We start from the raw sequence: 72,089 nt of genomic DNA, 5'->3' as shown, positions 1-72,089 counted from the left end.
GTGCAGTCAGTACATTGAACTAGATTTAACATTTTTAAGCAAAGAAACAGTTTTTTTTTTTAGAAGGATTGATAAGATATTGACTCCTGAATGGCCCAAAACAACCAAAATGGCATGTCCCTAGACCACCTGTTCAACATTCATACTCTAAAATATCGTAAAAAATGAAGAAATAAATGTTATTTTTACTTTACATAAGTTCTTTAATAATTCAAACGTATGTTCAGAGCCAACATATTTTAATAAACAGCTTTCAATATAGGATTTTTAATTTCAGAAGGTGTGTTCCTCACAAAATGTCCACAACGAAAAGAAGTCATTAAAATTTGCCAATAAACAGTTTTATAAATTCAATGTAATTTTTGTTTGCAAGAGATATAAACATTAGGGTCTTACAAAAGAAGTGATGCTTTTATAACGGCAATTAAATTGTTGGTAAGAAAAATTGAGCACATCAAATGGACCAGAGTGATACCGTATTTTTGTTAATGTCCACGTAACGAAACAGGTCAAATCTCCTTCAGTATCTGGTTTTAAAATTATGATAAAAATATCAGTTTACAGCTTAATAAATGCTCTGATGAATACAATCAGTCTTGTTATTATTGCAATATACGGATTGCGGGGGGGGGATAAAACATGCGAATATGTCCCCTACGAAACGGTCCCCTACAAACGGGTTTGTCCACTACGTAAAGCATCAAAATGTCCAATACGTAACATGAGTTGTACCTTCATATGTGAGGAACTGTCTAATCTTTAACGATAAAAATGGTTTTCCAATTCAGAAAAAAAAAAATTTCTAGTATTTAAAGTAAACAAACTGGAATGTCTTTAGGAAACATTTAAAATTGCAAAAACATATGTGTGTTTAGAAGAAGTTTCGTAGGGGACAAAAGTCCCCTACGAAACAGTACTCAAATTATGAAAATAATATCATTTTAAAGAATATTTAAGATTACACTTTTTGTTTACAAACAAGTCTATAATAGAGGTATTCAAAATAACTTTTGAAATTAAATTTTAGACAAGTTGATTTTCCATTTTTTTTAGGTCTGAAAGTTACGCTTTTATTGAAAAACGCCCATTATATCAATAGATACTACGTTTTGGCAAAGTATGAACAAATTCTATCATTTTTAATTTAGTTTGTGATTAGGTCTAGTTTATGGTGAATCACAAGTGAAAAGTCAATGAGACTTCTAAACTTTTGCTTAGGTCAATGATATTTGGTATGTAGTTGTATAAGCATTGGGATATCTCATTTCCATGGAGAATATTTGGCTATACCCCCTTAGGTATGGTCTATTGACTTTGAAACTTTTGATTAGTTTAAATGGATTAGTTTGTGATTAAATTAGTTGGCGTCCATTGTCCGTCGTCGTGAACTTTTACAAAAATAGTCTCCCCAGAAACTACTAGGCCAAATTTAATAAGACTTGGCCACAATCATCATTGGGGTATCTAGTTTTTAAAATGTGTCCGGTGATCCAGCCAACCAACCAAGATGGCCACCATGGCTAAAATTGAACATAGGGGTAAAATGTAAATTTTAGCTTATATCTCTGAAATCAAAGCATTTAGAGCATATCTGATATGGTAAAACTGTTAATCAGGTCAAGATCAAACTGCCCTGAAATTTTCAGATGAATCAGACAACCTATTGTTGGGTTACTGCCCCTGAATTGATAATTTTAAGGAAATTTTGCAGCTTTTGGATATTATCTTGAATATTATTATAGATAGAGATAAACTGTAAAAAGCAATAATGTTCAGCAAGGTAAGATCTACAAATAAGTCAACATGACTAAAATGGTCAGTTGACCACTTAAGGAGTTATTGCCCTATTTAAATGGTCATTTTTGAAAAAAGAATCATAAATTTTTGTAATCTTTTACAAAAATCTCCTCTGAAACTGCTTGGACAAATTTAACCAAAATTGTCCACAATCATCATTAAGGTACTTAGTTTTAAAAATGTGTACGATGACCCTGCCCGCGAACCAAGACATGGCTAAAATAGTACATAGGGAAAAATGCAGTATTTGGCTCATATCTCTGAAACCAAAGCATTTAAAGCAAATCTGACACGATGTAAAATTGTTCAGTAGGTCAAGGTCTATCTTGTCTGAATTTTCAGACCAATCAGGCAAACCTTTGTGGGGTTGCTACCCCTGAAATAGTAATTTTAAGAAAATTCTGCAGCTTTGGGTTATTATCTTGAATATTATTATAGATAGGGATAAACTGTAAACAGCAATAATGTACCACAAAGTAAGACCTCCAAATAAGTCAATGTGACCAAAATGGTCAATTGACCCCTTAAGGAGTTATTGCCCTTTATAGTTAATTTTTAACAATTTTCATAAATTTTGTAAATTTTTGTAAATTTTTACAAAATATTTTCCTCTGTAACTACTGGACCAAAGTTCATTATAGATTGAGATAATTTTAAGCATCGAGAATGTTCAGTAAAGTAAGATCAACAAACACATATAATTGTAAGCAGCAATAATGTTCAATAAAGTAAGATGTACAAACACATCACCATCACCAAAACACAATGTTGTCATGAATCCATCTGTGTCCTTTAAACTAGAGGCTCTTAAGAGCCTGTGTCGCTCACCTTGGTCTATGTGCATATTAAACAAAGGACACAGATGGATTCATGACAAAATTGTGTTTTGGTGATGGTGATGTGTTTGAAGTTCTTACTTTACTGAATGTTCTTGCTACTTACAATTATCTCTATCAATAATGAACTCAGCCCATTTGTAACTGAGGAAATTATTTTGTAAAAATTTACAAAAATTTACCAAATTAATGAAAATTGTTAAAATTTGACTTTAAAGGGCAATAACTCCCTTAAGGGGTCAACTGATCATTTTGGTCATGTTGACTTATTTGTAGATCTTACTTTGCGTAACATTATTGCTGTTTACAGTTTTTCTCTATCTATAATAGTATTCAAGATAATAACCAAAAATGGCAAAATTTCTTTAAAAAATTACCAATTGGGGGGGGGGGGGCAGCAACCTAATAACCAGATGTCCAATTCATCTAAAAATTTAAGAGCAGATAGATCTTGACCTAATTTACAATATCACACCCTGTCAGATTTGCTCTAAATGCTTTGGTTTTTGAGTTATAAGCCAAAAACTGCATTTTACCCCTATGTTCTATGTTTAGCCATGGCAGCCATCTTGATTGGTTGGCCGGGTCACCGGACACATTTTTTTTAAATAAGATACCCCAATGATCATTATGGCCAAGTTTGGATTAATTTGGCTCAGTAGTTTCAGAGGAGAAGATTTTTGTAAAAGATAACTAAGATTTTTAAAAAATGGTTAAAAATTGACTATAAAGGGCAATAACTCCTAAAGGGGTCAACTGACCATTTTGGTCCTGTTGACTTATTTGTAAATCTTACTTTGCTGAACATTTTTACTGCTGACGGTTTATCTCTATCTATAATAGTATTCAAGATAATAACCAAAAACAGCAAAATTTCCTTAAAATTACCAATTCAGGGGCAGCAACCTAACAACAGGTTGTCCGATTCATCTGAAATTTCAGGGCAGATAGATCTTGACCTGATTAACAATTTACCCCATGTCAGATTTGCTCTAAATGCTTTGGTTTTTAAGTAATAAGCCAAAAACTGTATTTTACCCCTATGTTCTATTTTTAGCCATGGCGGCCATCTTGGTTGGTTGGCCGGGTCACCGGACACAATTTTTAAACTAGATACCCTAAAATTGATTTTGGCCATATTTGGTTAAATTTGGCCCGATAGTTTCAGAGGAGAAGATTTTTGTAAAAGTTAACGACGACGGACGACGACGGACGACAAGTAATGAGAAAAGTTCACTTGGCCCTTCGGGCCAGGAGAGCTAAAAGGTATTGGGATACAGAGGTTAACTTCCTTCCAATCTGTTGGGCCCAGCCATTTCTAACTCTTTTTCTTCTTTCTCTTGCATAAAAGACCTAGTGAGCTTTTACTTCATTCTACTGTCTTGCAAACTTGAAATGCATAGTTCTTAGGATATCTAGTATGAATTAATATTTTTTTTCATTCCTGATAGTCTCCAAAGATGGCTACTATAGCAACAGATATATTGTATTATTACAACAAATAACTAGAAAAAAGTATTATTTCTTTACTTGAATTTTTAATAAATTCTTTGTTTAATCTGTATTATAAAGTTTTGAGCGGAGCAGTACACTATCCATACAATGATATTTTGTATAGATAGTGTCGTGCGCCGCACAGTACATTCTATTGAAAATGTGACATTTTCTTTGTAATAGAATTGTTGTTTACCCTGCACAGAACATTAAAATGCAGAATATACATGGAATTTATTAAAATTTCAATCACAAGAATCAATGCAAATTCCATATTAAAAAATAATTTCTGAGTGAGTGAGTAAAGTTGAAATAATAGCCTGTTATATCATTCATATCTCATTGGCATTTTGATATCTCATTTCCATTGAGATTATTTGGCTCTGTCCCCTCAGTCATGGTCTATTGACTTTGAAATTTTTTATTTGTTAACATGTACAAGTCTGTGATTAGGTCAGTTCAGGGGGAACCATTAATAGTAGGCCAATGTTATAGTAATAATGAATGGGTGTTTTTATAATGGCCCTGTTAATAATTGGCCGCCGAGGGCTATTACAGACTTCCGAGGACATATAGCACCTGCCATTATAAAAACACCCATTTCTTAATACATTTATTAACCAACTAAACAAAAGTGTATGTGTTGCTGCTAACTTAATGTACTGTCTTACTCTTTTAATGAAAGTTTAGTTTGAACAAAATGATTTGTACTTCACCATTATAAAGCTTTAAATATACCAAATATCCAAGATATTAAGTTGAAAGAGATATGTGTTAAAAAACAGGATGAACAGTGATCCCTTTATATAGTTCTTTAATGTTGGTTGCTGGTTACTAAATTAAATAAAATACAAAAAGGTATTACTAGTATACTCTTTACAACGTAGTTTTATTAACTTTATTAAAAATCCTAACAGGGTTTAATACAGACAAACTGGGCATTAATACAGGGCCATTACAGAAAAACAGGGCCATTACAGAAAAAACAGGGCCATTACAGAAAAACAAGGCCATTACAGAAAAAACAGGGCCATCACAGAAAAACAGGGCCATTACAGAAAAAAGCAAGGCCATTACAGAAAAACAGGGCCATTACAGAAATATGTAATTTTTGATAAACAGTCACTTTTGGCAATAATGCACTTAGTTGGTTAATAATGATTGGTATTCGGTTGTATAAGCAGTAGCATGTCTCATTTTCATGGAGAATATTTGTCCCGCCCCCTCAGTCATGATCTATTGATTTTGAAATTTGCTTAATTAACATGTATTAGTTTGTGATTAGATCAGTTTAAGATGAACTGCTATTATGTCAGGTCAACAATATTTTGTATGCAAATTTATTGGCATTTGCAATAATCGTTTTCATGGAGATAATATAGCCCCATCCCCTCTTCAAGGTTCATCAACTTTGAAACTTTTACATATTTACAAGTTAATATTTGTTTAGGGAAAGACTTATAATAAGTCAAAGCTTTTTGTTATGCAGTTGTAAAAGCATTGACACATCTCATTTACATATAATAGTTTAGCCATGTTAGCCATGTACCTCTGTCATGGTTCATTTGAATATTTGTATAACTTATGTAACATTTAAGGTTAAGGTAGTTTTTGAAGAAGTTGAAATCTAATCAACTTGAAACTTAGTACACGTGTACCATACACGTACGTGTTCCCTATGATATGATCTTTCTGATTTTAATGCCAAATTAGAGTATTTCAGAGGTGATTTGACCAGCGGGCATTTGATTTCTTCTGTAAATTACTAATATTATTATATTATTATCTATATTCTTCAAGGACGATTATCATCAATAATAAAAAAGAGGAAAAGAATATTTTGGAGATAAAAGTAAATAAGTGAGAGTTATTTAGCACTAATAAATTATCAGTAAGCACTTTTTTCATCAACATTGTATATATAGTGAAAAGGCAGTATTAAATGATATATCAGTAGTTTTGCTTATTGTAAATTCAGAAATTATTGCAAGTATTAAATATAAGTTTTTTGAAGAATGGACTCAATTTTAACAGTTACTAATCAAACAGAAAGTTGATTTTAATAGGGTTTATTTATTTCCAGGGGGAAGGGGAGGGGTGGTTCCTACTAACCCATCAAACCTCCTTGGCAACTGGTGTATGCAATACCAACTCAGTCTCTTTATTTCTTTATTCCCATTAAAAAAAGCTCGCAATAATTTCTGAATTTACAGCTTATCCTATCATCAAAGCCGACCAACACATAATTTTGAAAAGGAAATAGGTTTACTTTGTAATTAGCATAGTTTTATTATGGTGTTAGATTTTGGGCATTATGTGTTTTGGTCTGTGCATCCGTCCGTCTGTCTGTGCCTCCGTCTGTCTGTCTGTCTGTTCGTTCGTTCGTTTGTCCGTCCGTCCGTCCGTCTGTCCCGCTTCAGGTTAAAGTTTTTGGTCAAGGTAGTTTTTGATGAAGTTAAAGTCCAATCAATTTGAAACTTAGTAAACATGTTCACTATGGTATGATCTTTCTAATTTTAATGCCAAATTAGAGATTTTATCCCTTTTTCACGGTCCACTGAACATAGAAAATGAAAATGCGGATGGGGCATCCGTGTACTTGGGACACATTCTTGTTCAATGAGAAAATTTGTAATGTTCAAGATGTATTAGCTGAAATCTAAGTAATGGTACAGCAGTTTTAGATTGTAACACAGTGTAGTTTTTGATTGTCTTGATTTATTTAACTTGACTGGGCGGAGTTTAACCAGTTGGCTCATCAAAGACCAGTCCATCTATAGACATGTGGTTTGAGATAAACTCATCAATGAAGTGTCTAGTTATGGTCATTGATCCGGTTAAATATAATGTTAACACTATATGTGTATTTGCAAAATAAATAACGAGACACAACCGTTAATTTTCTTGAAAAGCGAAGTTAAAAACACTAGAACACATCCGCGGAATCGCCGCCATATACAGCTTGTGAACTGTTGTAGGATCATTTTTTGTAAAAGATATTATGTACGGAGAATTTCATTAAAGGTATCAACAGCCCAGTCTCCCTTTTTCCAAAGTCCGATATTTGTTTCCTTTCTGTTAAATTCAAATATTTTCGTGTTTCTGGCCTCAGACCGCAATTATTCTTTTCCTTTGCTACAATGCATCTTTTGGTAAAAGTCAAATTAAATTTAAAATTTGCACCGCTTCAAACATGAAATAAATGTAACTATACTTATATGCAGACCATTATTAGTCTAATAAAATATGCTTCTAGGAAATTCCATCTTCTTTTGAGAGCCCAAAGTTATTAACATGCCAATGGTAAGAAATGAATCTTGCATAAATGATTAGAACGACTAAGGCTAGTTTTAGGGGTGGTCTAGGGGAGGGGTCCTGATCCCGAAATCCCGGGCTTAAAAACATGAAACCTGAGTTGCAGAATTAAAAGAAATTCATATCCCGCAATCCAGTAAAGAACAATCCCCAAATCCCGAGCTTAAAAACAATCGATCCTGATGTCCCAAAAAAGGTCCTGCCTCCCTCTAATCTCTACCCTACTTTCATTTTTGCCAAATCACTACTTTCACTTTCAACAATAAATTTGTATGCCCCATTTATGGGCGTTATGTTTTCTAGTCTGTGCATCCGTGCGTTCGTTCGTTCGTTCATTCGTCTATCCGTCTGTCCCGCTTCAGGTTTTTGGTCGAGGTAGTTTTTGATAAAGATGAAGTCCAATCAACTGGAAACTTAGTAAATAACTAGAACACACCCGTGATATCACGGGTCCGTGACTGAATTAAAGTATATAACTATGCGTATGCCTTATTTTAGTATTGGTATTGTTATCTGATAAAGCATGTCAAGAAATCCTCGCTAAAAATTCCGGTCGACCCCCTACGGCAGTCATTAGCAAGGCCGTAACTAGGCATCTTATTTTAGTGAGGCAAAATAATTGAGCTGAGCGAAGCGAGGCGTTAAATTTTTTTGGAGGGTATGAAATGAATGGTGCAAAATCCTGCGTTCTAGGCATGTTTAGAGAGTTTGATAATGTTTTGAATTTGGACAGTTTTTATATAAATTGTTCATATTTAAAGACTTTTACTAATACCAAATTTTTAACAATAAAATTGAGAATGGAAATGGGGAATGTGTCAAAGAGACAACAACCCGCCCAAATAAAAAACAACAGCAGAGGGTCACCAACAGGTCTTCAATGTAGCGAGAAATTCCCGCACCCGAAGGCGTCCTTCAGCTGGCCCCTAAACAAATATATACTAGTCCAGTGATAATGAACGCCATACTAATTTCCAAATTGTACACAAGAAACTTAAATTAAAATAATACAAGACTAACAAAGGCCAGAGGCTCCTGACTTGGGACAGGCGCAAAAATACGGCTGGGTTAAACATTTTTGTGAGATCTCAACCCTCCCCCTATACCTCTAACCAATGTAGTAAAGTAAACGCATAACAATACGCACATTAAAATTCAGTTCAATAGAAATCCGAGTCTGATGTCAGAAGATGTAACCAAAGAAAATAAACAAAATGACAATAATACATAAATAACAACAGACTACTAGCAGTTAACTTTATTTGAATTTGTATGTAAGATAATCATCCAAATATCAATTTAAATCTGCCGCCAGAACATAGAACAAACATCGATTCAGTAGAGTTTGCCAATTATTTCTATGGTGGGTTCAGTCAAATTGTTTTAGAATCATAACTTTGGTCTGCTGATATCCTTATCGCGATGAACATGGAGCATGGCAAGACCGCACAACCTCTCGCCACTCATGTATGCTCTTTTCCTAGATTTCAGTCGTTTCAGGGCAGTCTGTGTTTCTAAAGGTAGCACATTATCATCAACACAATGATCAATGTCTTCTTCCAATTCCTTCTCCATCAGCAATTCGGTAGCAGCATCGGTAGTAACAGTTTTGTTTGCAAAAAGGAATTAAGCTTTCCTATAAAGGCTAGCATCATCATACAGTCTCAGTTACAAAATATTAAACTCGCTTGTATGCTGACAAAGAGTAAACAAACTAGGGATAGAATGAGATAAGATACATGTATATGATCTATCTATAGAGTAAGTATATATGATATGGGTACAGGGGAATTAAAATGGAGTTTTGACGTTTACATTTAGGTCCGTAATTTCAAATTATTTTTGGAAATAGTCGGTGGTATTTTAGTTCCAGAATCTATAAATTTAGGGGTTAGGGGTTGGGGGTGTCTGATTCCGAAACCCCGAATATAAAGAAATGAAATTCCGTAGTCCCGAATAAGTAAAGACAAAATCCTGTGATAAAGGTTCTATACCAATCCTCAATAATGTCAAATTGGAATATGGGATGTTCTTTCAATTTTTAAGGTTAAAGAAACATGGATCATGAAAAACTAACCCATGCATGTTTCATATTATCTATATTTTATTTATCTGTAAAGAGAAAGATTAAAGTTGATGAAACGGAGAAATGAATACACAGACAGGACTGCCCCCTTGCGATGCCCACTACTTGATTTGTCAGTCTACTTATCGTTTTTGGATTGTTCTAATGAAGTTATATGCAATACGCAGACTACGTTCACAAACAAATTAGTTTACTAGAATTATTCCTTCTTTACCTTCAGTGTCGCTTTTCCTTTTTCTGCAAGAGCCTGTTTTTAACCAGAGATCCATGATGATTATCGTTACTAGGTTAATGTAATTGAGAAACATCACTCGTTGAGATGCTGAGTTATATCCAGGAAGAATAGTTTAAAGGAATGATGACAAGTTATAGAAATTAAGGTTGAGACAGAACAACAAAAGACTATTTTATTTGTATATATGTATAAAAAAAATAATCAGTGTCGAAATTTTAGTGAGGCAATTGCCTCACTTGCCTCAAGGGTAGTTACGGCCTTGCATTAGTAGCTAAAGATTTGATTTCATTCAAGAAATTAATGTATGACCTTCATGTACGTGTCGCTTAGAACACGGCTATATACCAAATGGTCAAAATTAATCATCCATGTAATTTGCTCTATGGGGTGTTTGCAGAATTTCAACGGAGGCAATTTCTTGGCATGGGAGAAAGGAAGAAAGACCATTCACAATTTGTCTTATATTTGTTTTTCTCTTTTTTAATTAAATAAAAAAAAAAACGTATACGTGGAGCTTAGATTTGAATAAATACCGAATATGGAAAGTGAAACTACAATTCAAAACATAAAGTCCGAAGGCACAAATAAGAAAAAAGAAAGTGTTTTTTTTTTTTTTTTGGCAAACGTTATTTTGACGTGAATTTGGGATGAGACACCATCCAGCTGTGTATATTCTGTAACAACAAATTTATCAAGTGTTACAATTTAATGTGGTATTTATATTGACCGGTTTTCCTGTATTTCAATTAAACAATTTTAAATCTATGATCTACAAATATTTAATGAAAATTAGTTACTAGTCTATCTTTTTTTTTATTTGCAGCAAATATTGTAAAGCTCAAGCTACATAATGTACCAGAGGGTGTTAACCAGCAGCGGAAAAGAAGCAATTATAACTTTAAACATTTGTAGTCTTTACGGGCATAAAATATTTCGGAACCATTGCACACATTTAACATGTTTACAGCTCTTCAATATAACATACTCAAAAGGATAAATCATCAAACACATTTCATATTGTGTAAAAAAAATATGCATTTTAAATGCTTCCTATTTCTACTTCCTTTAGCACTAGCCAAGAATCCTGGTGTACTGCTTGACATCAGAGCCATGCAGGTAGAATACATTCATTGGGCTAAGCTTTGATATTCTTCAATGTTAATTAGTTCTTGCAAGATGTTGTACTCGGGCCTTCCAAATTGTTGCACCTGATGCTTAATTCTTCAGATATTAAAGTTAAAACATGATGTGTATGGGTGCATGTATAACCATGCATACTTTCCATGTAGATTATTTTCATAAAAAGTTTTTTCTCCAAAAAATTACATAAACTGTGCATGGTGTATATGAATCTATCTTTTCGAAAACAAAAAGTTCAAGTTCAACTACAATATTGGACAATGGGATATAACTCCATATTAAAGGGAAACTTCGCAAAAAAATCAAAAATTGATATTATGTTCATTCTGTATAAAAATGTTCAAATTCATAGATATTAAAGTTTTATTCCGCTAGATAAGCGATCACCATCGATTTTAAATTTAGAGTATCAATTCTCCGAGATCCGCCATCTTGTCTTCTTTCCCGATGAATAAAAACGATATGTCTATAAACCACAAAGAAACAAAACTACAGTAACCGATGTAGTCGTAATTGCGTGTCGATATCTTGTCAATCGTACGGTTGTTTAATACGACTAACTAACTTGATACGGAAAATATTCTTACTTTTTTTAAATTACCATGGTCTGTTGTTTTTAAACTGTTGATATTGGAATTAGGTGAAAAGTCAAAGTTGAAATCATAAATAAGTGTTCCGTGAAAATTGTTTTCGAAAATCTAATTTGTTCATAATTCTTTAAAGTAATAAACTTTTTTCAAATATATTTTGATCTTCCCTTATCTGATCACCAGCATGGCTAAAGGTATTACTTCCAAAGGTATTGTGAGGGGTGTGAGGTGACACGTCCAGGTATTCAAGCGATTTCCTGTCGGGCTTGCAAGTTCATGCATCGTTTCACTTCTGCAGGTATTGATCAGTGTACACGGCTGATAACTTATAACTTATAACTTTCCATTTTGAACTATCAGATGTATAATATACAACTCTGTCTTACTTGTCATTACTAAACTCATACGCTTGTTTATAAATACCATTTCTGGTGTAAAGAATATAATTCATAATATATAAATAATACCCAAAAAATAAGATTTGATGAAATTAAAATCTATTTAAATATTTTTTCCAAGGGTGAATTTGGGAAAATGTAATATATAGTCATTGTCAATAGTGAAGGACAGATTGGAACAGACCAGAAATATTGATTTAAAAAAATGTACGCACTTGCCGACGATTCGTTTATACGACTGGATATAAAGTTACGGAACTATAGCGCAATTTAAAATATATACGTGTATACACTGAACATAAGAAAAAAACATATATTTTGAATAAATAGGGGTAAAAGTGTTGTAAATAGACTAGCCAACGTATGCCAACAGTATGTAATCATCGAATGTCGATAGACTACAGTTGTATACCAAAAGAAGAAGAGAACCAATTTGATTTAAATACAGGTCGATGTATAACTTTTGCTTTGGTTCATTGAAGCTGTGGACCTAGGAAAATCACAGATTTATATTTCAATAAGATTGTTCTCAAACAAAGGAAGGAATTCGTCATCACAATTGTTATATATGCCACTGGACGAACACTAATTATCCCCAGGGGATGTGAATATTTTGCTGGGAAACTTTTGAGTATCAAAGTTTCAAATTAATTTCGGGATTTATTTTCTTTCTTGGTATTCAATAACCGAAAAAAGAATAAATTACTTGTTCGCTAAATAGGGATATTCTTGTCAGATAAAAGAATTTTAGTTATATTTAAAAAATAGGGAAATATGACATTAAATTGGTTCTGTCTTTTTTTAAACATCGTTAAAACGATGTGTGTCTAAGGTGAACGCCACAAGAACCCTGTAATACTAGTACGAGAGTATAGCATGTAAACATTCCTTCTCAATAATATGGTTGTATTGGAAAACTTTTCATACAGATTGACAACTCATTGTCCGATATGCATGTAATATTTGCCACATGACGCCCATAGTTCTTTCTACCATCATCACCTTATTCCTTGATATTGCTGTAAACATCGATGGTTCACACCCAAACAAAATGGGAGTAATGAACCTTCAGAGCTTCTCCGTGTTATACACTTGTGAAATATATAGACGAAATTTCTGTATTGAAATGAATCTACATCTCACAAACAGGATTTTCAAATAACGATTTTGAGTAATCACCTTACAAACCAATATAAACGTATGGCAAGATATAACCATGAAGGAATTTAGTTTTTGTCAGAACTCATCACTATATCATAAACGTATACGTATATATATGCATACAGTTTCAAATATCAAGAACAAGCGTTCGATGTCGATAGTCTGTTCTCTAACTGTTCAGAGTTAGACATGTCACTTGTTCATTCTTGGAAGCCTTCATATTCCCCGTCTAACGATGGGAACTCTTTCTGATTGTGTTGACTATAAATGCTTGTATGGTAATTCTGTCGTTTATCTGTACAAGCGGTTGCATTTCCTCTCCTTTCCCAACAAACAAACGAACGAAACGCAACTAGTCTGATTTCTCTGGAGCTCATCCTCAATGGCTCTTATACGTCAGGAAACTTACATGTATACTAATAATGATTGTTTCATGAACAACGATGTATGAACGAACTATTATAAATTCGTCAATATCTGTAATGCATGACTAAAGTATAACTTTTATTACAACTACTGTATTACTTATTTGGATTAATGACGGCTATCATGTTCAACATTGCACAACTATTATCATAGAATTTTAAAAAAAATCCTCAAAAATCCTCAAAAGATATAATGCCTTAGCTTAGATAATTAGTATTCTTTTCACAAAAAGTTCGTGTAAATGATTGTCAAATGAATTTAATTATGTAAGAATAAAATGTTAAAAAGAAACTAAAAAAAAATTATGCATGTTGTATGTTGTATTTTTTTGTCAATTAAAAACTTTAAAATTGCAATAGTTTTATTAGCATTTAAACACAGCCAGATTTGAATACAAGTTAAGAAATTCCGGTAAAGTCAATGATATCAAACAGATGTACAATGGTATATCAAATTGGGTAATATTGCATTTAGTTTTTATTAAAGATTAAAACTACTATTTTTTGCTTCATATTTGAATCTTTACGCCAATTGCCGCTAAGAAAGTAATCAAAAATTGTTTCCTTTTATTTTTATACACTTTCGGAATTACGAATCTGAATTTTATTTTCAATTAATTTACACAATTTAATTATTGTATCTTTATTCTCATCGTGTATTTAATCTTAGTGTATTAACATCATGACAGCATATACTCTAATCCTTTCTATTTATCCTTTCCAAATAACAACATTTATACCTGTGTACGCTTGAACTCACACCTGCGGCTAAATAGCTACAAGGTAAACGAATTGACCTCAAGCCGAGAAATATACAGTGACCTTTACAAAATAATATACACACTCTGCTCACACATTAGTTGCATTGAAATGCTTATCAAAACAATAACGGTAAATAGAACTGAAATATTTTCAGTTCAATATCAGTAAAAATGTTCAATAAATATTTTATGAAAAAAATCTCAACAATAATTAATTAAATTTATTCAAAAACATTTACTAGAGATAATTTTATAGGAGTTTAATTCAATCAATACAAAACGGTATATATATGCATATTCACTTTCGTTCATTCTTATATTGTGGTTTATAACTTCGACTATTCGTCAGCTGTGCGCTTTTAATTACGTATATTGTCGATAAGCTATAAGAGTTAAACAGATTTTATTTTTTCCCAGAATTCAATAAATCGGGCTAATACGTCACGACCCACTCGAGAATTCAACCAAAAAAGTTACAAATACTTGATTTTCTCCGTTATTAGAAGGAATATAAATTTAAAACTTTGCAAATGTGTTTTTTATGTTAAGATGAACATAATTAGATGATAAGTAAAAAATCGCGGAATTTCCCTTTAATGATTGACGTTCAAATTGAAAATGAAAGCAGTTGTTACCCTTCAGTACAGACAGGCACTTTGTTTGTTTGTTTGTAAAGTGTTTGTGTATAACAATATATAGTTTTGCTATAAGTTTATTAACCTGCCTGGGCCGATGTAATTCATACAATAAAATACACAAGTATATATACAGAATATAACGGTGTCAAGGTTTCTATTAATTTGACCATTATAGTCTTAAATCAAAAGATACAGGGATGAATATCTATTAAGTTGTCTGTAATTGACATGTTTTGACATGCTTTGACCAACCTGGAGATTGATGGTCAAAGAATGCACGTATATCCATTGTTTTAACTAATTGCTACATGTCACCACCTGGTCTGAATGTAAACATGTTATATATATATGCAACCTAGAGGTCAATTGAACAACCTTTTACAAGGTCATGCTTTTCTTAATAGATATTCCCCTGTATTTTATTCAATTTAATAAACATTTTTGAGAATATATAATCCTAAATATAAATATAAATATATATAATATATATTTATATATATATTTTAAGCCATCATATTGTCACATGTGTTCATAAATGTATTCTTATGTTTTATAGTCCATTGTGAACAGATCATATATATCCATGCCCAATTCTTCAGATATTAAAGTTAAAACATGATGTGTGTGTGTGCATGTATTACCATACTTTCCATGTAGATTATTTTCATGAAAAAAACCACACCATAAATTGTGCATGGTGTATATGATCTATCTTTTTTAAACAGAAGTTCAAGTTCAACAACAATATTGGACAATGGGAGATAACTCCAATAATTTAAGCTCAAATTGAAAATTGAAAGCAGTCTTATTTTTCCCTTCAGTGCTGACAAGCACTCAATCTGTTTGTTTGTGTTCAAATATAGATGATATATTATCCATGCCCAAATTCTTCAGACATTAAAGATAAAACATGGTGTGTGTGCATGTATATAACCATTCTTTCCATGTAAACTATTTTTATCAACAACAAAAACAGCATAAATTGTGCATTGTGGATCTATCTTTTCTATGTGCTAAAGGTTGTAAAAGCTTCTTTGAGTTCATGAAATTTTTTAGTTTTGTATATACTGAGTTGTGCCAAACCAAGTTAAAATGTATACTTATATTTATTGATGATATATATTTTAGTAAGTTTATTTCATATGTACAATAAAACCTGCTATAACATTACACTTCTATTAGCAAAAAACTGTCTTGCCATGTTTAATTGCCCTTTTGTCCCATATTGCCTGTGTTATGTCGATTTTGGCAAATATCAGTTTTTGTCTTGCTATGAAGTTGAAAAAGGAGACTTCAAGGTGTCGACCAGCACTGGATTAGTTTTTGATTAGGTCTGTTTATGGGAAACTGCTAGTGGTACATCAATGATGTTTAGTATAATACAGTTGAATAAGCATTACCATGGAGATTTTTTGGCCTGCCCCCTCAGTATATTGACTTTGAAACTTTTGCTCCATTTGCATGTTTTACACAAATGAGATGTGGTACGATTCCCAATAAAATAACTTTCCACCAGAGTTCATGTAAGCAATAACTGGCCACTGTATTGCATTCAACAATGAGAAAACCTAAAACCATTTAGTCCGCTATAAAAGGCCCTAACATGAAAAATGGGAAACAATTCAAAAGAGTAAACTCATGGCCTTTATTTATAACAAAACAATTTACAGAAAAACAACGAACACAAAACATCGAAATAAAGAGTAATTGAAGTTACTGAAACAGTAAGTTCAAAGCCAATTACAACTAACAGCTTTAAAGAAAGGGAAATTATGACCTGACTGATAATGCTGTAATACTCTATGTACTTATAAATATGTTATTATTATTTTGAGGACTCTCAGGAAGATTAGTTTTAACTAATGGGATCATCCTCTTGAAATAAAGATTATTTATTTATTTATTTTAAGGAGTTTGCTCAGGACATTGCTGCCGAACTTCATCAAAACAAAATGATATATAATATTATAAAATATTGAAGTTTCTAGTTAAATGTCTGCGGCTAGAATGATTTTCAAACACAAAGTTAATTTAAACCCGCTTTCACCTCATTAACATACTAGTAATAGATATAAGTAGATGTGGTATGAGTGCCATTGAGAAAACTCTCGGAGGAGTCTCCAAGTCACAATTTGTAAAAGTTATAGGCCAAAGTACTGTCTTTAACACAGAGTCTTGGCTCACACTGAACAGCAAGCTATAAAGGGCCCCCGAAAATGACAAGTGTAAAACCATTCAAAAAGGAAAATTAACAGTCTTATCTATACAACTAGAGGCTCTAAAGAATTTAGAGCGTGTGTCGCTCACCTTGGTCTATGTGCATATTAAGCAAAGGACACAGATGGATTCATGACAAAATTGTGTTTTGGTGATGGTGATGTGTTTGTAGATATTACTTTACTGAGCACTCTTGCTGTTAACAATATGTCTATCTATTAAAGTATTATGTACTGTGCCAAGTAGTTAGAACGAAAAACATTTTGTAAAAATTTACCAAAATTTACCAAATTTATGAAAATTGTTAAAATTGACTATAAAGGGCAATAACTCCTTAAGGGGTCAATTGACCATTTTGCTCATGTTTGACTTATTTGTAGATCTTACTTTGATGAACATTATTGCTGTTTTAAGTTTATCTCCATAGATCTATAATAATATTTAAGATAAGAACCAAAAAACATCAAAATTTCCTTAGAATTACCAATTCAGGGTGGCAACCCAACAACAGGTTGTCCTTTTAATCTGAAAATTTCAGGACAGGTAGATCTTGACTTGATAAACAATATTACCCAGTCAGATTTGCTCTAAATGCTTTGGTTTGAGTATAAGCCAAAATCTAAAATTTACCCCTATGTTCTATTTTTTTGTCATGGGGGCCATCTTGGTTGGGTTATCGGACACATTTTTTAAACTAGATACCCCAATGATGATTATAGCCAAGTTTGGTCAAATTTGGCACAGTAGTTTCAGAGGAAAAGATTTTTGTAAAAGTTAACAGACGACGACGACGACGGACGACGGACGCCAAGTGATGAGAAAAGCTCACTTGACCATTCGGGCCAGGTGAGCTAAACACGAGAAAAGAGAAACATTTATGAACCACATAAAAAGACGACAACCACTGAACATCAGGTTACTGATTTAGGACAGGTGCAAACAAATGCAGAGGGTTTGAACGTTTTAATAGATAAGAATACTTATTGACACAATCTAAATGATTGGTCCACGTAATCATGTGTACAACTACAGATAAAACTACCAAAACATACCATTCTTAAAAACGTTTCTTTTATACAACATTGAAACGCTGAAATAAGAATTTACAGAAAGAAACTTTCAGTTACTGAAAGAAAAATGATCTAATAACCTGCTTTAAAGTTATTACCCCTGAAAAATCAATTTATAACTATGTTCAAAGCTTTTTGCTGCAACTGTGCAAACTATAGTCCCTGATTTGGAGATGACAAATGTTTCAAATGGGTAAAAAAAAACTGCAAATGAGGAAAAGAACTTCTTATGTGTAGCTTTTCTTATAAAACCTAAATATTTACAACCCAAATAGGCCAAAAGTAGAGAGTTTGATGAAAATTAATACAATTAGATATAGGAAGATGTGGTATATGAGTGCCAATGAGACAACTCTCCATCCAAGTAACAATTTATAAAAGTAAACCATTATAGGTCAAGATACGATCTTCAAGAAATATAAAACAATTCAAACGTAAAATTACGGCCTAATGTATGTTAAACTAGTAAGATAGCGACAAACCCTTCCCCTAACCTGAGACAGCACTAAACAAGAACACACTATACAAAACAATGAACAACAACCCTCCCCTAACCTGGGACAGCACAAAACAAGAACACACTATACAAAACAATGAACGAAAACTAACGGCCTAATGTATGGCGGAGTTAAACTAGTAAGATAGCGACAAACCCTTCCCCTAACCACCTGGGACAGCACATTTCGAGAGGATAATCCCACAAGTTAAAGGTAATCTTCCGGAGAGTCCTCAATTAGTCAATTTAGACTTGTTTATATTTATTTCGTTTGGGCTTGTATTATATTTTCCCTCCGGTTTACTTAATCCGTTCATCTTATTTCGACTCTTTAGAACCCTCTACAACGAAATTTGTCATGTCGGTGCCTTTTAAACCCGACTATACGGTATGGGTTTTCTCATTGTTCAAGAAGACCGTACGGTTGCCAATAATTGCTCGAACTTTGGTGAGTAGTTATCTGGTCCGAGAACACAATTATTTCGTAGTGCATTTCTTTAAGAACATAAATGAAAATTAAAAAAATCCCACCTGCGCTTTCTCAAAGAAACTTTTACAGTGTGTTGTACTACTTTTGGGACAAATTATATCAAAATTATAGAAAACTTCATCGGCTCTAACTCAAAATATGGACAATTTTATGTTTAGGGATTCTTGAAATCTTTTGACAGCTTCCGAAGTGCTAATTTTCAACCTTTTTCAGCTGGACCAAATCACTACTTTCCTTTAAAATTCTGGACCCAATTTTTTTTACAGTGTAATTTCACTCCCCCCCCCCCTATTTGCAATTTGAGGCATTAAACATGGAGAAATAAATTTGGAAGGGGTATACAAATTAATGGCAAGTAACCCACTGTCAACACTAGGGACTATATTCACGAAAATCAACGAAAATCAAGGGACGACAATTGTGGTCTCGGACCATCTTATTGGCAATCATACCACATCTACTTATTTCTATATAATATTGTTGTATATAAGTCGATAGAAATCATAGCGTAATAGCACATATTTTTACTTTTAATTTAGTCTACTATTTGAACTTTGGCAATATTAATCAAGTTAAACTGTTTTAAGGACATGTTTTTAATATTGCTTGTTTTGAAGTACATTTTTGTTGTACTTGTTTAATAAAGTTGTTTATTTTGTTTTTGGAAATTACCATAATAAACAGACGTTAGATACTAAGTCCATATTCAAACTGCGTTGAAGATTTATGTATGCTTAATATCCGCCTGAGCAAAGAGGAGCACATCTTGACATTTAATAAATAATATTTAGTTTTTCTTATGTGTTAAGTCCATATTTCAATGATATTAAGACGAGAGAAGTTAAGTGAGGTAAGACAATTGTACTTGTAAATTTTATTTTCCTCTATTATTCGGTGTAAAGAAAACGAATCCAAGCATATCAAACACGTTATGTGTACTATATTTTTGTATGGAGGAATTTCTAAATGCAGTATTACAAAAAAATGTTTAAAATATAAAACAGCTGACAATAAGAAAAACAGTTTTACAAATTAAGTTTCTTTACAAAAAAATAGATATCCACTTTGAAAAGTCCTAATAGAATATATTAATGGTACACATGTACTATCCGGTGGCGGCGGCGGTGTAACCTATTTTTATAAATCTACAATATTTTTCAGAAGGTACAATACCTGAATGGTTTATAGCTTTTAAAAAAGCTTTGGTTTTTTTTTTTTAATATTTTGGCCTCGAGCATCACTGAAGAGACATTGATTGGTGCAGAAAAATTGGTACCGTTTATGTTATTAATGTATTATGACGATTGAATTATTCGGGTTAGTCAGTCCGACGTAGACTTGATAATCATTGATCTACAGTAAGCGGTTGATTAGTGTTACATCGTACTATTCGTAAACAAAGCTCCAAAATGGTATTCGTTTCGCTAGTTGTTACTTTAAACGTGTGTAACAATGGTTTCTCTTTTTAATATGCGTCGAGGTGAAACAAACATTCTGTCCTATTACATACTCTATTGATATTGTATATGTTTCTAAATAATGGACTCTAATTTTCCATATACTAATTGATTCATATGTACAAGGATTAGGCTTCGATCAAAGGTATGACTGGATTATAGTTATTAATTACCTTAATATTCACAATTCAATTAAAAAGGTATGAAAGGTCGTACGATATTCACAAAATTAAAGACATTAAGCACTGAATTAAAAAAGTTAGTCCATAATATTGCAATTTTTAAAGGACTTAGGGCTGATTTTATCCTCAAAGTTCAGGTTCATCTGATGAAAGATTTAGGACACTTTTTAAACACTTAAGTGTCTACTTCAGTCGATTCAACTAGTTTATGTGAAAGATTTGAACTAAAAAAGACGCTCAAATTCAAGCTTAAATATGAAAAATCCGTCAAAAATGCCATAATATGTCACTTTTCAGATGCCGTGTTCACTCTCAACTTTTATACATGTACGTTATGTCTTATCATCAAATACAATTTGCATTTAAATATTAAGAATGAAGAAAATCCGACCACTTTCATTTAAGACGGAAACCGTCTAAAATTTAACTCTAATGCTAAAATTGTGAAGATTTCAGTAATTTAGCATGACTTAATGATGCTAAGCTGGTGATACCCTCGGAGCCAGTTGAGGACCACTCCCGGGTTCGGGATTTTCTCGATGCGTTGAGGACCCATTGGTTGCCTTCAGCTGTTGTCCGCCCTTTGGTAGGTTATTGTCTCTTTTACATATTCCCCAATTCAATGCTCATTTTTATGTATGAAGAACTAAAATACCAATAAGTTAACATTCAATGAATTAAGGTTAAGACCGCCATAAATAATCAGAAAGAAACATGTTCTATTGCAATACCAAAATATAGTTGTCGATAGAATGAAGGATCGTGAATTCTTATAGATACATATGTATAACTTGACAATAAGGGTCGGTTGGTAACAAAACTTAACGACAAAAGAGTTGATTTCAGCTTCCCAATTTTGAATTTTCTATTTCTATGTAGCAACATTCCTCCATCTCCTGACATAGTGAACATATCTCCCAAATTGATACGATATTCCAGAGCTTGTATTTCCTATCATTATTTCTTGATTTTGATAGCTGCTTATAAGAAAGCTATTGAACCAAGAGTTCCATGTAGTGAAGATGAAACTTCCCTTCGAACATTTAACGGTCGCCATCCCGAGTTGGTTGACCGTTATTGAATATCTGTTTCAGAGATGACGACTGATATGTTCCACAATTCCGCCCTCTTTTTCTTGATTGTGATCTCCAAATTCTGACTTATCATCAGGTTTAAACTTAAATAAGTAACACGACGGGTGCCACATGAGGAGCAGGATTTGCTTTCTTTTTCGAGCACTTTAAATCTATCCCCATAGTTTTTAGTGAGGTTCGTGTTGCTCAATGTTTAGTTTTCTATGTTGTGTTTTGTGTGCTGTTGTTTTTCTTCGTCGGTTTTCTTTTTTTTTTTTGCCACGGCATTGTCAGTTTGTTTTTTACTTTTATGAATTTGACTATTCCTTTGGTATCTTTTGTAAATGGATACCATTTTTAGATGTAAACATCATGAATCCTGTATGATAAAAAAAATACAAGATTATAGTTTTTACAGACGAATATTTATAAACCATAGCATATATATATTTCTACACATTAGTGCATCTGAAAAGCTACCCATACAATCGACAAGTATGCGCAAACCTGTATATAGAGAGAGCCCCCTCCCTTTCCCTCTGAGTGTATCTAACAGAAGCATATAACAATATCGTGTAAAGAATACCTCCGTCTGTGTTTTCTTCTTCTTTTCGTAAGGTATTCTCAACTGTAAAAGTCATTTAAACCAATAGAATATAAGCGACATTATCAGGAAATCAATAAAAAGGAACGTTAACGTTTGTTCTGTAATAAATTCAAGTTAGCGAGTACAATAGTTTCGTTTTGTGATGCGAACAGCTAATAAATTGAAAATACAGTCACATGTGATATGTGCTACTGAATTGAGTACTCATAAAGACTGACAATCACAAACCAAGAATTTAACACGTTTTTGCTATTGACATTAAATATCATTGTTACATTTTAATTTACTAAGAAACAATGGTAGGTTGAACCTGGTTTAGCGACTATCCAAACCTCCCGCTTTATGACAATGTTAAAAAAATATCGCTAAAATGACAACACTACGTGATAGAAACACAGCACACACATTCATCACAGAGAAGCACACAAACAAATAATATAATGATCGACACTACATGCAAACTGCAGGACAACAACGAACAAATTCAATTTACGACAAACACCACAGGATATCAAAAACACTGACGCGCTTATATAATTATTTTTCACTATATCCGTCCAAACAATTTTCATGACAATGATGTTAAAGAAAGGCAATTTTATAATTTTATAATTGATAGATAACCTCAGTAATATTTGGCATAACCTTTCTGAAATTTTGGTTTGCAATGGTCTTAGAACTTCGTATTTGATTTGGCTTTTCAACTGGTATGATTCGTGTGCAACCGACGGGTCTGCCGTAGTCTTTAGCTTACCAAATTATAAGCTTGACTCTGTGCTTGGTTTTTTTTCTTGATCCACAACCAGTGGAACTCATAAGTTGGTGTCGTGTAAAGTTTTTGAATAACATGTTTTTTTTTCCTTTTGCAGAATGCCTTCGAAAAAGTCAGACAAATCCCCATTTTGTCATCGATGTGAGGATGCAAAGGTAGTTCATAATGCCAGATATAAATGTTTACAGTGCAAGGAGAAACTGTGTTCCGGTTGTGCGCAAAATCACATGATTCTCAGGCTATGTACAGATTTTCGAATAGTTGACATGCGCAATGGCCTAACAGTTGACTCAGTCTTCAGTATAGAGCCAGATAATGACCATACAACAGAGATGGAAAGATCAAAAGACGTTAATAAACAGAAGACAACAGAATCTCCACATCGAGTTGTACGAACATTTGGAAAACCCATTTTACAACTTACGATGAGGAAGTCGAATGAGATAGAAATACCAATTACTCAGGAATCGCGATGTTCCTCCAAATATTCTTTTCCAGCTTTAAAAGAAGACAACAACCATACATGGAGAAAGGCTGAAATCCTTGCAAACATAGAGTCGTCTGCCAAAGGTGACTTCAATGAAAATGGCGACTTCTTTCCGGCTTCTTCTCACGATGAAAGGAAAGACAGAAATTCAATACTAAAGCGGAGCAGTTCATTTAAATCTGACACTCCAAATAGCTTATGGTATATAGAAACCCAAAGGTCTTATTCGTCAGCACCGCAAAAGAAAGAAGTTCGCTTTAATACCTCAAAGAACACAATGAATACAATTTCCGAGGAACCTAAAGGAATTCTACGTGAGTACAGCAATAATTTTTATCTTGCTATGGGGAAACAGAAATCTAAGAAAATCAGCGAACCGTCAAAGTCTTCGTATTTACCAGTAAAGAAATTGAAAAAGAATACATCCACGGGTTTATCAATGGTGAGTCAGAGCTCTATTGTGATTGAACAGCAAGAAATAGCAGGAAAGATATCAGGTGTTTTATTCTTAAATGAAAATTACCTAGTGGTAATAGACAGGCTGAATCATAAAATGAAAGTGTTCAACGCTCGCGATAGGTACAGAATGGTAGTGGATAAAAAAATTCCGAAAGGTTCATGGGGTGTGGCATCACCTGAAGATAATATCATAGCCATGACGTGCAGATGCAAAATAATGTTCTATGGCTTGTTTGAAACACAAACCCCAAGGTATGAAAAGCCACAAGACCCGTATGTTCAGGCTCTTGAGGTAGAGTACCGACTTCGTGCTACTTGTTATGGTATATCATTTTGTGAATCACGTGATTTGTTCTTTGTTGCCTGCAATGTGTTCTTTTCTGATCCATGCATATTTATTGTGGACACAAAAGGATATACCCAACAAATAATTAGAACAATTGACGATGGTATATCTCCGTCCATACCGTTCACTGAAACATTAGCGGTAGACTCTGAAAGAGGGGTGATGTATATAGGTGACCGAATGGGTAAAAGACTTGTTTGTGCAACGTATGAAGGACATCATGTATGGAACGTTCAACTAGCGGGAAAACCAGTATCAATAGCGTGTGAAAATGAGAATATTCACGTGTGCGTTGATGGAAGAGTTATAAGTACGATTCACAAAGATGGCCGATTACTTAAGAATAGTATCCTCCTCGACTTAGATGGTAGACGTATATGTTATCACGAACAATCGAATCAACTGGTTGTCTTAACTAAAGCATTCTGGGGAGTTAGTCATTTTATACAGGTTTATCAGCTTTGATTTTTTTTCTACGTGCAAGTTAAATTTACTAAGACTAAAGCATTCCGGGAAATTTGCTAAGTTTTTAAAATAAAAAAGTATTCTGTCATAATAAAAAATGTTATTTTTGTTGAAAACTTAAAATGAGATGAAATTAATATAGCAGACGCGTTTTTTTTCCATAGTATAATGGCTGCACTTTTGCAAGGGCAATGAGAAAAAAATAGATGCATTGGTAAAGATAGAAATTACCAATACTTATCAGATATAAATAACCATATATGAAGTATATCTGTAGTACGTTTAAGCTTATTATATTAGCCCAATCGGGCTATACAACATTATCTCCTTTTGAAATATGTTGCGAAATTTCTTCTTCTTCTTTTTAGCTCACCTGGCCCAAAGGGCCAAGTGAGCTTTTCTCATCACTTGGCGTCCGGCGTCCGTCGTCGTCGTCGTCCGTCGTCGTCGTCCTGCGTCCGGCGTTAACTTTTACAAAAATCTTCTCCTCTGAAACTACTAGGCCAAATTTAACCAAACTTGGCCACAATCATCATTGGGGTATCTAGTTTAAAAATTGTGTCCGGTGACCCCGCCAACTAACCAAGATGGCCGCCATGGCTATAAATAGAACATAGGGGTAAAATGCAGTTTTTGGCTTATAACTCAAAAACCAAAGCATTTAGGGCAAATCTGACATGGGGTAATATTGTTAATCAGGTTAAGATCTATCTGCCCTGAAATTTTCAGATGAATCTGACATTCCGTTGTTAGGTTGCTGCCCCTGAATTGGTAATTTTAAGGAAATTTTGTTGTTTTTGGTTATTATCTTGAATATTATTTCAGATAGAGATAAACTGTAAAAAGCAATAATGTTCAGCAAAGTAAGATCTACAAATAAGTCAACATGACCAAAATGATCAGTTGACCACTTTAGGAGTTATTGCCCTTTATAGTCAATTTTTAACCATTTTTCGTAAATCTTAGTAATCTTTTAGAAAAATCTTCTCCTCTGAAACTGCTGGGCCAAATTATTTGAAACTTGGCCACAATCATCATTGGGGTATCTAGTTTAAAAATTGTGTCCGGTGACCCCGCCAACTAACCAAGATGACCGCCATGGCTATAAATAGAACATAGGGGTAAAATGCAGTTTTTGGCTTATAACTCAAAAACCAAAGCATTTAGAGCAAATCTGACATTGGGTAAAATTGTTAATCAGGTGAAGATCTATCTGCCCTGAAATTTTCAGATGAATTGGACAACCTGTTTTTGGGTTGCGGCCCCTGAATTGGTAATTTTAAGGAAATTTTGCTGTTTTTGGTTATTATATTTAATATTATTATAGATATAGGTAAACTGTAAACAGCAATAATGTTCAGCAAAGTAAGATCTACAAATAAGTCAACATGAACGAAATGGTCAATTGACCCCTGTAGGAGTTATTGACCTTTGTAGTCAATTTTCAATCTGCTTCCTTTGTTTAATATTCACATAGACCAAGGTGAGCGACACAGGCTCTTTAGAGCCTCTAGTTTATATACAGAAAAACATCAACTGGTTGATGATTACTTTCCGGCGCATGCCTGGTTTAACAATTTGTTAATGATTAAAAATATATTTTTGATTTAATAATAATTTTTCAATTTTTAGATAATCAAATGCATATATATTCAAATAATATTTTTCAATTTTTTGTTTTTGGTATAAGATAAAAACAAGATACACATTAAACATGTAGGTGTTTGTAAGTGTCAAGGAGCATCTCTCTAGTGAGTTTCTCCTTGAAGCACTCAGTAGTGGTGCCGCAGGCTATTGGTTCAGGTAATTTGTTCCAGTCTTTTATAGTTTTGTAGAAAAATTGAAAATTTGTCTGTCTTTGCTGCATCGAATTTGTCGGTATGTTTGTTCGTGGCTAGACCTGGTGTTTGATTTGCAATTTTGTTGTTTGTTATTCTATGGAACATATTTAATCTGCTTTTGAGTCTCCTTTCTTGTAATGTTGGCCAGTGGAGTGTGTTAATCATGGTTGTTACACTTTGGGTATATTTGTAGTTGGAGCATACATATCTCGTTGCACGCGTCTTTGGACTTTTTCTATGGAGTTAATGTTCTCTGTTGTGTAAGGGTCCCAGACAGTGCAGCAGTATTCAAGTTTTGGTCTAATAAGGGCTTGGTATGCTTGGTCTTTGATGGTTACTGATTTTATTTTTAAATTTCTTCTGATGAATCCAATGGTCTTATTTGCTTTTGATGTCATGTTCTGAACGTGTTTATTCCGTCTGTTATATATATTTTTTAAGAGATTATTGTTTGGAGACCACTAAAAGAAGTTTATCATACAGCTTATATATAATTTACACAATGATTTTATGATTAATGAAAAACGATAGATTTTAGTAATTTGTGGACCCACATTTTAGGGGGTCAAGATAATCGTGATATATTTCAGGTAAACATAATATATATATCCTTTACTTCCGATGTCATCATGGTGTAAATGTAATTTATAATTTGTCCGGTCAGAATGGGGACGTTAAATCCGATGTCTCGTGTAAAGAGAGTGCCACGCTTTCTGCATGTCAAGAACCCTTGCAACAACTCTTTGAGGGGTCCGTAAGTGGCCTGTTGCAAGGCAAGGTAAAATTTCTGTCCCTATCCACTATACCCTCATTTTCAAGTGGTAGTCAAAATGTCCCCGACCATCATCTCGGACGGCCTCTATAACAAGACCTACCTATTGTTTTCATTGTTAACCTGTTCTCATCCCGACCATGCATGAAATATTTGCCACTGGAACTTAAGCAACCAACAATCAATGAATCAACCGTTTAAATGGTTTTACACTAGTAATTTTTGGGGCTCTTTATAGTTTGCTGTTCGGTGTGAGCCAGTGCTCCGTGTTGAAGGCCGTACCTTGACCTACATGTATAATGGATTACTTTTATAAATTATTACTTGGATGGAGAGTTGTCTCATTGGCCTTCATGCCACATTTTCATATAGGCACTGGCTACGGTTACATGAAAATGTAACAATAATAAAAATATTATTGTTACATTGGAGACTAATTGCCGGAATGCAAAGTTGGGTGAGGAACCGATTAATTACGAATGTAACAATAATTACTGAGGCTACGGTTACATTACGTTATTGTTACATGAAAAACACCAATGTACGCTAGATTTATTCAACTTAAATCTTCTGTAGTTGTTTTGCTTAATTCTTTCATATTTACTAAACAATACTTGTAATACTGATAAATAATAAATATTATCATTCAACAATCAATTGGTGTATAACCTGAATAGTTTTACGTATTAATGGTTTTGATGTTCTTAAAGATACTACTCAAGATTAGGAGTGTCAAAGGCGAAACATATAGTTCAATGGTTTCACTTTTTAAAAGTATTTAACTGCACACCTACTCTTATTACTGTCATTATACTTAAACCATTTTGTTAAGGTGAAAAACTTAAAAAATTGGGATGCGTTTTAAACCGGCGAAACTTAAACAAAATGAAGACATAAATTTCATACAGCTATACAACTTGACCCAAATTGATACATCAAAAGCAAAGTTTGCTAACTGTAACTTAAATACTAAGAACTTCTGTATGTACACGTAACTGTAGAGGACGTAATTTCGTTCATCAAAAATGTGTCGGACTTTAAAAACCACTTACTTGATTTGTAGAAAGTGTCATTGTAAATAAAAAATTACAGTAAATAAACTGTATGTAATAAATGTATGTATTGTAAATATAAAATAAATGTCTTCATTTTTTATTATTTAGTACATATTACTAGTCCCATCGTACAGCTGTTTTTCATGTAACAATAGCGATATGTAACCGTAGCCTCAATAATTATTGTTACATTCGTAATTAAACAGATCCTTACCCAACCATGCATTCCGGCATTTAGTCTCCAATGTAACAATAATATTTTTATTATTGTTACATTTCCATGTAACCGTAGCCAGTGCCTTTCATATACCTATACATTATACTAATTTTCGACAAATATCCCAACAGCATTCTTTCCACCTAGGCATCATTAAAAGTGTCTATATCGACCCTTTCATATTACAACATATGCTATATCACCGTAGAAACTCCCTGTATCGGCCCTTCTTTACTTAAAACATAATTTCCAGCTGATATGATCCCTCCATAAAGGCACAAAAATAGAGGATACCAAAGGGACATTCAAAGTCCGAGTCGAAAATAAACTGCCAACGACATGGCTAATAGACAAACAGACAAACAGACAAACAGAAGTACAGTGGAGATAAGTTCTAACCTCTCATAAATTCTGTCAGAATCTGTCAGGAGAACTGTTCTAGAACAGTATGTAGAACTGTCAGCCTGACACCTTTTAGTCAGTTCTAGGTTAGAACTGTTCTAGCTAGAACTGATTTGGTCAGTTCTACCCAGAACTGATTTGGACAGTTCTAGCTAGAACTGATCCTGACAGTTCTACCCTAGAACTGATCCTGACAGTTCTAGCTAGAACTGACCAGATATTTGGTCAGTTCTACTTCTAGAACAGTTCTACGGTTAGAATTGATTTCAAATTCTACGGCTAGAATTGATTTATAATTTGTACGGCCAGAATTAATTTATAAATTCTACGGCTAAAATTGATTTATAAATTCTACGGGTAGAATTGATTTATAAGTTTTAAGAAATATTTGTCTTAATATAAAGGCTTCGGCAAAATAGCGATTAATATTATATAGAGTTTTGCTATTTTGCCGGTTTTATTTCAGATTTATAATCGGCAAGAGAACATGTTTAACCTCGCCATATTCTGAATGTATGTGCCTGTTCCAAGTCAGGAGCCTGTTATTCAGTGATTTTCTTTTGTTGATGTGTTACATAAATTATTTGTTTTTTTTTTCATTTTTTTAACATAAATTAAGCCGTTAATATTGGGGGGGGGGGCATTATTATTTCATTTATTTTACATTTGTCATTCGGGGAGTCAGGGTGACTCGTTTTACATAACAAAATAATCTGACCTTAATGTAATACGTTATTCCGGCCCAAACCACCAGGGACGGATCCAGCAGTTTAAAAAAAAGGGGGAGGGGGGGGTCCAACTAAAATTTATTGTCCTCATTCAAATGCATTGATCTTCCATAAAAAGGGTGCTGTACAGTAATTCAGTTATAATTTTAGGTCAAGAGGGACTGTAATACATACAAGTTATAGCAATATTGGAAAACAATGACCTCAAAACTTTGTACGCATGAATTTAAAGTGCCAGCATGTCCTCTTTTTATTCAAAGTATTGAATCCTAAACAAATATCAGTAGTTTTCATACTTCAGACTGAGTCGTGTAATAAAATCTTTTGACCGCATCAATCTAAACTGACCTTATTTGCTCTTTCGTTCTGCAAATCTATATAGCTGTACAGTAATTCAGTTATAATTTTAGGTCAAGAGGGACTGTAATATATACAAGTTATAGCAATATTGGAAAACAATGACCTCAAAATTTTGTTCGCATGAATTTATAGCGCCAGCATATCCTCTTTTTATTCAAAGTATTGAATCGTAAACAAATATCAGTAGTTTTCATACTTCAGACTGAGTCGTGTAATAAAATCTTTTGACCGCATCAATCTAAACTGAACTTATTTGCTCTTTCTTTCTGCAAATCTATGTAGCTGTACAGCAATTCAGTTATAATTTTAGGTCAAGAGGGACTGTAATATACAAGTTATAGCAATATTGGATAACAATGACCTCAAAATTTTGTTCGCATGAATTTATAGTGCCAGCATGTCTATTTTTTATTCAAAGTATTGAATCGTAAACAAATATCAGTAGTTTTCATACTTCAGACTGAGTCGTGTAATAAAATCTTTTGACCGCATCAATCTAAAGTGACCTTATTTGCTCTTTCTTTCTGCAAATCTATAAAGCTGCACAGTAATTCAGTTCTAATTTTAGGTCAAGAGGGACTGTAATATACAAGTTACAGCAATATGGGAAAACAATGACCTCAAAATTTTGTTCGCAAGAATTTATAGTGCCAGTATATCCTCTTTTTATTCAAAGTATTGAATCGTAAACAAATATCAGTATTTTTCATACTTCAGACTGAGTTGTATAATAAAATCTTTTGACCGCATCAACCAAAACTGACCATATTTGCTTTTTTTTATGCGAGTCTATATAGTTGAACAGTACTTCAGTTATACTTTTTTTACTGTAGTATATATAAATAACTGCAATATTGGAAATTGAACAAACATGACTAACTTATGTCTATGGGCGCTGATAACACAATAACGACAGAAGACCCGTTACATCCAAACTTAAATTATTAAATAATGAACCGTCACAAAAAGTGACTTTTTATTTAGTCAGTAGTTCATGATGTTTTTTTTTAAACAGAACTATTTAACGGCATCATCCAACACTCAAATCACTGATTCATATACTTTATTTTAAAATGAAAAGTACATGTATGAGAAGTTCTCTTCTTGGAAAGGTATACTGACTATACTGTTAATATAATTTGAAGAAGGAAAATGATTGGTTTTGTTTGTAGCCTTACGTCCAGTGGCAAATATCTCATTCATGTTCAGATCGAGTATATTTTTCTGACGTTCCAGACTCCCAGATATTATTCATTATCGTTATGGATAAGTTTGGCAACGAGATAATGCAAATCTGAGACCTCAGTGCAATGTACATAGTTTTCTTGCGTTTAACAACACTGTGTTCATTACTATGATATCCCATAATTCATCCACTGTACAATTTTCGTTTGAGCATTTGTCAAAACAGAATCTTAAATCATGAATGTAAATCCAAGGCAAACAAGGTAAATTAAAATTAAATTTACTTGAATTAAATGCAGAGTTATATTTATGAAGTGACTGTTAAAAACGGGGAACGAAGTCGAAGAAACGTAAACAATGATGTTTCATTTGCAATCTCATAAAAATATTTCTCCGATGAGTTGGTTAACCTCCTATCCACTTCGATATTTGTACATGTAAATTTTGATCAGTAAAAAATATAGAAACATCTGCTATTATATATAGTAGAGTAATTGGAACCGATTTTTTCTTCTAAATTCTAAATTGCCCTTTCTGCAGTGACGTCATTTAGAACTGTTCTACAGTCCTGACTGATTTAGTCAGTTCTGCTGACAGTTCTACGGTTAGAACTGATTTGGTCAGTTCTACCTAGAACAGTTTTAGACAGTTCTACCCTAGAACTGATCCTGACAGTTCTACCTAGAACTGATTTAGTCAGTTCTACCTAGAACTGATCCTGACAGTTCTACCTAGAACAGTTCTAGGGTAGAACAGTTTTATGACAGAATATTCTGACAGTTCTAATGAGAGGTTAGAAGTGATCTCCACTGTACATTAACAACATAGAAAACCAAAACTTTGTAACACCACCTGCTGATTTGATCACCACCCCTTGGCACCATAGAAAGAATCTATCTCTATTTTATGGTTTTTAAGATGATAGGCAAAAACGTGCAATGTTGGTAAAAATCGTCATTAAGCTTATTTGTAGATCGTGTGTCTTGTTGACAACATTTGCTTATTTGTAGATCGTGTGTCTTCTTGACGATATTTGCTTATTTGTAGATCGTGTGTCTTGTTGACCATATTTGCTTATTTGTAGATCGTGTGTCTTCTTGACCATATTTGCTTATTTGTAGATCGTGTGTCTTGTTGGCCATATTTGCTTATTTAAGGTTCTATCTATCTGTCATATTTTTTCAGATACTAGGCCGAAAATGGTAAAAAGTATTACCAAGGCGCAATAGCTCCAATAAGGGACCGTCAGACAATTTCAATGTCGATATTGTCTTGCTGATCACTTATATATATATCTAGAACTAGACAAACACACAAAAATAAGAGTCGTCGGACGATTTCGACCATATGAACTTATTGTAGATATTGTCGCGGTGATATATTTGGTATGTAAAGTTTCTCTTTATCTACTGTAGGTTACAGAAATCAGGCAACATGAAAAAACGGTAAATTAGTCAATTTAGGACAATTAATCTCATAAGAAGTTGACTGACAGTTTTGAAATAAATAGACTTTAGATATGTCTCAATATTTTTAACATTTCTGTTTCTGACAGATTCTCTCCATTCATAGTGCTCAGTCTTTGATATTAGTAGTCCAAATTTGCATTTTACTCCCTAAGTTCTATTTCAAGCCATGTCAGTCAAGTTGAATGACAGGCTGTGTCATCGGACAAAATTTTGAAACTAGATACCCTTATGATGACTCTGGCCAAGTTAGTGTAAATTTAGCCCAGTATACGTAGTTTCAGAGGAGAAGATATTATCAAAGTTAGACCAGATTGTGCCAAGTGAGCTAAATAAAAGTTAACCCTATAGTTTTGTTTCTTGATATAAAAAATTATTTAGAACAATCATTATCTATCATTTTAAAGAATATATCCGGATGATGGCAAGTTTCAATGAACCTTGCTTCAACTGAGGCATGAACTAATAGAATCTCTGTATATATCCTTATTTTCTCCAATTGAAATGCAAACTATAATTTACATTTAATTCGCTTGATAGTAAAAAGTAAAATCACAAAAATACTGAACTCAGAGGAAAATCAATTCGGAAAGTCCATAATCACATGGCAAAATCAAATAACAAAACGCATCAAAAACGAATGGACAAGAACTGTCATATTCCTGACTTGGTACAGGCATTTTCAAATGTAGAAAATGGTGGATTGAACCTGGTTTTATAGCTAGCTAAACCTCTCACTTGTATGACAGTCGCATCAAATTCCATTATATATTCACCGATGCGTGAACAAAACAAACAGACATAATAGGTAAAAATGTCAAAAATAGGGGTACAGCAGTCAACGTTGTGTTATGCAGTCATGATGTTTCAACATTGTGTTAATCGTGTGCTTTTGCCAATTAGGGTTTTACTTTTTAATTTTCCTACTTTTATAGGTTTCAGGTAGAAACAATCCTTTCCTCCGTTTGTTAGACTGAAATTCCACGGAACCGCGTGTCTTGTCTATTTTTGCTGTTCTCTATGGTTTTTTTTTCAGTGTGATAGGGGACTCTTCGCTTATTAAGCATCTACCTGAAAACCAGTATCCATGATTAAAGGGAAACTCCGTTAGTTTTCCATTGCTGAAGACTATATTCAAAAGATCTTTACATGTCATTTTTCATATCAAATGTATTATCAGACCTTTTTATGCTCGATTTGAGATCTTAAGTTTATTGTTCAACAAGGCTGTGGCCAAACAAATTTTATGAGTAGTTTTAATACCGAGGGTGTGTCTTGTTTTGTTAGTTCTCATTGGTTTAAAGTTTTAAGACCCTTCATTTTTGGCCATTGGAAAACTTCTCGCCATGTCTTCACGAACAAGATGGACACAATTTACAGAAGCAAAAGATTTACGATGTAAACTTTGAAACTTCCCGTGAAGCCACAAAAAACAAGGTAAATATTCACCCCTTGATATGCTTCCAGATTATTTTCATTATATGGATCATTCAGAACACAGCTTTTAAAATCTTTTCTCAAAAATTTTGGATATGAAAACAGAAGACGACCATCTGAAGAAATTTTAGAAGCTGGCTCGTGTTCATTTATCGTTCTGAAATTAGAATATGCATGAAATATTTGCCACTGGACGTTAAGCAACCAACAATAAACTAGACTGGGTTGATGCAGTCATGATGTTTCAACTTTGCAATAGCAAATATATTGATGTTTGTAAAAGTGACACCAACTGAAAAGGAATATTCATAAATAATATAGATAGCATATGTTTTGCTCAACTGTCGATAGCAAAGTTCTGAAAATTCTTATTTTTATTTTTTTCGTATTTTACTGATATATGTAAATGGACTTATATCTTTTTTACAGTTAACATGAAGATGCAGCCTGGGGTTGAAGTAGGGGCGGATCCAGCCATTTTAATAAGGGGGGGGGTCCTAACCCAGGACAAAAGGGGGGGGGTTCCAATTACATGTCCCCATTCAAATGCATTGATCGTCCAAAAAAAGGGGGGTTCTAACCCCCGGAACCCCCCCCCCCCCCCCTCTGGATCCGCGCCTGGGTTGAAGTGTATATATGATTAAGCTATATTTCAAAAGGTAGAAGAACCTGATTCTTCATATCTGTCCTTGGTCCACTTTTTAGTTTATCAGTTTTCGTGGTCAAACTTAAAATTTTGAATGCAGGTTCTTTGAGCCTCATGCTTCAGATTTTACTGTTCTTTAACAAGTTAAAAAGAATTCCCAATTCTTTGTTATCTGAGCAAAATTCAGTTACATATTTTTTTGCAATACTTTTGTCAGGTGAAAATATTTGGCTACACGGCTGGTTACTCAAGTGTGAAGTGAGAAGTTTTGAGTGTATAAATTATCATGTGATCAACAGGTTTGAATTGGGCTTCATTTTAGTCTAAATTGATATTTACTTGGACATGCCCCTGTGTTTTTCCTTAAAATTTTTGGGGACATCAAATGAGTTCAAAGTTATAGAAGATTTAAGGTATCATTTATTTATCATAAATTTCTGTGATCTGTTTTGTTTGATTTACTACTAGAGATGTAAAACATCTTCTCAATGTCTGTGCATGTCTATATATAAAAGCTTTGCTTGAGTTACAGCATAGAGCTACTATTTACTTTAAGCATTTAAGATTCATGATTGATTGTTGGTTGCATACTGTCCAGTGGCAAATATAACAAGAAGAATAGAGCTCACATTCATGTATCTGTCTAGGGAACAATTAACAGTTTAACCTATCAAATTTGGGTAAAGTTTTTGAACTGGTTGGCAAAACTTACTGAAAACGTCTATGTTGAAAACCTTGTATTGTAGGGTCAATAGACTCAAAAATATTGAGTCTATGGGAGCAACATTGCTAAATCCAAAAATTTCCGAACAAAACTTTAGGGAAGGTACATGGGTACAGTAAACACACATACTTTTTTGTTTGCAACATATTTTCTTGAATAATTTTAATATTAAATGTTTCTTTTCAGTACTTTGACACTACAAACTTAGTTATCTAAAATCTAAATTGGCATTCAGATGCATCTAGGAAAGCAAAACAGTAGATCAACTTCATTTCACAAACATGTTGATTTTCCCTTGATACAGTAGACCAAGTGAATACAGGTATAGTCAAATAGTTTATTACAAAACTTAATCAATTTTTTTTTTACCATACGGATTACTAGCAGGTTTATCTGATAATATATTGTACTTAACTATATGTATATTAACAATTAGATTGTAAGTTTCTGTGTGATCTAAACTAAATATACCTAAAAAAACAAATTTCATAAATGTTTGAGACCGAAAGCTTCTGGATTAGTTTTTTGATGATGAATTTCTCCAAAAATTATTTTTGATAAACTTTTCTCAGATTTGACTACTATTATGATTTGGGCATTAAAGTATACAGCGGTATTCATCTTTCAAAGACCTAGTGCTACAGTCTAATAGCTGGTAAACAAAGAATATGCACACAGGAATATCCATCCAGAACATAAAATCAGTACATAGACAGCATAAATAAACGAACAAAAGAAAGGAACAGTGCTTTTATTGCTGTTCTTCATCTCATACATAATCAATTTGCACAAAATTTATCATTTTCACTCAAAAGTTTGAATAAGTTTTAAAAAAAAATTAAATGTATGAAAATATACTTTTTGTTGCTATTGATATACAAGTCATTTAAACTGACATACATTTTATCAATGAAATTTATCATTATAAGTTATAATAAGGTAATATAAGTTAAGTTCTCTTTTTTAGCTCACCTGGCCTGAAGGTCCAAGTGAGCTTTTCTCATCACTTGGCGTCTGTCAGTTGTCATCTGTAGTCTGTCATCGTTAACTCTTACAAAAAATATTCTCCTCTGAAAATACTGGGCCAAATTAAACCAAACTTGACCCCAATCATCATTGGGGTATCTAGTTTTAAAAATGTGTCAAGTGACCCGACCAACCAAACAAGATTTATAAAGAATGATAAATGATATAGAGTTTTAAGTTCCATTCTTTCATATTAATTAAAAAGAAATGATGTTTTAGAGGAACCAACAACTGAGCAGAGAGCAGAAGAGAGATTGATGACCTTGAAGAGTAAGCAATGTGAACAGTAAGACAGCTGTTAAGTATATCTGGGGTTACCAAATATTATGGTAAGAACCTCATCTTTAATCAAACTTGGTGAGTATTCTTTTTGTTGGTAAGATATTGTGCATCATTATGAAAAAAGGGGGATGTAGGGTATAAATCAACAAGGCAGCTACCCAATGAAAATAAATAACCAAAGACATCTACAGGTCTTCAACTATAGACTGATGTTTATACAACACATGAACTTGTAAATCATCCAAAGTCTAAAAGATTTGTGAATAAAATGAACAGACTAACAAATAACTTACATACACACCAATATCTGACCTAAGCACATGAGCATGTTGCAGAGTGAAACTTTTTTATATTAAGCCCACCCTTTTTGTGCAATGCCTAACCAAAATACAAAATTTCATACAGAAGATTTTTCAAATTGAAGGGTTTCAAATTTTGAATAAGCTAATTTGTTCTTTTAAAAAAAAAAGGCCAGATGCAATTAACAAACAACAAAATATTTGGAAATCTTGACTCCCCCGCAGGAGAAAAATGTCACTCTTATTATTGAGGAAAATGGCCACTACCTCAATGGTCTTTAAAATTAATTCAGTTGCTCTGGTCATTTTTCAAAATTTAACAAGTGAATGGAGTTGTTTTGATGAAGCTTACCTTTAATCAATGGGAGATAACTGTGACCACATGGATCATAATTCTGAAAATTTATTCTGAAATCCTGGGCTTAAAAACTCGAAATCCTGAGGTCCTGAATTTAAATAAATTTAAATCTCGACATCCCAAAATTCGAAAAAAGAATTCCAGGATCTTGAAAGGGTCAATCCCGAAATCCTGAGCTTAAAAACACCCAATCCAGGAGTCCCGATAAAGGTCCTATCCCCCTTCATATCAATAATTGATAACTAAGATAAAAGAAATACAGAAATTGTTTACATTAAATTGCCTTTTGCCATGCTTACATCAACAAAAGATTTTTTTTTTCATTTTCCAAAATAATTCCAAGGCTAAAGATGTAGGATGCCATTCTTCTAACAAAATACCACAGCATGGAGACCCAAATCAGCACACTAAAATGTCCAATGTGTGTCCTACATCTTGAAATAAATATCATTTTATAAATGTTCAAATATCTTCAAAAACATTTAATATTAATTTTTTCTACTCATTTCTACTCTGTTGAGACTATTTCACTAGCACTGCACTTTGACTTTGACTAAGACAAACAAAATGTTTATTGAAGTTGAATAGCCTTAGTGATGACTTGGTTGAGGACAAGCATTTTGTCATTGTTGGTTGTTTCATGGGCTTTGACCTCTTGAGTCATAAAGACCTTATGTATGTTAGTTCAAGTGAAATGTTCAATGCATTGTCAATGCTAAACATTTGATTGACTTTGACTGATTTTTTTTTAGTTTCTGAAGAGTATAAATGAGTTTGAACAAAGTGCAGCATAACTTTTTCTACATGATAAGAAGATTTGATTTTAATATTTTCACCAAATTTACTGATGATAGCAAGGCTTATGGTTTGTGCAATACTAGAATATGCTTTTTTTTCACATGGAGCTTGTCACTTTCACTCAAAAAACATTAATGAATTCATCAAATTTGTAAAGCTAAGCTTAAAGTTTGATATGTTATACACATAGGAGCTTGAAATTGTTAAAAAAAAATTACTTAATTATCTCAGAGACATATATGTATATATGTCTCTGATTATCTTGTGTATTTGTGTCAGCTTCCATTCACTTTTTAAAAGTTTGAAAAAATACATTAAGAGGCATTTGCTATAAAAAAAAAAAAGACAATAAATAACAGCACTTCATTTTTGATAAACATAAATTAAAGTGGAATAATGACCTGCAATTAGCAAGTAGATATAGGAAGATGTGGTGTGAATGCCAATGAGACAACTCTCCATCCAAATAACAATTTATAAAAGTAAACCATTATAGGTCAATGAACGTCCTTCAACATGGAGCACTGACTATAATTTAACCTCATTTTGGTCTGTATGCATGCAACATTTAATAGGTACCATTGTAGTAGAAGGTTGCTCAGCTTGGTCAGATAATAAAAAGAACAGAATGTCAAAATAAAAAAATGAAACAAGGGAGCCACCCCACACAACAGGTTTGGTGACTGGTTTTTCCAACAAAAAATACGAATCTTATACAAAATTGAAAATAATGTCAGAGACAACTGAGTGAGTGAACCCAACCAAAGAGCAGAAAACAGCCGAAGGCCACTAATGGCTCTTCAACTCAACCAGAAAATTAAGCATCAGGAGGCAGGCTTCAGCAGGCCCTACACATAAATGTGTACTAGTACGGTAAAAGTGGATGTCATACTAAACTCAAAAACATATAAATGAACTAAAATTAAAAAACATACAAGACTAACAAAGGCCAGAGGCTTCTAACTAGAGACAGGTGCATAAATACAGTGGGTTTAAAACAGGTTTGAGAGATCTCAACCCACACCTATACCTCTAGGAGCCAATGTAGAAAAAACAAACACACAGCAATTCACACAGTAAAACTCATTTAAAAAGAAGTCTGTGTCTCATGTCAGAAAAGGTAACATAAGAAACAGACTAAGCCAAATGGCAATAGTTTGGGTATTTTTACAGCAGTTACAATGCTAAATTTCATGGAAAAATAAAGTTAAAAAAGTTAATTAAAAATAAAAAATTTTAATTTTGAATTTTACCTTAAAGAAAATAAAATAAAGTTTAATTGATTTTATTCTTATATGGCCGTATGTAATTTTGTATATTTATTTATGTTTCATTTCAGAGTTCACCAACAGATGTTTAATTCTAAAATTTTGATTTTTGCAGATTGCAGCAGGGGGATGTTACAGTCATAGACCTTGAATAGACTCCGTTGTACTAGACCAGGGAGGGTAGCGCATAGTTTCCGCAGCACTATACAATAGTAACAAGATCACTCTACCATGAGCTTGTTAAAGGGCCCGTTTGATGAAAGTGACACCAACGTTCTCCAAAACACTACAGATTTTTTTTACAGATGCAGCCGAGAGGATGTTTCAGTCATGGACCCATTTGATGGAAGTGACACCAACGTTCTCCAACACTAATAATTTACAAATTTGTTTTTGTTTTAGATGCAACCTCAGTCATAGACCTAGAGAATGGCTTGGTTGTAACAGATGAAGAAAAGTGGCATATAGATTTCTGTATGTCCATTTCTTTGTATAAAAGTGACAAATTACTAATCTTTATTATTTATATCCATTTCAGAGTTCTTACAAAGATGCAGTATAGGTATACAATATTTATTATTTTTGTCTTTTTGTGTGTTTTTGTCAATGAGAGAAAACATACAGAACAAATCAATCAGAAGTATTTTAAAACTGGTGTAATTTGAGACAGAACACCCTGGAACACAAAAAATATCCTACCTCACAAAATTTAACACGCATCTTATTTTCACCTTTTTTTCATTGAAGCAGAACTCACAGTGTAATCAAGAATGTATGCATGTCCTTGAACATCTAGAAATAGAATATCTCTAATAGTAAACAGTCCGGTATAATGATCAACAAGAGCTTCACTAAAAATAAAGTAAAAAAAGTTAATTTGAAAAAAATATATATTTAATTTTTGAAATTTACCTCCAAAAAAAGAAAATAAAGTTTAATTGATTTTATTCTTATATATGTGTAATTTTGTATATTTATTTATATTTCATTTCAGAGTTCACCAACAGATGTTTAATTCTAAAATTTTGATTTTTGCAGATTGCAGCAGGGGGATGTTACAGTCATAGACCTTGAATAGACTCCGTTGTACTAGACCAGGGAGGGTAGCGCATAGTTTCCGCAGCACTATACAATAGTAACAAGATCACTCTACCATGAGCTTGTTAAAGGGCCCGTTTGATGAAAGTGACACCAACGTTCTCCAAAACACTACAGATTTTTTTTACAGATGCAGCCGAGAGAATGTTTCAGTCATGGACCCATTTGATGGAAGTGACACCAACGTTCTCCAACACTAATAATTTACATATTTGTTTTTGTTTTAGATGCAACCTCAGTCATAGACCTAGAGAATGGCTTGGTTGTAACAGATGAAGAAAAGTGGCATATAGATTTCTGTATGTCCATATCTTTGTATAAAAGTGACAAATTACTAATCTTTATTATTTATATCCATTTCAGAGTTCTTACAAAGATGTATAGGTATACGGTATTTATTATTTCTGTCTTTTTGTGTATTTTTGTCAATGAGATAAAACCCACAGAACAAAACCAATCAAAGTATTAACTGGTGTTATTTGAGATAGAACACCCTGGAACACAAGAAGTATCCCACCTCACAAAATTTAACACATGAGACATCTTACTTTCACCTTTTTTAAATGAAGCAGCACACCGTGTAATCAAGAAGTTATTCATGTCCTGAAACATCTAGGAATAGCATATCGCTAATAGTATTTCTACAATTATCCTAAAAATTCAAACAGTCGGGTACAATGATAAACAAGAGATACACAAAAAAGGAATATACCAAAGGGCCAATATTAAACCATGTGGTGAAAAAAGACAAGATAACACATAACCAAAAGAAATGACAGAAAATTGTCTACACTGATAACAAAATATTGTACAGCAACAACCCAACCAAAGACCTGAGAGGTTCTGAGGCACCAAGCACCAATCCAACCAAAGACCAGGGATGATCTCCAGCACCAAGCACCAACCAAAACAAAGAACAGGCATGAACTAGGGCAAAGAGCACCAACCCAACCAAAGACCTAAGAGGTTTTCGGCAACCATGCACCAACCAAACTAAAGAGCCAGGGATGATCTCCGGCACCAAGCACTAACCTTTCCGAAGACCAGGGATGATTTCAGGCACAACACACCAACCTTACCAAAGACCAAGAATGATCTCAGACACCAAGCACCAACCAAAACAAAAAAAAGGGTGATCTCAGGCACCACAGAATGGTAGCAAGTATTTGATATGTTAACTTATTTACTAATTGTTTAAGTCAAATGGTTTTTTTTTTTCATATAAAAAATTGTCAAAATGCAACATGAATTTTTTATGTGTTTTTTCATCTCTTTCTTCAAAATGTTTTACTTAATATAATAAGTAAATAACTTCTTGAATAGAACAAAAAATTGGAAATGTTAATTTACTTTAATCAACGAATAAAAAAAGAAATGTTCAAACCTTTTTCAAGCATAACCACATGATTAAATGTGTTAAATAAAAGATTATAAATAACAAAATTTCTTTTTTCTTTATTTTTTAGAGTAAATAAAGATATGCTTCTATGAATTTTTACAATTGAACTGTTCCAAAATTTAATAATGTATCTTTTTTTACAGAAAATATAAGGTAAAATAACAAATAATGACTCGGGGGTTTACATGAAAACACTGATATCTTGAATGACAGTAGCACAGGTGAATCCAGGGAGTCTTGCCCCCCCCCTTTTGTGGGAAGATTATATAAGGAATCACTGTAGCATGACTGGAGCGGGCCCCCTCATGAAAAGTTCTGGATTCGCCACTGAGTAGTGAAATAAATTCACTAAATTAGAAGGGGAGGTAACTTGTATGAAATGAGGGTTTCGATACGATATGGTATTTCAACTAAGTGATGCAATTTCGCTCTAAATTTGTGAAGTAAATTTCAGGTACACTATGCCAAGATCAAAATTCATGTATATTTTACTCTTGGGAAAGTTGAGGGGGTACATTATTAAACCTAGGGTATTTTATTATTAATATATACTGCTTAAATGTGATGCTATCTGAATTGAAATCAGTTTGCCCAGGTGAAAAAGCCTCCTCCACTATTTTATGGTAGAAGCATTTAGTAATTGGGAAAATGTGATTGAATTTGATTCTGAATTTCTGAAAATAGTCACAAATATTCACCATCAAAATTTTTAACAATGTTTCTGGATTATGATGAGCCATATTTAATTATAAAATTTTCCTCATGTTATTTATTACGGAAGCCAAATGATCATTTGATTAATAATAGCCAAGTACATAATTATTCTAAAATTAAAAAAATATCGAGATAAATATGCCAATATAAATCCAAGTGGTACTTATTACATACTTGTCGGTGGATTCTTGAATAAGTTTCATTTAATATTTAAAACTTACCAAAAAGTATTTTCCTTTAGAACATATTCAGTTTGAATACATAGATGACAGTATTTTTAGTAAGCATTTCATGAGAACAACGTTGTTAGAATTTTGACCGGAAAAATAAATAAAAAAAATTCGGGCATTCAATAGTGATGTATAGATACAATTTAGAAAGTACTATAAAAACTGAAAATTAAATAAAAAACTCAGAAAGAAGATTGATTTGATTTGATTACAACATACACAAAAACCGTCCCCAATTATTAAACCATTGAACAAAATTTTCTTCTGGAATGCAGTAAAATGATTTGCCCATCAATTTCAGTAGTTCAATTTGGCATACTTTAACAACAGTCGAAGCTATAAAAAGAGGTTGGAGATTAACCCAGAGTGGAAAGCCCGCTTATTTGATTTGTTTATAATATTTTGTCAAATTGATTAATGTAGAAATGGTGGTAGTTGAAATAACTTTAGATGAGGTTTATTAAGTTGTAACATATTTGGTCGTTGGGTCCAATAATCAACTGATATTAATAAAACATTTTTAAACATTGTCTTGTTTGCATTGCCAGTGCTTTTGGGTGGTTGAAATTGGGTTTGCATAGCAATTCATGCAAATTTTGGTGGTACACTTGTTTAAAAGGATTAAAACTGAAATTTCAGATTTGTAATTAAACAATTTCCCCAATTTTTTTACTGTTTTCAATACATCTTGATTGTCAAATTGGAGAATAACATAGTACATTTGTACTTGAAACTAAATTTAGGTCATAGTCATCTGCATTTAGAGTTTCATAGCTGAACATTATTGTTCATCTTGAAAGTTGTTTTTGAGATTAAACAAATATCAAATTATCATTTCAGAAATACATTGAGCTTTGAGCGCTGCGTCTCTTACTAACATATAACATAGTTTCTTTTTGGTGTAGCTTTCAGTAGTTAGGGTCTGGTTATTTCTTCTGTTTTTTCATTTGTTCTTTGGATGGTGGTATGGTTTTCAAGTGTTCTGCTTTCAAAGGAATCTTCATATGTAATTCTGAAATGAAAGTATATTTGTATGGTTATTTAAATATAAAAAAAAAAAGCTACTTTGAACTTTTTATAATTTTTGAAACAATGTCAAAAGCAAATGTCTTAAATCAAATTCTAAATTGTATTTGACATATTATGATGTATTGGAAACGAAAAAATTAAATGTATATTTGTATCTTAGATTGAATTCAAATACAGTATTGTGAAAAATGTCCCAAAATGTTATTTACTTGAGCGTCAACAAAATTATTTCTGGGTATCTGTTTCGCACTTATTGCTAACAAGGTAATGGTGAAGTAAAAGTAACATTTCAAAATTATAATCTATAATTGGATGTATCTCTTATCTATAAAACTTTAACCAAATGGAAATCATTTCACACACCCCCTAAAAAAAAATTCATTCTGAGTTATCTAAAACTATCATCATTTCCCAGAGAAATTTAAATAATCATCCCTAGCGTTAAATGGTAGTAAAATCTATTTTGCTTCAGATATCTCCTTCTTGGGTTTATTTTTCAACTCTAATCCCCAATGATATGCTTTCATTCAGACATTTTACAAATTCTCCATACAAATCTCAAAAAAATAATCTTGTGAAAAACTAAAATTTGTGGTTCTCATGAATGATAATAAAAAAAAACTGTCAATAATACTGAATCCACAGTATTCACTTTTTGCTTGAAAAAATTTGTAATCAAGTTTTATCATCAAGCCTTAAATGTTGTATATATAATAAGCAACATTTTATGTTTGTTTTTTTTTGTCGTTACACAATTGAAATCCATTACTTTTAAGCAAGGGAGATAACTTGTTTCAAATTTTAATGTTATGATGAAAATTCTAAAAATAATTTCTGGGAACAGGCTATTTGTTTATGTCTTCTTTGTCCATTCAACCTCATATTTTTCTAAAATCGGTGTAATTTTTATTCGATTTAAAAATATTTAGTAACTTTTTGGTTTATAATTATCAGTACATAATTGACAACTATTTTTGATTTAAACCTTTTCATCACATTTAACAATTGCTCATCATGATTTGTAGATAAGATTTTGATATTTCTTTTCGAAATTTCCCTTAAATTTCTTTTAAAAATTGCACACAATCAGTTATATTAACCAAGCAGGTTCCAATTGGATCGTGTACCATACTTTGAGGGCAGAGGCAGATTCAGAGGGTGGGAGTTTTGGTGTTGGATTCCCCTTTTTGTCGAGCCTTTGACTTTAGTTGAAAAAGTGAGACATAGCGGTCCTACATTCCTTCGTTGGCGTCGTCCTTGGCAGCGTCAACAAATATTCACTCTGTGTTTAAAGTTTGAAACTTTAATAACTTTCTTAAACTCTCCTGGATTTATACCAAGCTTGGACAAAAGCTTGTTTATGATCATAAGATAGTATCCAGAAGTAAATTTTGTAAAAATAAAATTCCATTTTTTCTGTTTAACACTTATATATGGACTTAGTTTTTCTTCAAGTTAACATTACATACAGTCTGCTGTTGAAGTTTTTAAAACATTTATTAGATTCATAAACTATTCTGGATTTTTACCAAACTTGGACAGAACTTGGACAAATGCTTTATTCAATTAAAAGATAAAAAAAGACTTTAGGGATTGCTAGTGATTTAATAAGATAGACATATTTTGGTTCCTATGGCACATCATCAGGATTGCAACTACAGGAAATGACACCATCAGGATTAATTATAAATAGGGAGTGAAGGTAGATGTGAATTATCTTTAACTGGATCAAGAATGTAAAAATAAAATATGTTTTTGAAAATTTGGACGACATTTGACTTGCAATTATGTACCATTTACTATGCTGAATGTAGTACAGACTTGCTTACGGTACCATTTCAACACTGGAAATAGTACGTTTGTCTGAGCGAAGCCAATTGGAAGCACGTACCTCTTAGTGAAGCTAATTGGGAGCACATACCCTCTGTCTTGTTGCGAAGCCGATTGGAAGCAGTACATATATACCTCTGTCTGCTAAAGCTAATTAGAAGCAGTACCCCCGGCAGAGTGGTCCCAATTAGAGGCAGTAACTCTGAGCGAAGCCAATTGGAAGCATGTACCTCTGCAAAATTTGATTAAACACTATTCAACAAATTTTATTTAACATTCTATTTATTATTTTTTATTTATTATTTTCCCTCCTGTTGACATTGTGAAGTGCAAATTATCACTTCTTCATTTTGTACTCTTTAGTTTTTATTCTGATGAAGGTGCCATAGAAAATAAAACATGCCAATAAAGTTAAATTACTCCAACAATCCCTGAAGACGTTTTGTTATAAGTATTATCATAAGTGTATCTTTTATAGACCATTCAAATAAAAAAATTAAAAATACTATGCATTTTGCTGAATATTTATTTTACTTGGAATTTCACTTAATGTAACTTAAAATGTAAAATACTATTTATATTTTTTTTTATCGAGCCTTCGACTTTAGTTGTAAAAAATGAGACATAGTCATCCTTCATTCTGTTGGCGTCTGCGGCTTTGGCGATCACAAATATTCACTCTTTGGTTAAAGTTTTGAAATATTAATATCTTTCTAAAACTATTCTGGATTTCTACCAAACTTGGACAGAAGCTTGTTAATGATCATAAGATTGTATCCAGAAGTAAATTTTGTAAATAAAACAAACTAATTTTTCAAGAGGAATATTTTTATTGATTTTCCGCCCTCATTTTTGTTGAGCCTGCAATTGACAGAAAAAGTAGGCAAGACACTGGGTTCTGCTGCACCCTTACAATTTTTTTTGATGATCAATGCAATTGAATGAGAACATAAACTAGTTTGAACCTAGCCTTTTATCCTGGGTTGGGAACTCCCTCTCTTTAGAAGTGGCTGGATCCACCCCTGTAAGGGGGGGGGGGGGGGTGTTCAATAATTGCATTTTTATCATTTGAAGATGGAAAAAAATCTATTTAAGTTATTACATGACATTTGTTTCCTCTCCAAATGGACAAAATCAGCTGTTTCCTGTAAGTTTGTGTATTAAATGGAGCTGGTTCCGTATTGACTGTTATCCTCCATTTAAGGAACCAGTCATTCCATAAGGTTACCTTGTGTCAATCCATCTCTATCAATGTCAGGATATCTGTGTTTTCACTTCTTTTCCAACAGAAGTCATAGGAAGCCAATCTTATAAAAAAACAAATTTTGATATCACCAATCTAAATGCTATCTGCAACTTTTAAATTTGGGAACAAAAAACATCACTTTTTGGTTTGTTAATTTCACAACTATTTTTCTTAACATGCTAAAGTTTAAACTAAATTAATGAAGTATTACATCCAATTTGAATATGGACAATTTTTTTTTATTTTAAAGAATCAGTATTTTTGTCATCTTTGAGTTCACTTTCACGTTACTTGTTTGGTCCTTTGTGTAAATATTTCACTATATAGCACCATTTGGCATAATATTTGTATTTTCTATTTTTAGTGTTTCTGCACCATCGAAATTTTGCAGAAAGATTGCACACATGTTGAAGTTGTGTATTTCTTAGTATAAAATTGCTTGAGGAGTTTTCCCCCATTTTTCAATCTGCAGTTTGAAATGTTTATATTTTTTTTAAATTTTTCTTGAATTGGGAGCTTTTTGTATAAAACTTTTTAAGGAGGTAACAATTATTGTTTTGAACTCATATCTTTGGAACTCTCATAATGAGCATGCATGCACATTGATTAAGGTTGATTGTCATCACCAAATTGCAGAACTGAGCTACCTCAGGCTATGATCAAATTTGGAGTATAATTTTCATGCTTATGATGTACATGATGCAAAACTTTAAACAAGGGATATTTTATTAAGCTATGCTCCAAAATATTAAAAAATGTAATTTATTGGTTTTAGTCAATTACTATTTTGTTTTTTTCTGTTTAAGTTTTTACATATCAGATGTCTGCTAATTTATATAAAAGTTATTGTTTAAACTATGTAAATAAAAAAAATGTAAACATAGTTTAAATAATAATGGGAAAGAGAAATTGTGGGTACTTCAAAAAACATTTGGTCAATTTTGAAAATACATGTTGCATGTTTAAAAGCACATCTGATATTTTTACTGTTTTATGTATGAATTCAAACAAATTGTTTGTGTTTTATATTGAGAATTACTTCAGCTGCCATGAAAAATATTGTGAGATGCTTTGGAACATTCTTGGGACAATTGTATATTTGGTGAAATGCAACAGAAAGGACATTTCATTAATTGGATAAAATGGATTCAGTGAACTGATCAGTACAAAAACCTATGTTGAAAAGCATATAAAAGTAGCCATGATAGCAGCTCCAAGGAAGATGGTTAAATAAATATTCAACCAAGTCTGAGGCTTTACCAAGAAAAAAAGGAGGCAAGTTTAAATAACCAAAAATTTCTATACATGCTATCAGTAATTTGATTAAAATAGAAGGCAAGTTTAAATAAGTCAAAAATTTCTATATATGCTATCGGTAATTTGATTAAATGTATATTTAGGGCATATGATAGAGTTACAGTGGAGATAATGATGTTGCTAATGTAAAATGATATTTTTGCAATTCAATGGGAGATAACTCATAATTTACCTTTATGAACAATGGAATATATTTAAATCATTATTTTTGTGGAGTTGGAAATTCAAATAATAAACTTATAAGACTTTTTTTTTTTTTTTTAATCTTTTATATTGGTTTTTCAGTTATTTAGGTTATAGTAAGAAATCAGAACAATATTTTGTTAATGTCAGGGAAATTGAAATGTAAAGTATATAAATTGTCAATTTTTATATTTTAGGTTCTTTCTGTGAGATGTTTTCTGGTGTGGGAATAAGACTTGGTGGACTGATATAGCTAATATATAGGTATGTACCAGTACTGTTTTGAAAAGAAATAAATTATCAATGTATTATAAAAAATACATAAAGATACATGTTTTTTACCCTCTTGACCTTGAAATATTCAAACATTTAATTTCTATAATTAATTTCTACTCTCACTTTTTATATGAGTACAAATACAATGTATATGTGTAAATGAAAGGCTCTAACCTGATTATTTAGTTGGATTGCTCTCTCGTCTGTTCTCAACATCTATTACATGAATATGACCCATATCTTTATAATTATAGAAGTACATTAACAGTGATCTTTTCAAAATAATTTGTTTAACTAAGCATTTTATGTTCTTTTAATTTCAGCTTAGCATCACAGCTTGTCTGTAAGAACTGAAGCTGGGAGTGGGCAATTGAGCTGACTTTTATGGTAAGAACCAATACAACAATTAATGAATTATTCAGCCAAGAGCATGTAAATACCATAGAATGTTATGCAAAGAAGTTTTATATTTTGTTTATGCATAAAAGTATTATATTTAAGGTCAAGGATCAGTAAATGAACTAGTCCATAGATTTAAAAAAAAAAATTAAAACTCAATTAGATATTGAAAATATACATCAGAAAATGTAAAAAAAAGTATATGTCACCGACTTCATTTTCAAGAAAAATCCATTTTTAAAATGGTCCGAGAGGGTACTAAATTACATTGAATATATAGGGTAAATCTATATTTTTCTTCTACAATTTTTGGTTTCCAGTATAAATCACGTGAACCGCTCCATAGACATTTTTTTTAAAGTAATATTTTCTTCCTCTTTGTCTTACGAATAAGATGATATTAAAAAAAAATATGGTCACCGACTTCGTTTTCCCTGTAGAAGCAACGCAAACCCAACATTTTGGCAAAAAAAAACATCAAAATTCATGACGTCTTAATTTTTATTACAACGTCAAGTTATCGTGCTATTAATTTCCAACGTTCTTCGTGTTGATTATGCACGATGATTATGTGTTTCGTATTGATAGATTCTTTTTATCATAAGATTTTAAAAAGAAATTATATGTTGTAAAAAATATGATACATGTATGTTCATTATTAATATACATATCTAAAACAATTACTAATTCAGACAAAAATACATTGTAAGTACATAAGTGCAAAAATGGTAAAAACTTAAAAATAGAAATCATCAGGGTTACTGTCTACAAGTTGACGCAATAAAAGATGTAATTGAAGCTATATTTTTTTATGCCCCCCTCAACTACCCCTGTACATCTGTCTGCCCATCATTCCGTCTGGCCGCCCTTCCTTCCGTCCGTCTGTCCCCCTTTATAGTTATTCCGCAAAACATCTACAGTTTGAATCCTAGAACGTTTTCACTTTGCTGTCTGTTTGCATGTGGTCAGGGTTTTGATCATTATTAATATTTGCTCTAATGAGAGATAGTTGAACTTTGTCATTTTTGGGTAACCAATTCATAAATCTCTTAGACTATCTTGTAATTAAGTCATCTGTTTACACTTTTTCTTCGTTCCGATATATGATTTGGCCACTTTTGAACAAACGGTTTCTTTAGCAGCGGAACATGTAATAGCTTGTGTTTTGGTACTATATCACGACAGAACGTGTTCTGTTCCATATACTGCTGCTTAACATCGCATATATAAACAAACATTATATCAATGATTCTACAAATTCTTGAAAGAGTGTGGTGTGGTTATTTATACATCTGCAAGTTAACAAGTAAAACACGCAGACTAACTGACATCTTTGTTAATAGCTTTTTTGTTCTGTATCAAATTTATTGTATACAAGTCTACAAAAATGTTTTAAAAAGTTTACTAAATGGTTATTGTTCCATAAGTGTACATATGTATGCTTGAAGTATATATAGAATCAGTACCTGATACACAACATGCAACAAATAAAGGGGGGGGGTGTATTGTAATAACCTGGAAACTAAATTAAACTAAGGCTTTGATGGATGTAAACTTCGATAAAACTGGAAGTTACATAAGGGGAACAGGAAAATAAGAATATATTGAATCTCTTTCAACAACCTTTAAATTGACCAGTGATGTTTTATTCATTACTGACCAGCAAGATAATCCAACGATTTTTTAAGGGTCCATATGAAGTGTGGACCTAAATGTTCTTTATCTATAATAACGCTTATTCTGTAAAATCTTCAATTAACGATTTTGTAAAATTCTTCTATCATTAAATGATTTCTTAATTCTGTACATGGTCTACACTATTGTAATTATTTTATTTTCCGTTGTTATTCTTTATAATAATAATTTTGCAAACTTTTTTGTTCAATTTTGACATTTGGCAGTATCTATTATTCTGCAACTGACCCTTTGAGATCTAATTATATGTGACAATAAATTAATGTGCTTCTCTCTCGGAATTTCGCTTTCTCTCAAGACATCTGCACGGTCTTTGTAAAACAAATACATCGTGTAAAAACATTACCAAGGAAACCAAACATACGGAGGTTGAGATATGATACATCGATGAGACATGACTGGAAATATTGTGTTTTGTTACTTTAAGTCCATCTACACAAATGAGGGGGGGACCTTTACAGGACTCCAGGATCAGGTGTTTTTAAGCACGGGGTTTCGGGATTGATCCTTTCTGGATCCAGCTATTTTTTTTTCAAATTTCGGGATGGCAGGATTTAAATTTCTATAAATTTGGGACCTCGGGATTTCATGTTTTAAAGTCCAGGATTCTTTTTTTATATTTTATATATGAATATTAAACTATTGTTCCAACCGTGAACAAGGTTAATTAATTTAAGTGTATTATAGTTTAGTGCCATCTATCATGACTGACTGACAGCAGCGGCCCATTTATGACCAGTATTAGTTTATGTGGTTCATTTCCTTTTCTCTAGTTTGAAAATATTTTTACTTGTTCCGACTGGTGTGATAATTTTCAAAATATGGGATATATCAGTCTTACAATACAATACTAAGTTTTAACTTTAGTATTAATGTCCCAAACTTGCACCCCCTTCTGCTTATTTTCTGCTAGATGATGTCTTTTCCCAGTGAATATAGGGTTTTTGTAAGGACAGTTTTGACATATACTACATATAAAACACTTCCGAGACCACACTGTTTTTTCTCATCACAATTATGTAGAAATAGTAGTGAGCAAAAGTTTTCACACTTGTTTTAACTGGTCGGCAGATATATATACAAACTCTACCACCCTACGTCCCTGACGCCAGTCAAACACCTGATTTTCATTTTGAAGGTCGTCTTCATGATTGTTTTCATATTCATTTTCAATTTTTGATTTTAGAAAAACAAGTTCATTCTCCTAGAAGTAACATACTTTCCGTCAAATTTACCATCGAAAAGTCGCTGGGTGCAATTTTAACATTGCAAAATCTGGTCAAAGGGACGTAATTCATACAAAACGTCGCAATATTTCGCAGAATCCGCTAGACGGTGTTCATTTACTGTTACTTGACCTTAAACTGTGTAGAGAAGCGTTATATTTTAATTTTTCTAAATCTGTATATATAATCCGTTAGGCGGTAACAAGATAAATAAACGAAATCAAAAATTATGCTGTAACTTTAAAAAAAATCTTTCAATCTGTTTTACGATATCTAAAATTGTCCCTGTAAATTAAGTAAATGAGATGTGGCTAATAATTATGCTAATGAAATAAAGATTTCCCAGAGACCAAATGACATGGATGCATTCTTCTAATAGTCACTGTATGACCTTCAACAATGAGCAAAACCTATACCTTACATATAACTATATGAAAGTCTACAACATGACAAAATGTGAAACAATTCAAACAAGAAAACCAATAGCTTGTGATTTATGATGAAACAATGAAATAATAAAAAATCCCTTGTTTGCAAAGGAAGACTGGTTGTATGTAAATTCATGTCTACACATCACTTCAAAATAATGGTAAAAGCAATGTTCTATGCATCATAAGTGCAATTGCCAGTTACATGTACTTGTTTCTTTGCATTGAATATTGTTCTGACAGATATTAGAATGTATATTTCTTTTTCAGGTTACTTCAACTGTGGCTGCAGGAAATTGTGTGATTCAACTGAAACAAAAAAGAATGTAATTCAGACTATTTTTGTGTATGTTTAAAAAAAAAAAAAAAATTTACCAAAAAAAATAAATTGTAAAGATTCTCCATTTTCAACAAAGCTGGAAGTTGTAGGCTAAACTGACACTTCATAATTTTACTTTATTACTTATAGATATACTTAAGTTATCTTAATGATGGTCTTTGTGTATCCAAAACATTTCTAGTAGTTTCAGAATGGAGAATCTAAAAAAAAAAAAAAAAAAAGAAAGAAATGTATTTTTTTAGTTTTCTGATTTGTATTATATAAATATTATTCCAATGTTTTGTTATACTTATTTAGCAATGTTTTATCTCAAACAAATTATTTCAAAAGAAGAATAGTAAAGAAATATCCTGGTGAAAAAAGATTGATTGATTTTTAGTGTTAAAGATCACTTTCAGCAATATTGATTATATCTTGGTGGCCATTTTTTTTTATTGGTTGAGAAAGTCAAAGTAATGGGAGAGAACCACTAAATTGAAAATTGATGTACTAAATATTTTTTTTTAAATGTTTGAATATTTTATATCAAATTATTTATTTTTAATTATAGCTATACCATTTTTTGTTGTTGTTAGATATAGCAATGATGTGGAGTCCAAACAGGTGAAATTTTTGGCAAAGGGAGGTAATTTATTATTCCCCTGTTCAACTCCTTATTCTTGAAATTTCCTCATGGTAGGGAATATATAACTATTTACTTTAATTTCACATTTGTACAAGTTTTGGGTTTAATATCAGATGTATACTAGCTAATAAGGACTATTATTCAGAGTTCTGTAAATAAAAAAATGTAAACAGAGCTCTACATAATAGATTTGAGGGTGGGAGAAATTATGGGTTACTTCTTGTAGAATTGATTTGGTGAAATTTTCAAGATAGGAGATTAATTGAAAGTGCATCTGATATCTTTATTCATTTCTATAAATAATGGACCAAAAAATGACGGATTGACAATCAGATAATGATGACAGTCACCCTGGCAGCCAGGAGAGCAGCTCTAAGGAAGATGGTCAATAAAATCTTCAACCAAGTCTGAGGCTTTACCATGAAATTGAGAAGGCAAGTTTATTCAAGTCAAACAATTTTTATACATTTTCTAGAAATATTTGATAAAAAGTGCATATTCATCTTTCTTTTCTGCGTGAAAAACATCTTTGAAGAATGTATTTACCAGTTTAATATTTTGAGATACCAGTTAACAAGAATTTCTATTACAATTACTGGAGTAAATCCTGAGATAGGAATTATATCTCAAGGGGAGACTAGTTTTATTAACAGCAACATTTGTTCATTCAATGGGAGACAACTCTTTTTCATTATTCAAATTAGTTGAGTTCAGCATAAAACTTTGACAATTTTTTTTTGTTTTTCAATATTTATAAATTTTACAGAATATGTGAATGTTATACTATTGGTACATGAAGTAAGAAATCAGAACAATTTGTAAAGTAATCTTTAGGTTGACATAGAAATTGGTTTGTAAAATTAATAAATGTTTTAATTTCTTTTTAGGTACTTTCTGTGGCATGTTTTCATGGTGTTGGAATAAGACTTGGTGGTCAAATACAGCTAATATGAAGGTAGGTACCAGTGTGTTAATCCTGTTTAAAAAAAATAATTCTATAAATAATATTATGTGGAAATAAATACTGACTAGGGTTAAAGGTTTATAAAAGTTTTGTCAACAGTATACTCTTTATTTTATCAGTACCATATGACAATGTTCACTTGGCAAAATATGGCCTTATTATAGATTTTAAATTTCAACTTTCATCATAGAATTCCAAAAAGGCCCCAATCTGGTTCTTAAATGGATATATTAAGAGACTTATGGCGACATAAAAGAAAAAAAATTCTTCTTTATACATTTGTAATACACTGTAGACTCTATAATTAGCTAAATTTGGAGATATTATCAAGAAGTGATCCTTTAAAACAATTTTGATTGACTAAGCATTTTATATTTCAGGTTAGCACTACAGCTTGTCTGTAGGGATTGAAGCTGGGAAAGGGCCATTGGAGCTGAATTTTATGGTAAGAACTAAAAAATAGATTGAACTATTCATCCAAGAGTATGTAAATGCACCATGGACTTTTTTATGTTCACATGTAGATCTAACATTTAACAAAAAAAATCCAAATTAAAAGTTTATTAGGGCCCCGCCAAAGGCGGGTCGCCCTATAGTGATCAGTCTGTCCGTCCGTAACACTTTGTGTCCGCTCCATATCTAGAGAACCATTATGATTTCATACTTTATACTTTACATGTTTATTAACCACCACCAGAAGGGCGTGTCATGATGTATGTACAACTTCCTAGGTCAAAAGTCAAGGTCAAAAAACTTTGGTTTCAGTTGACAACCCTGTGTCCTGTGGTGAAGATTGTGTTCGCTCTATATCTTGAGAACCGTTATCATTTTAAAGTTTATACCTGAAATGTATATAAACCAATATCAGAGGGTATGTCATAATTTATGTACAACTTCCTAGGTTAAAGGTCAAGGTCAAAAACTGGTTTCAGTTGACAACCCCATGTCCTATGGTAAAGATCGTGTCCGCTCTATATCTTGAGAACCGTTATCATTTCAAAGTTTATACTTGACATGTATATAAACCAACACCAAAGGGTGTGTCATAATTTATGTGCAACTTCCTAGGTCAAAGGTCAAGGTCAAACACTTTGGTTTCAGTTGACAACCCCATGTCCTATGGTAAAGATCGTGTCCGCTCTATATCTTGAGAACCGTTATCATTTCAAAGTTTATACTTGACATGTTTATAAACCAACACCAAAGGGTGTGTCATAATCTATTTACAACTTCCTAGGTCAAAGGTCAAGGTCAAAAACTTTGATTTCAGTTGACAAACCCATGTCCTATGGTAAAGATACAATTTTTTTATGCACATTATTCACAGCGGAGCCCACAGAGATGGCTCCCATCGCAATGATATCTAGTTTATACCGGTAATCTGGATAAGGGTATATAAGAATAAAGAGATGTTATAAGATTGCCAACTACACAACTATCAATAAAGGAAGTAAATTACAGTCACCGTAGGACATTCAGCAATGAGCAAACTCTATATGAATGTAAATAATGCAACTGGTTGAATATCACAATAGGAACTCGGTGTATTCATAATTTTAATCTCTGATGCATAACTTTGAAGGCAGATTTTTCTGAAATTGGGATTATTAATCTTGCATATTTATCCATTTATTAAAAAATCAAGAATAGATGCATGCAATAATTTCTGAATTTACAGAATTAGTTCTAAAGTAAGCTATAAGAGGTACTGAATGTGACAAAATGTGAAACAATTTCAAACAAGAAAACCAACGCAATGATTCATGAAAAAAAATAAATGAAAAAAAAATAAACATGACACACTGTTACCAACCATTGGTTAGTTTTTCATCCGTATTTGCTAATAATTGTATTAGATATAGTTTAAATTTTGATATAGGCTTGATCATATGTTTTGACAGATATGTTTAAGAATATTTATTTCTTTTTCAGGAAACTTTGTCTGTGGCTACGACATAAAATGATTATATGATAACAGTGAAGAAAGTTAGTCAGAAAACTTTTGTATATGTTTCAGAAAATGTAATTTTTTACAACAACAAAAAAAAAACAAAAAAAGAATGTGTAAAGATTCTCCACTTTCAACTAGATTGGAAGCTTGTATTTAAAATTTCAAAATTACTCATTCTTTTCTTGTCATGCTTATAGAAACTGAACTTTATATGTTTCATAATTTAGATCTTATTCGTTATTCCCCCAACCCCCTGTAACTCTGTTTAATTTTTACTTTAAATTGAAATAAAACAGAAAAAATTTACTCGTAAACTTAAAAATGGTCTGTCTAGTCCAAAGGCTTTCAGTCGGTTAAGAATGGAGAATCTAAAAAAAAAAATTAAAAAAAAAAAAAATTGAAAAAGAATATATTGTTTTTTTGTGTTTCCTGAATTGTTATATATTTTTCCAACTTTTTGTTATTTTTTTGCAGTGCATTTAGCTAAAAAATTAAAATTATTTCACTAGAAGCAGAGTAGAACAAAGGTTGATTGATTGATTGAATTTTGGTGTATAATGCCACTTTCAGCCCAATTTGTAATATCTTGATGGCCATTTTTCATGGGTTGAATAAGTTAAAAGTAACAGTAGATACCCACCAACTTTTCCCCCAGGGAACTGTTTATTTTAGCCAATTAAGCTTTGAGTCAAACACACCTACCACAGGTTGGGTTTGAATTCTCAACCTCATTTTGACATGCTAGAGATACAATAATACTTCTTAGACCACTAAGGCCCTTAGGTAAAAGTTAAAGTACTAAATTAGTTATTGAAATGTGTTGTAGTTATTACATAAAGTATTATTTTTTCGTTTTAATTATAATATATTTTGTATTGTTGTTAAATATAGGAAGGATGTGGAGTCTCGACAGGGTCATATTTTTAAGGCAAGGGGAGGTAATTCCCTTGTTATACTCCTCATACTTTAAATTTCCTAAGTGTTTATAGGGAATATAACTTTTTTTTATTTAAATATTCACTTTTTTTACACATTTTCTTTAAATATCAGATGTATACTAGCTAAAATGACTTATTTAGAGCTCTGTAAATAAAAAAAAAATATGTAAGCAGAGCTCTATATATAGATAATAGATTTGGAGGGTTTGAGAAATAGTGGGTAACTACTATTGATGAGGGGAAATTTAAAAAAAAAAACTGATTTTGTTAAAACTGTAAAGTGCATCTGATATTTTTTTTTTATACATGTATAATGTTATTTCTGGAAGCAAATGGACAATAAAATAATGAGGACATGGACCTCCTTGGCAGTTATGATAGCAGCTCTAATTGTTTGTAGCTGTTACATCGACAATATGCAACACAGCTTGTACGTCCTAGGCAGCAAACCAACAACGTTGAACAAACACTGCCTACAGTTAGTCGATTTACATCATGGATCCCAGTCACGCAGAACAGCAAGAAGAGATACAGCCCCCAGAGGGAAATGTCCCAGATCTAGAAAATCCGTCTAATACAACACTTTCAGATTAAGGAAGATGGTCAATTATATCTTCAACCAAGTCTGAGGCTTTACCAGGAAAAATCTGTGGTGAGTTGAAATGTTTCACAAAATTTATAATAATATTATTATAGACTTTTAAAACTTTTTATTTATTAAAGGTTTTTGTGTGATATTGAAGATATCTGCATCATTTCATAACATTTTTTTATAACTTGTATTTAATGAAAATGTTTTCTACCTTATGTATCAAGTCAATATTTTGAAGATTATTATAGAACAAATTCATAAGAAATGATACAAGGCATAATTATGTTTCTCTCTTTAATTTTATCTTTTAAACATTTTTTTTTTATTTCAGGTTGTTGAAATGACAATGTTTTCCTGGTATTGGGAGTAAGACATGGATATCTGATATTGTTAACATGATACCAATTATTTTCTTGCAAAATTTTGTTTGTTATATGAGAACTTTTAAACAATTATTATGATGTACATATTTTTTGAAAGTTGAGAATAACTGACCTTGAACTTTGTTTTACAGGTTAGCATCACAAGTTTCCTTGGGGTTATTTGCTTGGGGAGTTATTAGAGCTGTTTTAAGGTGAGAATTTATTAATCAACAAACAATTTAAATTTATTTATTATACATGTATCTAATTTTAAATGCCCCTAGATATCTATCCTAAATATATGTCAATGTAAAATGTTGTACCTTTACTTTAGAAGTGTATCTATATTTACTGATTTGTCTCCCTTGCCCTGAACAAGATTAGGCCCGAGACTACAATTAATTCCTTTATCAGTTCTTTATAACGTTTTGTCGCATTAAAAAAAATTTGCCTATTATTTTTGTCCAATTTATGGTGTGTGTAATGTACAGTTCAAGTCCAAAAATATATGCAATTTTCAGAAAAATTGCATGTTTACATCATACAAATTTGGCCAATACACATCCATACCCCTATAGGCAAGTCAAGAGATGTTCCGAAAAGTGTAAATACTAACTTTTTGCCTCGGCCGAATCACTCTTTCCTTATCAAAATCAGTTAAAATAAAACATCCAAAAGTTTATTTCAGCTCTCTTTCATTTCCATCCCCCCAGAAAAACTAGGAAATGTATGAGAAAGGGAAAGAAAAAAAATAAAGAAAAAATACACTATAATTAAAGGGAACTATATTCGTGGACAACGAAAAGTGGGGTCATTAATTGTGGTCTTGGGCCAGATGTGAAGGGGAGATAATCTGATATCAAGTAAAACCTAGCTATCATAAAAAAGATGATCATGTATGATAACTGCTTTACATTCAGTCATTCATATTTTCATTACAAATTTCAAAAGAATTTATTCCTACTTTTTTATCATGGAGAAAATTTTGTTTGGATCTCAGTAAGGGTCAATAAAACAACAAATAACAAAATATTCATTGAATTTTACTTTAAAGTGAACTCACCAGGAGCTTCTGCATTCACTGTGTTAAATATTTCCAATAATTGCTCAGGTATTTGATGTCAAATCTCATAATTGTAAAGTTTGGAAAATTTATTTTTGTGTATTGACAGATTTCAGTAAAATGAAGTAGCAAAAATAAGAAGAGTTTTCACATTCATTGATATGGGTTTTTTTTAAATTGAATTTTATTATATACCCTAAAGATTATTTTGATAAAATAATTGAAACTTAACTTTATTTCTTTTCAGTTGAAAGTGTAACAGTTGCTGCCTTGTATGGTAAAATCCTCAGACAATATTCCTGCAAACTATTGGATGAACTGTTACCATCTCTATTGGAACAATCTGTAGACAGTAGTCTTGTTAGCAGAATGAGTTTTTAACAAATTGTATTTTTATTGCTGTATTGAATTTCAAATTATAGATTTTTTTTTATTTATATTACTTGAATTCAATTATTGTTTTGTGATTGATGAAAAATTAAACTGAAATTATTGTTATTTGAGGGGTCCCAAAGGTATGCCATATGGTTTCTCAAAGTACCCACAAGACGTACAGGTTTACATTTATTTTTAAGTTATGTACATGTAATCCTTACAAGTGCTTTGTGAAATGAATTTTGTCGGTTACAATCCAAAATAGTAGGATTTCGATGGCCAAACACTATGAAAAGAGAATATGAAACTAGTCCCCTGTTAAATATTTTAAGTACTAAGTTTTTGACCCCAAATAAAAATGTTTGGTCTTGAGTTGGGTTTTACTCCACTGACTGCCTAAGAGGGGACCAGGCCAGCCCAAGTGATTCCCTTTATATCAACAATTTTTTTCCCACAAAAGGGGGGGGGACCCTCTAAACCGCCTCTGCAATGGGAAGATTTGTGTTTTCTGTCTGTTTGTCCATCATCATCTCTCATCCACGGCCCCTAAAAAAATATATACTAGTCCAGTGATAATGAACGCCATACTAATTTCCAAATTGCATGTAAAAGTAAAACTATTGATGCAGTCCTTGGAAGATTGATCAAATTGTTAGATTTGTGGATGTTCTAACTAAATTTATGTTGATATCAGCTGAACTAACCTATCCTTTAAGATGAGTAATAAGATATAAGAAAAGAAAAAATCCATTCTTTGATTAGAGAACCTTTAGAAATAGTACACATTGTCGGCAGAGACTGAAGATTATTTGAAAGTATCAGGGAAAGTCCCATTTAATCTTGATAATTGTGGGTTAAAGTTGTAGATGGATGAGCAAACAGATCATACACTGAATCACTATACCACATTCTGGCCTAATGCATAAATCAGACTATACACTAGTTATCTCCCTTCCTGACTCCTGAGTTTTGGGGTTAGGTATTTGTTTCTCTGAAACTAAGTAATTCATTATGTTTATTCAATGAATAAAATAATTGTAAGGTTCACACGTCTGTCTAACAAGGTTCATCTGACCTTGACCTTATTTTCATGGATATTTTAGTCCATAGTTGGTTTTTTTTGTTGAGCCTGCGACTTTTGTCACAGAAAGCTCAACATAGGGATAGTGATCCGGTGGCGGGGGCGGTGTTGGCTAACTTCTTAAAAGCTTTATATTTTAGATGGTTGAAGACCTGGATGCTTCATACTTTGTATATAGATGCCTCATGTTACGAAGTTTCCGTCAGTCACATGTCCAATGTCCTTGACTTCATTTTCATGGTTCAGTGACTACTTGAAAAAAAAGTTAAGATTTTTTGTAATGTTATTATTAGTAATAGGATAACTATATTTGGTATGTGCGTACCTTGCAAGGTCCTCATGCCCGTCAGACAGTTTTCACTTGACCTCGACCTCATTTCATGGATCAGTGAACAAGGTTAAGTTTTGGTGGTAAAGTCCATTTCTTATATAGGTCTTGTATATTCGGTATATGGAAGGACTATAAGGTGTACATGTCCAACTGGCAGGTGTCATCTGACCTTGACCTAATTTTCATGGTTCAGTGGTTATAGTTAAGTTTTTGTGTTTTGGTCTGTTTTACTTATATTGTATGCAATAGGTCTACTATATCTTAAATGAGATCTCGCGAGAATAGACAATGTGAGTTATCCTGTCATTCTTTGCTGAACTGTCGGCCTGAACAGAATTGGCCTGTCATTCTGTCCATTTGGGACATTATGTTGAGTGCAGTGGCGGATCCAGAAATTTTCATAAGTGGGGGCCCACTGACTGACCTAAGAGGGGGCCCGCTCCAGTCACGCTTCAGTGATTCCCTATATAAGCAACCAAATTTTTCCCCAAATAGGGGGGGGGCGCCCCCCCCCCCCCCCTAAATCCGCCTCTGGAGCTGGAGTGCACTAACTGAGTAAGTTATTTATTTTAATTGTTGGCAATAGATAGGTGCGGCCTAAGAATTGCAACATTTGTGTACCTAGTCGAATAGTTCTAGTTTTTATTACACGCTGTTAAATAACAACTTCATATCGAAGAGATGGAGCAAAGGAAGACAAATGCAGCTTCATGTGAAAGGGTTTCAGAGAAATGGAGACATCCTTCTAGTCCATTGAAGTAGAAGCAAAATGTAGATATTAGAAAATTTGGCATAAGTGCAAATGAGATAACTCTCCATCCAAGTCACAATTTGTAAAAGCGCATTATAAAAACATAATAGCATTTGAACAGATTTTCACGTCCAACAGCGAGTATTACATACAATTTAAGTACAACAGATGTGTGTATATAAAGTTTGCTATGTACCAGACCATGATATACCCGTACTTGTAATTGTTGAGAGGTTGATACATCTGAGAACCTCTCACGGGTTCATGAATGTATTTCCGAAATTTGTGTTTCATTGATTTGCCAACAAGTGGTATATTTTATACAACAAACTTATATTTGATCTGTTAATCCCGGTTATTCTGTAGAGCGGTCTCAAGGGGAGCCGATATCAGATTCAAGTTTTGAATAGCTTAAAGGGAACAATATTTTTATAGATTACAAGGCCTTAGCTAGGCATCTTATTTTAGTGAGGCAAAATAATTGAGCCGAGCGAAGCGAGGCGAATTTTTTTTTTGGAGGGTATGAAATAAATGGTGCAAAATCCTGCATTCTAGGCATTTTTAGAGAGTTTGATAATGTTTTGAATTTGGACACTTTTTATATATTTTTTTTTATATTTTAAGACTTACTAACACCAAATTTATTTTAAATTTATATATATAAGATAATCATCCAAATATCACTGATTTGAGTCTGCTGCCAGGACCGTGATAGAACAAACATCGATTCAGTAGAGTTTGCCAAATTTTTCTATGGCCGGTTCAGTCAACTCGTTTCAGAATAATAATTTGGTCTGCTGATATCCTTATCGCGATGAACATGGCAAGCCCGCACAATCTCTCGCCACTCATGCATGCTCTTTTCCAAGTTTTCAGTCGTTTCAGGGCAGTCTGTGTTGCTAAAGGAAGCACATTATCATCAACACAATGATCAATGTCTTCTTCCAATTCTTCTCCATCAGCAATTTGGTAGCAGCATCGGTAGTAACAGTTTTGTTTGCAAAAGGGAATTAAGCTTTCCTGTAAGGATCATCATACAGTTGCAGTTACAAAATATTAAACTCGCTTTTATGCTGACAAAGAGAAGACAAACTAGGGATAGAATGAGATAAGATAAATGTATATGATTCTATCTATAGAGTATATATGATATGGGTACAGGGGAATTGGAATGGAGTTTTTGACGTTTACATGTAGGTCCATAATTTCAAATTATTTCTGGAAATAGTTGGTGGTATTTTAGTTCCAGAATCTATAAAGGAGTAGGTCCGGTAAGGGCCGGTTTTGGCCTCAAATTTCAAGTTCATCTGACGAAAGATTTTGGACACTTTTTAAACACTTAAATGTCTATTTCAATTGATTCAATTATTTTTTGTGAAAGATTTTAATTGATTCACTCATTAAAAGCGCTCCGATTCAAGCTTAAATATAAAAAATCTATCCAATATGCCAAAACTGTCACTTTTTATATGGTTTTTGTAAAAAATGAAAGTGGCCGCATCCGTGTTCATCCTCGACCTTTATATATGTTATGTATTATCATTAAACACAACTTACATTTCAATATCAAGAATGAACACGAATGCGGCCACTTTCATTTAAGACGGAAACCGTCTAAAATTTAACTAAAATGCTGAAATTGTGAAGATTTCAGTAATTTAGAATGGCTTATTCATGCAAGTACCCGTTATATGGGCATTGTTATGCCAAAAACAGCCCATATTTATGTAGCAGAGGCATCATACCTTCCAAAAAATAATAGAAGTTTACATTTAAACAATTTTGTAAAACTGCTATATTTTGGGGCCAAAAAGGGGTCTTACTGAACCTACTCCTTTAGGGGTTAGGGGTATGGGCTGTCCGATTCCGAAACCCCGAATATAAAGAAACGAAATTCCGTAGTCCCGAATAAGTAAAGACAAAATCCTGTGTTAAAGGTTCTACCAATCCATTCCTCAATAATACCAAATTGGAATATGGGATATTCTTTCAATTTTTAAGGTTAAAGAAACATGGATAGAAACTAATCCATGCATGTTTCATATTATTTATATTTTATTTATCTGTAAAGAGAAAGATTAAAGTTTGTGAAATGAATACGCAGACAGGACTGCCCCCTTGCGATGACTTGATTTGTCAAAAGTTAAGTTAAACGGAGAAATGAATACGCAGACAGAACTGCCCCCTTCCGAATACCAGTACTTGATTTGTCAGTCTACTTATCGTTTTTGGATTGTTCTAATGAAGTTATATACAATACTCAAACTCTATTCACAAAAAAACTAGTTTACAAGAATTATTCCTTCTTTACCTTCAGGGTCGCTTTTCCTTTTCTGCAAGAGCCTGTTTTTAACTAGAGATCCATGGTGATCATCATTACTAGGTTAATGTTATCGAGAAACGTCACCCGTTGAGATGCTGAGTTATATTCAGGAAGAATAGTTTAAAAGGAATGATGACAAGTTATATAGAAATTAAGGTTGAGACAGAACAAAAAATGACTATTATATTGATATATATGTATAAAAAAATAATCAGTGTCGAAATTTTAGTGAGGCAATTGCCTCACTTGCCTCTTGAAAGGTAGCTACGGCCTTGGATTACTCTGTAGAGAAACGTGTTTATGAGAATGATGGTTTAACAGGAGGAACGGTGAATAGTGTGATGGTGCTGACAGGGAAAGATATACATCTGGAAAATGTCTGAATGCTATTGCATTCCAACCTATAGTTGGTGCATCAAAAGGGAAGTCTTGAAGAAAACATCTAATGTACGCGCGAAACGTGATCACCGAGTACGGCTGCTTAAATTGGTGGCAGTGGGACTGAGGCATTTTCATTCTTAACTATAACCATGTGTAACGATATCGCCTCGTCTTTGGGTCCTCCACCATGTAACGATATCGCCTCGTCTTAATAATATTAGTGTTGGGGTTGCGACTAGCTCATGAACAAAAACACATCTTACGTTAACGACATTTAAGGTGGTATGTATGTATGTTCCGTATCTCCCTCCTTTAGTAGGAGCACCACCATGGGTTATGGTGTAAAAAGGAAGACATTTAACACACTGTATCGGTACAGATTTAATGTGAGCATTTGGTGAGATTTAATGTGTACATAACACTACAGGGAGATAACTCTGTAAATCAGCAGAACGTTTTAATGATGTGGTGTTGTCAAAGGAATGTTAAGCTTCTCAATGATCAAAATAAGTTTTTGTCAAACTGCTATATAACCAGTGTAATTTTTCTGATTAAACGGTTGGTTCAAATTTTTTGAAATTTTTATATTTTTGTCAGAGGGTCAAAGTAAATAGTTTGTTATTCCGTAAAACATATCAAACTGAATTACACATATATAATACATATGTATATATCTAAATATATAACACATGATAACTTTCATGTCGTATTTACCTACCTTTCTAGAGAAAGAGGTGCATAGCTTACTACCACTGCGTTGATGACGAATGCAATAAGTTATCATTTACAGATACGAGTAATGTTGCTGGTACATGTACATGATTGTATGTTTGTTATCAGGGGTATGGTCAGTAACTTTTAGATGGCTTGATGGTTCAATTAGATATTTTTAGTATCTTGAATTTGAGGCCGATAAATTAACATTGATCAAACTTGGTAGTTGGACAACTACAACATATTTTATTTATGTAATGAAATAAAATAATGAAAAGGAAAACAGTGCATGGCATAGCCTGTTGGAATGTTTAATGGTTTGTTTGTCTGCACTTCGGTGTTTTAGAATTCTAAGTGAAAAATAACAAATATGTCTAACCAGAAAAGAAAGGTGTCACTGACTCACTATTGTGAAAGAGAGGGCCATTTCATAGCAGATCATGATCAGAGATAAAGAAGGAATGTTGTAAAGCATGTTTTTTAATGTTTGTGTTACTTTTTCAGGGTAATAATATTAAAAGATTAATAATATTTATTTCAATTTTTTTATATGCAACCTTTGACTCAAGGGAAACTGAAGCCCTAGTGATTTTATTTTCAAGCGGGTCAAGGGTTGAGTATCCACCTCTGTAATTTTCCTGTTTGGTGGAAATACAAAACAAAGAAATATAAAAGAAAAAAGACAAGAAAATCTGTTTGTCTCTTAGGTTTGATTTTTATCCAAGAAATTGCGTTAGAAGATAGAAGGCGAAAGCTATCTACATGAGGTCAGAATGGGAATTTTCTTCCTTTTTTTTAAGAAAAAGGAAAGAAAGCGAACACAAGTGAGCTGAGATAATTACAGAGGTGAATAGGCTCAACCCTTGTCCCACATTTTGGTTGCTTCAGTGGGCTATTCAAAGGCTAGTGTCTGTGTCAACCTAGGTGACTTGCGGTTTAAAGACCCCGTATAATGTTGTAGCTTGGAATATCAATTTGAATTAAAATGAATGGGAAAATATAGGCGCACTGAAAAATGTTTAACTGGATTAAAATTGGTGCTGATATTAAAGTTTTGTCAAACACTTCAGTTCATGAAATTTAAGAGGTGAGTCGTTTAGTTCAAACACTCTTCCAAAAAGACAATATCCTAATGCTAAGATTTGCTATGAGTATAAGGAATTCATTGTGAAAACTCTTTCAAAAAGGATATGTAATGGGTCTTTCACAATACCTGAGAGGTTGGTGAGTGTGAACCTCCGTATATAGTTTTACCGAGAACAGCTGAACTAATAAAACCCAGATTTAGACACGATAAAAATTCCCAACTTAACATTAATGCATGAGGTACCACGGTTGTTGGTAAGGAATGACTTGATTACGTCAGTCGATGATTTTTCTTGGTCCGACCATATTTTCTATGTGGAAAATCTTGAAAATATTTTGGGTGCACTTTGATGGATATTTAATGATAGACAATTATTTTCGAATTCAAAGCTACTGCTGTTGTCCAAGGAACTGACATGGTAGAAACAACAAGCTTCTGAAGGTCTTTAGGCATACCTTGTTAACAGCTCATTGATGATAGGTGTGTTGCCGAATCGGGTTTTTTTATATTTGTTCCAGACCATATGAGTATTTGGACCGTACGCGTACGGTCCGGACCGTATACGTATACTCGTACGGTCCGACCATACGCGTACGGTCGGACCGTATGAGTATACGCGTATGGTCCAGTACGAGCTAACCAGCTAACTATATATGTTATTAGATCATACGGGTTAAATTTAAACAAATTATCATTAATCACAATCTTTATTTTTAGGTTTACTAAATAATATTATTACAATTACACGGATAAAATAAACAAATGAACAATTGGAATTAAATATTTGTTTAATTGTATATATCTTGATCCTAATTTTGGTACTCTCAACCAATGTTACACTTGCTGCCACAAGTAACGTACTAATATTTTTTACATTTACATGTTTGCAGTTCGTGTATGTTCCTTAGCATTTGCATTTTTCGTAAAGTTGCTGAATATTCTAAAACAATTGTCCTCCCACATTATATTTACTTCCAATATTTTCAATTTTAGTGTTAATAATTCTAATTATTTTACTGAGTGATCGACATGCTAAATACAAGAGATTTACAGATTCAATTAGCGTGAATTTTTTAAATCAATAAAATATAAAAGTGTTTTTTTTTCAATTACAGTTAAGCTTTTTTATATCAATTTGAGAATGAAGTTATATTGATCTCCTGTTTTTTAAAAGTGTAACGTCGTGTTGTAGGAATGTCGTGCCCAACGTTTGAAAGTAGAAATAGAGCTATCAATACTTCAATTCACCCTTATTACAAGAAGCCATGTAGTTTGCGCTTATATAATGGGAGTTGGAATGCTTGGCATGCAATGTCAGTCCTCACATATTTCCACGTCTTATTTGTTTATTTCAAACTTGTCTGGCTATACAGCCCTTACACGGCAGGGAACTTAAAATACTTAAATGAGATTTTAAAAATATATAAGTTTCTCACTGAAGGTATCCAAAGAAGGTAACCAAAGATTTTGCGACGATGCAAATGTTAAACTTTACAATATGAATAAAAAATCTTTAACCAATGAATTCAAATAGCAAAAGCTATGCAATTAACAAATATGTACTTATTAAGCTTCATGTAAATTATTTAACAATGAAATACATTAAATATGAAATTTGGAGTTTTACCAAGGGAGCTAATAATTAATTAATAACACTGTCTGCCACAAAGCATTTCGGGGACTCTCCTTTTCAGTGGCGGATCCAGGGGGGGGGTTTCCGGGGGTGCGCACCCCCCTTTATTTTTGCCGATCAATGCATTTGTATCGGGACATATGTTTTGCACCCCCCCTTTGCCCTGGGTGCCCTGGGTTAGCACCCCCCCTTTCGAAAATTCCTGCATCCGCCCCTGCTTTTGGTATCTTTCCTCCCTCTTTTATAGCTGACTAATCGGGGGGCTTTTCCAATTATTGGGGGCATTATGATGACCTATAGTTGTTAATTTCTGTGTCATTTAGTCTCTTGGCAATCATAATACATATTCTTTTATATATAGCGATGTCGTTATAACGACATGATATGTCGAAATTACGACATAGCGATGTCGTTATATAACGACATGCTATGTCGTAATTACGACATAAAATTTTTTTTTTTGAATGGCCCTTATCGGCTTCCGTAGATCTGTTATATGCATCTAATTAACTTTGCCAACTTCAACAAATATAAGTCAGACCGTACGCGTACGGTCCGACCGTATGAGTGTTTTGAAAAAGTACGCATACGGTCCAGACCGTACGCGTACGGTCCAAATACTCATACGGTCTGGAACATATTCAAAATTATGTGCAGGATGGCTTATATTTCCAATTTATTTTCATGGTTATTATTTTGCTTACATGTTTGAATCGAGGGTAAAATAAACAGTGTAGTTGATTATTTAGTGGTTAATCAGTAAGGGCTCTCGGTGTTTTTACATAGAAAGATAAATGATTAAAAGTTTACAATTCATCTCGGTAAGCATTTTCGAGTGCTCTGTATATATACAAGTTTGAATTGCATGCGGTTGGTTAAAGTCCCACAGGTTAAAGTTGTTATTTCTTTACCTGTAATTGGTATATAAAGTAGATGTTTTATTGATTCGGTCGCTTGATCGTTTAAAGCCTAGTTCTGTAGAAGACATAATTAACATTTGGGTTTGAATAAAACCACCGTTGTTTATTTATATTTCTAAGGGCTTTTACGGGTGTTTCGTACCCCCAATGTCTGAATAAGACCCTGTAATACTACAGACTCGAGTACTCGAGTTTGGGATGGACACGTGCTTGGTATGCCTTGCTTTTAAAATTCTGATTTTCTGTTTTCATGTTTCTTTAAAGTGTTTTATTGGCTGAAGAGATATTGTCATCTGTAGGTTTTCCCCATTTTTGAGGTTGGATTGTAATGCGATGCAGATGTAACATTTTCTAAAATATGATTGTGAAGAATGCACAAAGGTTGACGTTTAATTCTGACAAGAGAGAACAGTACACTTGTCTGGCTGGAAGGTCACCAGCAAGTCGACTTCCAGTCCCATTTCGCTACTGCATCAAGATCAGCTAGAAGTTTGAGGCAGTCACCCTGGGATTTAACTGGTATGTATATGATAATTACTGTCAGCAGCAAATAATCTTAGTTTGTTATGAACAAGATAGTCTGGAAGGTCGTCAATAAAGGCCAAGAATAAGATTGGACCTAAGACAGTACCTTGTGGAACTCCATAGGTGAATAGGACTGTGCTTGATGATTTTCCCTCCAGAACAATTGCCTGAGTACGGTCGGAGAGAAATACAGAGATCCAATTAAATGTGTTTCCATTGATGCTAAAATGATTTAATTTGTAAAGTTAGTGATGATTTGAAACTTTGTCAGATGCTTTTGCAAAGTCCACTATTACGAGATCTGTTTATGTATTTGGAGTGCTCGAATGAAAGAGATGTTGCAATTATGTTTCACAAGATCGATAGTATCGAAAGCCATGTAGGAGGTCTTACAAGATGTTATTGGATTCCAGATGTTTCATGTTTGATGTGACTATATGCTCCATTAACTTGCAGCAAATACAAGTAAACGGTTTGGTCTGTAGATGACCGGTTTATGTTTGTACCCCTTTTTGCATGCTGGTGCGACTCTAGCATGTTTCCAGTCGTAATTGGTAATTCCGGTGATGTAAGATATTTTGGTAAATTAGGCAAAGAATTGGTGCGATTTGTGTCTACATTTCTTTGAGTAAGCTGTAAGTGATGGGCCCGTGGCTTTATGAGGGTTAATCTCGTTTAATAGCTTTTCGATTCCTTTTGATTGATGTGCTTTGTAAGCTACTGATTTTATAATGTGTGTTGCTGCCCTTGTTTGGTATTTCTCAGGGTGATTCTTCGTTACTTCTTCGTTACTTCGTTTGGTCCTGTTTAATCTAAAATATACGGTCTAATTCTACAGCGTGTTCTAGTAATAATTGAGTTGGAGAGTTTTTATATTTCGGTGTTTTAAACTTAATATTTAATGAAATTACCATAAAGTTAAATAGCTAGGGTATTTACGGTAGAATTGCGTTTATTTAGAAGCCGTTAATATTCATCTTACATTTTTGATACGAACTATTACACAAGTTTTCACTGCAATATTTTTGATAGACTTAATTTGAGTGCTCTGTTTACGTGTACATTGTTGACTTTGATACATAATATTGTTATTGTATTTACATGTGTTGATATTTGAGAGACCTTATTAAATTATATAAAAAAACAAAGTACTTAAATCGATCTCTTCAGCTATGGAGACTTGCGGCCTAGTGGTTCGAACCTTTTTATGAGTTTACGGACGGTTTACAATTTAAAGTTGGAAATATCAAGTAGACTTAGTTTGTGTCTCGGATGTTAATTTCCGAGCCATAAAATCAATTTAGTTTGATTCAATGTAATTGTCCGATTGCAGGTATTCAATTAACAATTAACTTAAAAGATATTGAGGTCAAGGCCAAGGTCAGTGATCAGTATTAGAGTATTGGTTACAATTTATGACTTATAAATGGACTTAGTTTTTCTGCCAGTTGGCTTTAAATTCATTTTTTAAATTTTATAACCGGTTCTTAAATATCTTGGATTTTTACCTAACTTGAACAGAAGCTTTTTTATGACCATAAGATATAATCCAGAAGGAAATTTTCTTGTTTATAAATGGATATAGTTTTTTTTTCCAGTTAACATTACATACAGTCAGCAGTTAAAATTTCTTAAACATTTATTAGATACATAAACTATCCTGGGTTTTTACCAAACTTGGACAGAAGCTTCCTTCAATAAAAAAAAAACGGTATCTAGAAAATATTTTTAATACCTGTTGCCCCATTTTTGTTCAGCCTGCGATTTTTGATTGCATACGGTATTCATTATTTACAAGCATAACTTTTTTCATACATTTCAAACGTTTTATTTCATCAACTGCAAATTAACTATGTGCATTCCCATATCACACTGAAAACACAGAAAACAGCAAAAGTAGGCGAGACAGTAGGTTCAGTGGAACACTTACGGATTGTTATAAATCGGAGTTTTGTATGGCGTTGATTTCACTGAACCATCATGTTACCTGAGGGATATTAGTAAACCGAAGTCCGACTCCGGTTTCGACATTCTCTCGCTCTGTAAAGATCAATTAGTGGCCTGTATATAATACTAACAAAAGCATAAATCCGAACTTATGTATTATATATATACACATATGAATGAACTGAAATGTTTTGAAGGGTTTTAATGAAAAGGAATATCAAGGTCGAGGTCTGCTTCTCTGTATGTTTGGTGCAT

The 72,089-nt window shown here is 32.7% G+C and overlaps 3 long non-coding RNA genes across 5 annotated transcripts; all 3 read left to right on the top strand.

Annotated features, from left to right (window-relative positions):
- The first annotated feature begins 34,374 nt into the window (after nt 1-34,374).
- Nucleotides 34,375-42,197, top strand: LOC143057918 (uncharacterized). Of its 3 annotated transcripts, XR_012972863.1 has the most exons (4): nt 35,411-35,519; nt 36,017-36,152; nt 37,076-37,213; nt 41,323-42,197. It is a non-coding gene; the product is annotated as an uncharacterized LOC143057918 (long non-coding RNA). The 3 variants fall into 3 exon arrangements; XR_012972862.1 differs by lacking the exons at nt 35,411-35,519; nt 41,323-42,197 and adding an exon at nt 34,375-34,460 and having other exon boundaries at nt 37,076-38,780; XR_012972861.1 differs by lacking the exon at nt 41,323-42,197 and having other exon boundaries at nt 35,409-35,519; nt 37,076-38,780.
- A 2,468-nt stretch (nt 42,198-44,665) lies between these two features.
- On the top strand, nt 44,666-53,465 carry LOC143057917 (uncharacterized). The gene is made up of 3 exons (XR_012972860.1): nt 44,666-49,171; nt 49,507-49,570; nt 53,202-53,465. It is a non-coding gene; the product is annotated as an uncharacterized LOC143057917 (long non-coding RNA).
- Nucleotides 53,466-53,510: 45 nt separating this feature from the next.
- LOC143056731 (uncharacterized) lies at nt 53,511-58,739 on the top strand. The gene is made up of 5 exons (XR_012972481.1): nt 53,511-54,330; nt 54,784-54,851; nt 55,241-55,305; nt 56,793-58,401; nt 58,673-58,739. It is a non-coding gene; the product is annotated as an uncharacterized LOC143056731 (long non-coding RNA).
- Nucleotides 58,740-72,089: the final 13,350 nt, after the last annotated feature.

Source organism: Mytilus galloprovincialis, chromosome 13 (genome assembly GCF_965363235.1).
Source record: "Mytilus galloprovincialis chromosome 13, xbMytGall1.hap1.1, whole genome shotgun sequence".
In the NCBI taxonomy this organism is placed as follows: domain Eukaryota; kingdom Metazoa; phylum Mollusca; class Bivalvia; order Mytilida; family Mytilidae; genus Mytilus; species Mytilus galloprovincialis.
This window is presented reverse-complemented; position numbering and strand designations above follow the sequence as displayed.